Here is a 60,948-nt window from a genome sequence, read left to right as displayed (position 1 = left end):
CCGAGTACTCTTACTTGCGTGTATTCGGTTGTCTTTGCTGCCCTAACCTCTTAGCCACGGCATGCCACAAGCTTGCTCCTTGTTCCACGGCCTGTGTCTTCCTCGGTTATCCCTCGTCTCACAAGGGGTACCGCTGCCTTGACTTGTCCACCCGTTGAGTCATCATCTCTCATCATGTTGTCTTCAAAGAATCCATTTTTCCCTTCTTCTCCCACCCTACTCACTCATCGCAGCTCAACCTCCTCTTATCGAGCCCCTCCGATGCTCCTACTCCTACCTCGGTCGCTCCGTCCTTGGACGTTGAGCAGCCGCGGCCCTCACCTGTTGTTTTGCAGGAACTCACTGATGACGACCTCACCATTCTGGTACATGGACGGACCGTGTACCCCGCTTCATCTGCGGGCAGGATGCCACCCTCTCCTTTGCTTGTCAGCCCTACCGACGGCTCCGCCAGCACGACCCGCTTGGGCGCCGTCCTTGCTCCCGCCGCCGGGAGCCCTCCTCATCGCCGGCGCCCCTTGGCCAGCTAGTGGTGCCGGCCCCCTTGGTCATCATCCCTGCTCCTGCCGTCGGGAGCCCTCCTCGTCTCCTGGCACTCCTCGGCCCGTTGGTGGCGCCTCTACCTCATTACTACACCCGGCGGCCACCTACGGCCCCGACGCCTCCTACCCTATTGACTCCCGTGGCCCTAGCGCCCCTTGCGCCTACAGCCCCTAAGCCCTCCTCATCACCACCTCCTGCTCCTTCGTGCCCTGTCACACGCTCTATGGCTGGGGCCATCCAGCGAGTGCACTATCAGGGGTTGACGGCCTCGCCTTCTTCTTCGCCCTCTCCGATTCCGATGAACTACCACAGTGCTCTGGCTGACGCCAACTGGCATGCTGCCATGGTCGATGAGTTCCAGGCCCTCATCGACAATGACACCTGGCGCCTCGTCTCGCGGCGGCTCGATGCCAATGTTGTGTCGGGCAAGTGGATCTTCCAGCATAAGTTCCATGCCAATGGGTTCCTCACCTGGCGGCTCGACAGGTAGTGCATGAACACCAGCACCCCAGCATCGCCGACGACCATGCGATGAAGTAGCCCGAGAAAAGGAAGAAGGAGCCCATGATGCCCTGGATCGCCGCGTTCCCCACCACGAAGTTCGGTGCCGCCACCGTGAAGCACACCACCACCGAGTTGGCCGTGTACAGGATGAGCTACACCACCAGCAGGAAGTAGCCGAACGCTGCCGTCATGCGGCGGAGCCCCGTGAGCTAGTACACCGGCGCCGCGAACACGACGGCGAGCGCTAGCTAGAAGGGCAGGAACACGACGGCGTTGGCGAGCACGTAGGAGGACACGCGGTAGGCCCCCGACCACGTCTCCTTGGCAAGGATGTCGCGCTCCTGCAGGAAGATGGGCAGCGCCTCCGTGGTGGAGGAGAGGAGGAAGGTGAGCAGGAAGGCGAAGAGGCCGACGCGCTCTGCCACCTTGTCCTCGCCGAGGTCGTAGAAGATGGAGCCCACAGCGCCAGCCCCGCCACCAGCATGCACACCATGCGGCACGCGAAGAGCTGCCGCATCCGCGCCACGTTCTTGAAGAAGCGCTGCGACAGCACCGCCACCTCGCGCGCCCGGGAGGACGGAGCCAGCGGCGAGGAGGAGGACGGAGTAGTCGAACATCTTGACGTTGCGCGCGCCCGGCTGGTGGATTCTGAGCAGCACGGTCCGGCCGCGTGTCTCGGCCATGGCGCGGAGCACGCCCACGATCTAGAGCGTGGAGGCGCTGTCGAGGCCGGAGGTGGGCTCGTCCAGGATGAGCACCGCGGGGTCGTGGACGGCCTCCACGCCGATGGAGACGCGCCTGCGCTTCCCGCCGGAGAGGTCCTTGATCCTGGTGGCGGCAGCGCGGCGCAGGGTCAGGTCGTCCAGGAGCGCGTCCACGCGGGCGTCCATATCCTTGCCGGGCACCGTCGGGCCCAGGCGAAGCCGTGCGCTGAAGAGCAGCGTCTCGCGCACCGTCAGCAGCGGGAAGAGCACGTACGTCCCGTTGGGTGACGTAGCCGGAGACGCGGCGGATCGGTCGGCGCTGGTGGCGGCGGTGCCGTCGAGGAGGAGCAGCTCGGGCGCCGGGGAAGGGGAGAGGCGGCCGGTGAGGATATCGAGCAGGGTCGACGTGCCGGCGCCGCTGGGCCTGACGATGGCGAGCAGCTCCCCGGGGCGCGCGCGGCAGGTGACGTTGCGGAGCACCTGGCGGACGGGCGCATTTTTTGTTGATCATCAAGCCAATTGGTAAAAGGGTCCTTTCATGTTCACGTTATGCGCTGAAAAGTGGAAAAAATAAATTTTCGGTGAAAAAATGTGATGGAATGTGAGTTTTAGTACATTTTTCAGTGGTATTTTACGGGTCGAGGGGTTGAGGTCTTTGGGTTGTATTTTACGGAAGCCGCATCTATTTTCCCTTCTCCGTTTCCCCGATCCCCCGACCGAACCCTAGCGCCGCCGCCGCCCGGCGTCGGGCGGGGTTCGGCCATGGATCCACCGCCGCTGGGGCCTCCTCTGATGGAGGAACTCGTCGAGGAGGTGCTCCTCCGCGTCCCGCCGGACGACCCCGCGACCCTCGTCCGCGCCGCGGTCGGCTGCAAGCGCTGGTGCCGCCTCATCTCCGGCGCCACCTTCCGCCGCAGGTTCCGCGAGCTCCACCCCGCGGCCCCCATGCTCGGCTTCCTCTACGCGCGCAGGTCCGGCACCGACTTCGTGCCGGCCTCCTCCTTCCGCCCGCCCCACGCCTTCCGGGAGGACTGGAACGCGATCGACGCCCGCCACGGCCGCGTGCTGGCGACCGCTTTGGAGTCGTTCTCGCCCACGGGGACGAGGTTCATCGTGTGGGACCCCGTCACCGACGGCGCGCAGAGCCTGCCTATTCTGGAATTCCGGCCCTATTCATGGGGTGCCGCGGTTCTCTGCGCAACGGCAGGCTGCGACCATCTCGACTGCCGCGGGGGCCCCTTCCTCGTCGTCGTCGTTGTCACAGATGTGTCACAGATGCGCACGTCCGCCTATGAATACTCATCCGACCAAGGTACATGGAGCGAACCGATCACAGTGCAGCACCCCAACGACTGGATCATGATTAGACTGCACGCCCATGTGGGGAATGCTCTGTACTTCAACTACGGGCTGATGATCCTCAAGTATGAATTGGGAAAGCGAGAACTGGCGTTCATCGATCTACCATCAGAATTCCATGCACGGCACATTGTCCTCATGCAAGCGGAGGATGGTGGGCTGGGATTCGCCACCATACAGGAGTCCAAGCTGTCTCTGTGGTCGAGGGAGGCTGGTGCGGACGGATATGCTGGATGGGCACAACAGAGAGTCATCGACCTTGATAAGCTGCTACCAGTTTCGGATTGTAACATCTCAGTCTCACCTTATGTGTATGCTGCACGCCCACCTTACGTGGTTGCCGTCGCGGACAGTGTCGGTGTCATTTTCATAGGGAAGGATGATGGGCTATTCACTGTTCATCTAAACTCCGGCCGGGCCGAGAGGATAGTAGTAGAGTCCAATTCCAACTTCAAGGTTGTTCCCTACGTGAGCTCTTGCACTCCAGGTACTACTAGCATTGCAGCCTTGTCTATCCTTTAACACGTACAACTTTACTTAGCTATGATTGCCAATTTTTTGATTTATTACTATTTCAGTTACTAATATGGAAATATAACCGATGTTTATGCGCAATGTGCTATCGACCTATGTCACAAATGGCTTCTTTTATTTGTTATGGACCATTCCTAGAATTGGGTAGACATACTTTGGGAAATTTATTCATGTCTAACTCATGTTTTGGATTGGGAATGGGATCTTGAGTCCTGAAAGGTCCCCAGCATACATTTAAGAAAAGAACGTCACCTACACGGGTTTCTGGTTTCTACAGTTATGCTCTAAATACAAGCATCGCACATATCTTTAACCACGTACATTCCTTAGTTAAGATCTGTTGGTGTCACTTAACAACAAAGGAATTTGGATGGTTATCTGTGTTAAAGAAAGGTAGGTGTTTTTCTTCAGCTACGAGTCCTCTTATCTTATTGATCAAGTGTGGCTGTTAACTAGTGGGTATGTGGATAATAAGTTAGTGTTTTTACTTGTTTTCCTGTTTGTTTAGCCTTTCAGAAACTTACTAGTGGATAGGTGTTTTTCCTGTTTTCAATAAGCTGATGATATTTCCTAAATTTGTCAATTTCTGTAGCACTGGATATGGCCTCTACAGGTGATGAGGGACCAAAAGTGGATGCTTCAAGCGCTTCACAAACTTAAGGTGCTCATGTGAAAGCTTCTTTGTCAAGGGGAAAATTTGGTATTAGTAGTAGTGGTTATATATGGTCTTAAGGGTGGTAATTTTTTTATTCTGCTGTCGAGCTCTATTTCATCATGACTCGCTGATATTCAGGATTAGTGCTATTTCGGTTAGTAGCATGAAACTATATCAGATGTATATGTGTTGAAGAACAATGCGTATATTAATGCAGACTACCACACCATGATTTAAACCTATGTCACAAATACAATTGCGATGGACCATTCTTAGAATTGGGACTTTGGGAGGCATACTTAGGAATTTATTCATTAATTGCACCTATTATGGACAGAGGATGGTTCTTGACAACTGGCCTAAAATTTAGGATGTGTTGTTGGGCCAGGAAGGTCTCCAGAATCCTTTTAATATGAAAAAGTTATTTCTCTAGCCGGAGAGAAACCAAGAATGTGATTACCTACATGGGTTTCTAGTTTGTGCATTGTTGGTACAAGCATAGTGCCTATCTTTAGCAATCAGCATTGTAAATTCATTAGGATATGAATGGTAATCTCATCTATAAAGAGTTTGTGGGTTCCCTTTTTCAAGGGAATATAGAAAATTCAAATTACAAAAATACAATAGTTAGATCCATAGAACATATATGCTGTGAATAGACCAAAAATTGCTAAACTTACAGAAGAAATTGCGACTAAGTTAGGTGTTTTTTTCCTGCAGTCAGGGGTTAATCAAACGAGTCTGTTAATTGGTGGAGCTGGCGATAGTAAATTAGCTATATTTGCCTGTTTTGTTTTCCCTTAGCAGCAGCGTGCAGGTCCTTGTGTTTGTTAAGAATAAATGCCCAATGCGGGTAATCCTATTCCTCAATCAGCTGATGCCATTTCTTTAAATCTGTTAATTTCTGCAGCACTGGGGCACCTCTATAGGTGAGAGACCAATAACGGATTCTTTTTTGAGTGCTTGACAAACATCGGTACTCGGGTGAAGGCTTCTGGGTCAAGTTGGAAAAAGTGTAGTGGTGGTGGTGGTGGTGATAGTGGTAGTGGTAATGGAAGATTGTATCAGTTTAATGGTGAGATAACTCTTTAGCTTCGGTGAGGTTGATCCAATCCGGGTCTCATGTGAGGGCCTTAAGAGTTTTGCCTTTGTTTAGGATGATCTTAAATTCTTAATATTTCTGCTTGATTGTTGGTGTCAATTTCTGTCATGCGTTTTGCCTTATCAGTAAACCTGCACTGCATTTATCGTAGTCTATGTACCCCCAGTACTTTGGCTAGAATGAATATGTTTCATTTGATCTCAAAATATTTTTACAGTCAAGAAAATTATCATATAACAATGAAAAACCACAACTTTATATGCAACATGCAACTTCATATGAAAATTAGTTGGATACGTACTCAGAAAGTTGTTAGTTTGTTACTTGTGACTAATCTGGTAAAAGCATTCAGGATCAGACTCGTTATATCTTTTCGAATCTTGAATCTGCAACACACATGTGAAAGAAAAGAAAAAAAAATCAATGGTCGCCTTAGTCTGGAGTTGAAAACATGCCTGAATCTGGCGTGTGTGGGTTTGTTGTTGCATATATATGAGAAACCAGAGTTGCTGTATGTTTTGTTTGCAGAGCTCGATCTAGCAAACGGAAAAGACCGAAACGTTTGGATTGGTTTCAGATAAGTCTTAAACAAATACGTACTTGTGTCTTTGGTTTTCAGACGTTTTCTGAAACAAATACGAGTACTATTTCACCATCCCCTGATTTTGCCCATGTGATTAACTATGAGATGCCTAATTCAATCGAGGCATGCATACACACATCGCATTGGGAGAGCAGGGCGTGCAGGGAAGAAGGGTGTGTGGCAACTTCATTTCTAACTCTGCAAAATACTGATATTTTCTTTGATCTGAAACAGATGCTTATACAGGGCAACAGTCCTGTGCCACCTGAACTGTCGAACTGGAATCTTTTCCTCTCATTACATACTATTACAAGGGTTTAATCGAGAAGCAAGCGTCAAAGTCGTTGTAGTATAGTGGTGAGTATTCCCGCCTGTCACGCGGGTGACCCGGGTTCGATCCCCGGCAACGGCGTATTTTTTTATTTTTTGTTTCTGTAACTTGTACGTGTTTAATTTCTGCTTATAGCCCGTTCTTCACTCTAGCGGTCCCTTTTTTGGATGAGGTGACCTTATTTTCTTTTTATTTTTTGCTTCTGTAAGTTGTGTGCGTTTAATTTTTGTGTATAGCCTCTCGCAATTTTTTTTTCTAGCCCGTACCTTCACGCAGCATTGGCAGGAATTCTCGGAGTGGAAGGAAATTAAATGTGGTACCTCCTTAAACACCATGCTTCGATTAGTGGCCAGCACAAAGGTGCGTTCTTGTCAAATGGAACCTGGTGACTGGGTACGTGAGTGAACACACCAAGTGTGAAGGCATGATGTATGCATCATCACAAGGCTTGAGAACAGCAAACAAGCTGGAATAAAATCTTACCTGCTAGCTGTATCACCTTAGCAGTCACAATCGTCCACTGTTAGTTTGCCATCCCAGTTGTACTGCGGCCTGACCTTGTCGGTCACCAGCTAGCGGCTTAGCTTCATTGCCATGGATACTGACCTCAAACTCACCCACCCCGACGACCCTGCACACCACTGCCGGCGACCACACCTCGTCACAGTACGCCTCCACTGCAGCAAACGCACCATGGCCGGCCTAATCAATTTGCAGTGCGGGTACTCCGTGCATGGCGGCCTTCCTTGCGCCACCGCCGTCCACCTCCTCCTCCTCCTCCTCCTCCTCCTCCTCCTCCTCCTGCAGATCTAGGTCGTCGTCGTACTCCACCACGTAGCTGAGGTCGTCGACCACCCTCGCCATCGTAGCGGAGACCCCCACATTATCCCGCTCCTCACCACCTCGACCTTGTTCCCAACCTCGTAGACCCTGGCGAGCTGGAGATAGGCCTGAGCCTGATCCATCATCGCGGCCCGTGACGGGGGACCCACCCACCCAATCACCGTCGACATAGACTCGGCGGGGGCGGACGAGGCCGGGCGCGAACTCGATGGCCTTGCGGGTGACGGGGAACGCCACGGTGACGGCGGAGGGGGAGGCGGACACGACGAGGACAGTGCGCCAAGCATCCCTGCGGAACGCCTCGACCGCGTTGTGGAGGAGGAAGCGCCGCGAGGATGCCAAAAGAGGTGGGGGCCGCGGGTGGACACGGCTGCGAGCATGACGCTGCCGGCCGTGGCCTTCCTCCAGGTGGGTGTAGGCCGCCACCTCGTACCGGTCTGGCGCGCTGTGGGAGTCGCGGCGGCGGGCGGGCACAAACCCGACGACGGTGGCCTCGCGCCAGTGGCCGTAGAAGTCACCGTCGACAAGGACCTCAACCTCTGCGCCGGTGCTGAATGGGGCCCTCATAGGGCCTGGCGGCAGAGGTGTGCGGCCAGCGGCAGCAGCGGGTGGGGATTCGGGAGCGCGAGTGTGCGACTGGGAGGAAGTGGAGTGGAGTGTGTTTAAACGTAGACAAAATTTCCTATATGATTTTGGGAAAATGACCCGTTCCTTTTTGGCTCTGAAATTTTCTGCCTTTCTTATTTAACACTCACTTCAACTTTCATCCCTAATATGATACCGCAGTCCATTCCGTTAGCTAACGGCATCAAAGTGCCTGTTGAAAAGATCCTTTTGCCCCTCCTCGTAAGCAAGACGTGCGCATGCAGACTGGGCGCTGGCTGGGCGCATGCAAACTGGCTGGGCGCTCCTGGTGGGCGCATGCACACCGGCTGCCTGGCTGCCGTTTTTATTTTTTTCATCATTTTTGTACAGCATTTTCTCAGATGATGCAGCAAGTCTTTCCTCGTGTTGAGGTAGTCGGAACACAAATTCGTCGAGCACTGTGCGTTTTCTTAATCCTCTCACCACAATCCTATTGCTTAAGAGTATGTGCCCAAGTCACCTGCAAGATGCTTAGCACAAAATCCTAACAAATGCATGCAGTTGTGTTTTGCATAGATGGATGATTTGACCAATTCCTTGTAAACTCAAATGACATTTTAAACAGGCACCGGAGATAAATATTTGTTCACTTCTCTTCCATATTAGCAAAATCAATTTTAAGTACTGCAACTGATAAAGAACAATGGTTAATAAGGAGAATATGTAAACGAAAATGAACAGACCAAACATTCATTTAAATTAACGATGATATTCTACAGATTTAAAAGAACACACACTATAATTCCCAGATGTTCACTTTAATGCCAGTGGGAATTAGCGTATCAAAATTATCAATTCACAAAATCTGCATATGAGGGCACATAAACTAGGAATCTAGGCCTTGTTTCTGGTTCCAACTTGCATATCTCCTTTACTTCGGTGTTGATCAAATTATAGGAGAGCATCTTGTATCCTTCAACAGGGAGGAACACCAGATCCCTTTCAGGATGAAACACAACTACGTAGAAAATTTCTGAGCACAAGGCATTACCAGCATAATCAAACAGTATCTTTGATCTCAAATCGGTGCTTCAGTATCCACTCTCCCTTCTCGAAATCCTTCAGAGTCCAAATCTGCATCATGGTGCAGGTGCAGTCTTCTTGTACAGCATAGGCACCCAACCAACCCAAACAAGCTGGATACAGGCAAGGAAATTAGACGGCATGCCCAGCCTTCTGGATCGACAGCAAGAACCTTCCTCTCATGAGTGAGCAAATTAACAAAGCCACTGATGAACACACTGCCCATTCCTTCCACCAGCCTGACACGGGACTCACGGCAAACGTGGCTCTGCACGTACTTGCCGGTCTCTGACGAGAATACCTCAAGGCCTTTAACACAAAACTTGCAGCTCTCCTCACACAAATCACACAATTCACCGCCTCCATAGGCATCACCATCGGTGTCCGAGAGAGTATCATCTTCAGATTCTTCGAAATCGGCATCAAAGAAGACCTTTTGCACAGGCTCGGCTCTTGCAAAGTTGAGCACATGGAATCGAGGCGACGCGCCGTGGGGCTCGAAGGCAGCCAGGGCAAGCGCCTGGAATCCAGACGCCGGCCTTCGCGCCCCGCCCGACGAGGCTCGCGCCCGCCGCATTCGCGCCCCGCCCGTCGGAGACAAAGGCACGGGTGAGGAGCGGCTCCTGTCCAGAACAAGTGACGGAGGGGATGAATCCAAACACGAGGGCAATTTTGACCGGTGTCGAAATATCTGACAGGGTGTCCCGAAGCATCTAATGGCAGCAGCTAACGGAATGGACGGTGGTGTCATGTTAGGGATGAAAGTTGAAATGAGTGTTAAATAAAGAATGAAGAAAATTTCAGGATCAAGAAAGAAACGAGTCATTTTCCCGGTGTCAAATAAGGAATTTTCTCTTATACATACCCTTTCGGGAGTGGAGTGGAGTGCAAGGCTTGCGGAGCAGTGTACACTCTTGACAGTCGTTCCTCCTCCCAGCTGCTGCTCGACGGTGCTGGACACTGTAGACAACCAGGACCGCAGCTGTCTCTGCAGCGTCGGCGAGTACCGTGCCTTCGCTGAAGCCAACCTCGGCATCGACTCAGTGTGGATGCTTTAAGGCACGTGCGGGGGCCGCAAGCAGGCAATTCCAACCACCAGCTACTGCCCCTCCTCCCCCTCCACCACCATCGTCCCCAGCTCCTCCGCCCCACCAGCCGCTGCTGTATAGCCCTCCACCGCCCGAGACGCAGCGGCCTACTGGGCCGTCTGGTGGGGTGTTGGCTGGGATTGTGGTGGGGAGCATTGTCGGGGGCACCCTTACGATTGGTGACGTGATGTGGTTAGTGCACAAGTGGCAGGTAGCAGGTGAGTCAGTCAATTTTGTTATGCATGCTCTACTCTATTCGCTTGCATTGCTTTACTTTACTTTGTGGTGCGGGCGGAGGAGGTGACACCCACTGTCAGGGGCGAAGCTAGAGCACGGACGACTTGAGTGCACACCAATTTGTATATGTATAAAAATCTATGTCTAACCTATACAACAACAAAATGGTAACAGTAAAAATACTTACTAAAATGATGTATGTGACCAAATATTGTAGGGAAAAGTGTTAGGATGAGCATGATTAGTGCATCGATATAATAAATTAAAGGATCGATTTGCACCAATTAAAATATAGGGACACTTCCAAAATAATTAAGAGATGAAAAATACATATTATTGCACCAATTTCCCGATTACATGATTTTGTTTATTACTGCAATACCCCAAGTCTCAAATATTGATGGATCCTTTCTTAGTTGCCTATTTGTTGCAATTTGCAAAAGCAAAACCTCTAAATGCAGACCCTAACATTGCAATTTAAATGAATGAATCAGAATTGGTGACTAAAGAAATTGAAACACTACCTTATTACTTCAAACAAATTGATTTGCACCCAAAATATTCATGAGGAAATTAGTTGCGTACCATTGAAATTTGGAGCAAAACAAGATTTCGGAAGGATGCTGTAGCGGAGAGAAATAGAAAAGGAAGCTTACGAGTAGCTTGAGGCCGTGGGCACCGATCTGGTAAGGATGCGTGCTACAGCGACCGGCGATGAGCAAATGATGCCTCCTCATCTTTTGCGACTTGCAATTTGGAACCTGGACAATGAAGTTTTTGTATTTTGAGCAACCACAATTTCGCAGGTGTCATTTTCCCAACCAGGACTAATTAATCAGGACTAAAGGTCTCCATCTTTAGTCCCGCGTCTTTCACCCGGGACTAATAATCTCCTTTAGTCGCGGTTGGTAACACCAATCGGGACTAGAGTGTCTCCACGAACTAGAAAATTTAGACCTAGGACTATCTTTAGTCTCGATTCCAAAAACAGCTGAGATTTTTGTTGGGATAGAAGGTCGTTTTTCTACTAGTGCAACTCTTGCTCGTCATGCGCGCGACACACTTGGCCAGCAGACGACCACTAGCCTATCCGTGTGGATTTTTTCTGATACAATGCTTTGAACTGCCCCATTTGTTTATTGCGTTGTCCCACCTGCAAAGAAAGTATGCAAGCGCAACAAGCGTGGGCTGCTGGGCCGGATGGTGGTGCACGCATCGGAGTTTAGGGAGTGCACAAGTGGTGGAAATTAAGTTCTAATTTCTGGAATTTTAATTTTTTCCTAGTGCCTGTGCACTTGGCAAGCCTAACGTGGCCTCGCCCCTGAGAAACTGTGCGAGTTTCTTTCAGGTCAGTGCGAAGTCCAGAGTCCAGGAAGTATCATCCAATAGGAGTGGTGGCCCTTCCGTTGAAATTGCTGTATATCATACATTGTGTTGCAGCTCATAGTATGCCTGCTTGGTTTTGACTGAAAGACTTGTTTTGTGGTCTAGTTATAGGCTTAACTGTCAGTTTCTTAGCCATATACATACTCATGAATGAGAATGATAGTTATAGTGGAGATGAAAAAAAGTTTCACACTGGATTTTGTATTACAATTGAGAATGCCTTTCCACTTGGAACATCAGTGCATTTGTTTGTCATTGGAAGACTGTGTAGATGAGTTCTGTAGCATCGATATATCATGAAGAAATTCATGAATTCACGAATGCTCAACAGCTTCTTGACTGTTCGTGAGTTTAAACGTTTAACTTTGATCAGGTTGAGTTCTTTTTCTGTTGCTAAAGTGCTGGATCTGCATGCAGCAAGTACATTTGGCTACCAGCACATTTTCTACTCCCCTGTGTAACTCAGTATAAATCATATGATGGTCACTATGCAAATCGGCTTTGCGTTAATATGCAGGATCCGATCTAGCAGTTTGAGAATACACGAATTGTATTTGTAGAAAAAAAAAGAATTGATGCATTCTGTTCTCTTTACCTGAGTGAGTGTACCAGTGCAACAGATGCTGACTAGCACAAACTTCTGGGGCCAACCTGAAAATTATTGGCAACGTTGGTCTTCGAAAAGTTGATGGTTTTAATGTGGCTGCCTGCACGTTTCCAGTTTCCTGCAACAATCCAGATAAACATGCCCAACACCATTAGAGGGTGTGTATTTTGTTTAAGGTGTTGTGTCTCTATAATTTGGGTCCTTTTCTGTTAATGATTTAGTGCAAGTGTGGTATCCACTGGTGGTACTGTGTATAATAAATTAGTTCTGTTTGGTTAACAAATTTATTAGTGGGATCTTTTTAGTCATTTAATTTGGTTAGCTACAACACACGAGTCCATCGATAAATTCCTTCCATGCCACTAAAAAGTTGGCATTTCCTCGATATCTAAATAATATAGGTCATTGTGACATTAGTGGCATATAAACTTATAAAGGAACTGTCTTAGTGGCGTATTCATTCATCAAAGATATCAAGAGAGAAAACAGGCTAACTGGCTTCGAGCACGATTACAACAGATCTCACAGCAACACTATGAACTATGATATTGATTTCAGCTCTAGTCTATTTATTCCAGTAGGCATATGCCAAAAGACGGCAAAACCAGATGTGGATGCTGAGTAATCTTCTCTTTCAGTGTGTAAACTCTGATGACTCTTCCAGAGAAGCATTCCATATTCCTTGGCGATGCTATGGTCCTCGGTCCAGGCCCTGAGGAACAGCTGCTGGCCATGGTATACCTGAAGAAACAATTGCCAGCGTTCAGTTGAGCTCATAATTCAGAGCTGGGTTTCCGTGGACTGTCTATGAGGTCGAAGATGCCATTTCCGCAGCCTGACCCTGTAAATCGGACCAAGAAAAAGGTAAACAAACAATGAGCACTTCAGTCTTCCTCGTCCATGGACACTGCTGCAGACAAGTTCAGGCCCCCAGTTTCCTTAGCAAAAAATTATGCAGCTTGGTCTCTGATGCTCAGGACTACAATGATCCAATCAAGTGCTGCCGACCCGTTTTCTTAGAAAAACAGAGACCATGAGTAACACCTTCATGATGTTTCCAAATGAAAATATACTCATGAATGGTTCTAACAGGAGCAGACAGCAGCCAGAACTCCTATCTTTCATTTTTTTTTCTGATGCCTGACTTACAACCCTTTCTTTCTAGAAAAAAATACAAAAGATAGCAAAAGAAATTCAATGTCTGAAACAAATCACAAAGTTGATCTATTTGCTGAATGCCAGATTCAGCTTCATAAGACTGGGTGTTATCCATGTGGGACAAGGCCAGCTGGACCAAATCCGAGACACAATTACCTTCTTTCTTCTATTTTTAAAGTCCCAAACTCCTATATCACGAGTATAATTGTTTACTGGCGTAGTAACTTGATCCAGATCATCAGTGAAGTAGGCATGATTTGACTTCAATTTTGGGTATCCATCAGCACTAAGACAAAGCGAATTGTTGCGCCCAAGAAACAACACATGGTTTGGCAAGCTGTTTATTTCCACTAGCCCTTTTGCTTCCACGTCCACTTTATATACTTTTACTCTCAAGGTGCGTACGTCCCATTTCTCAGTGTCATCTTCATCTTCATACTCCTCTATAACATCATCATCCTCATCCTCCCCCTCTGGATCATCATCATGCCAAGTAAACATGTACGGTTTACCAACAGTCCTCCAAACTTGCAGCAGATCGCCCCATGGAGCCTGAATAATGTACATAATATCACAAATACCCAACCTCGTACTGCCAATAACTACTCTCATTGTGACAGTGGAGCTAGTGAGATCAAAGGCATGAATTTCTCCAGATGATTTTAATGCATACAATAGACCATCCATATATACGCAATCACTGTAGCCTGCGCCGTGTGGCAACCAAGTCCACTTGTCATCTCCTGCTCTTATGAACGAAAGCTGAAAATTTGGCCGGTGAATGAGAACCACAATGTAGCTTCCTGTGGATGGATCAGGAAACACAAACGCTTTATTGAAGTTGACATACTTGCGCAGAATATTGGGAGCAGTATGATGTGACAACTCATATTTGTCGATAGTGCCCGAGCCATCATCAAAGATGGGCTTCACATGCTCAATGGTGATCACCGAGGGCAGAGCAATCTGTTCACCAGTGATGGGATTGACAAGGTGCACGTCGGACCTCTCATCTGCAGTAATCAACCAGCCATTGGAGGAACCCATTAGCAACCTACTACGGATGGGTGGTTCGGGCAGAGTTATCTTGTAGGTCCTATTTTCCGCAAGGCTGAATAAACAAGCAACATTTTCACCAGCAGATTGAGAAGTATAGAGCAGGCACGGCGTCTGGGACTGTTTGTACTTCCCCAGGTTGCGCAGGCATGTGTAGGCTGAACGCCAGGACGAGCAAACAGAACCTGCTCTTAAAAGGTCAGGGATCTCCAACGTGGCAAAGATGCTCATCAACACATCCTCCGGCAGCTCTGGCAATGTGCCGACGGCAGTCTCGAATTCCTCATCATCCAACTGCATCGTCGCCATTGGAAGAGATCGATCAACCGAATCCGTCCTGGAAGGTGAATTGCTTCTGCAGGAACACTTGCAAATAAGCTTCAAATCTTGGATGGAGCAGTACGCAGATCCTGGTTGATTGCACTTATATAGATGGCTAAACAAGGCTACGCTCCTGAATTCCCGATCCGAGTAGGTGACACTGACCAGAAACCAGAATCCAAGACCGATACCTACCGCTACGCCGTGCGGGAAAAAAATCGGACTTCATATAAAATTGATGGTGCTCAATCGTCCTCCGATTCTTAATCGGATTCCATCCCGGATTTACTTCCTCAGATTTCAGTCAGTCGAATTCCGACTCCAATTCAGGCACAAACCAAATAGGATACTAACCGGCCAGAGGCAGTCCAGTGAGCCGAGGGAGGGGATGTCCTCCACGCCGGCGGTTGAATCGGTGGTGAGCTGAGGGCGTCAGCGACGTTCTGCGGCGGCGGCGGCGGGGCAACCGCGCTACGACGGCGCGAGCGTGCGACGGCGGCGAGGGGCCCTCGGCACGCTCCGCAACCACGCGAACGAGGCACGCCCGTCCGATGCTTGAGATGGGACGCAGCGAGCAGTGTGTGGCGGGAGTGCCGGCGGCGGACGGATTTGGGGGGCACGACTCGAGCTCGAGCGTGACGAACGGCAGCGGAAACTGATAAATGGCGTTTCTCGATGTTTTTCGAAAGAAAATGTAATTTTACTTTTTTTTTAATATTCTACTCCGAAAAATTGACCTTCTCCAAACAACGTTTTGGACCCTTAGGTTTGAGGCTGAATGTATGTACTGGTTTGAAAGCAATAATTTGCAAAAATCTAAGCTGCAAACATCACATCATTTATATGAGATATGCTCCAATAATGTATCACCATATCATATCTATAGATTATTTGTTCAAACACATTGTGGTTTGAGAGAAAATGAATTGAATTTGATTCAACTTCTTCCTCGCGTTACCTTCCCATAAGGTGACACAAGGGGCAATGAACTCGCCGCCAAGCGGCGGCTTCCAGCAGCGTGAGCATCTGGTCATGGTGGACCCCTTTCCCCTACTTGTCCTTTTCCCTTTGCCCCTCTCTCTTGGCGGTCTAGATCTAGATTCCGAGTTGGACGGTGGCGGCGATAGATTGGTGGCCATGTGGAGGCGCCGTGCGATCCTCCATAGGTGTAGAGTGCGGGGCTATTGTGGTGGCGTGCTGGGTGTTAGCGACGCTGTCCTTGCCTGAGGTGGCGGTGGAGCAATTATTGTAGTGTGACGGCGGCAATGAGGCCTTCTCCAGCGAGGCCTTGGGAACATACACCTCCACGACGCTGAGCCATAGCATGAGCTCCTTGGTCTTCACGCCAGTGATCTTCCTAAGCTTACCTTCTCAGCAAACACCATCACTTCAGCAGCATAGAGACGGTTTGGTTGATCTTCTTGAAGGTGTGCTCCACCTTCTTCCCCCGTAGCAGCCACATGAACCGTAGGTCTTGTGACGTTATGGTGGTACCAAAACGGTTAGCTACCACACCACTGGCTGAGTCAACAATCTATAACTGGGCAGCCAGAGATGATTGACTCATGCCTTGGGTCCTCTGAAAAGTAGAAAATTTCAGACTTCTCCATGTTGCATCATATAGAGCTGTAACTAGTAAATTTCAGTTCCCATGCTATGAGGCAGCCAATTCATAATGATTTAGCATTACAAAAATTATCTTAGATCAGTCCCAACCCAAGACACCACCGCGTAGTTTCTATGCTTGCCATGTCATATAGATGCTAGATATAAAACTATGTTAGCAATAAATGATTTCTTCAAAATGAAGTAGCAACCAATCTCCTCTCTTCTCTCTCCTTTCCTCTCCGATCCCCCTTCCCTATTTCTTGATTTGTGTGTAGACATGGTTTCTTGCATGAGAAACCATTTCCTTCTCTCCCTTCATTAACTCGCATGCCACATCACTCTTTTGCTTACATGGCATGCTATTTAGACCCTGTTTGGTTCCTTTAGAGACTAAACTAAACTTTAGTCCTCCTTATTCACTGGACTAAAGTTTAGTCCCTCTGTTTAGTTCTAGTGACTAAAGGTTATTAAAGCTATTGAACAAAGATCCTTTTACCCTGCTACCCATCGCCTAGTACCATGTTCCTCCCAACGCACGCGCCAACACCTGGACCACCGCCTCCCTACCAGTCCCCGCCGAAGCCCTACCCTTCCGCGCCGGCACTCATGCCCAGGATCCTTCGCCACCCCCACCGCGAGCATGCTCCCCCGTCGCCACTCCCACCTCACCAAGTCGCGGCTCCGCGAGCTCCACGCTGCGGCGCTCGAGCTCGGAGCTCCGCTGCCTCCTGGATCCCCACCCCCTCCTGAACCTCCGTTGGCGCCGCTCAGTCTCCACCGCCCACACTCGGACCTCCACCGTCACCTGGACCTCCGCCTAGAGCTTGGGCTCCCCAAAATCGCCTAGATCTCGCGCTCCTCTACCTGCCGCCGCCGATCCCAGCGATGAATCGAGGCTGCCCGCATCAAATCAGAGGGAGGCCAGCGGCGGAGGGATGCTGGCAGCGACAGGCGGGGGCCGAACGGCGACGGAGGGCGGCAGGGGTGACGGCGGGGGCCAGGAGGCATTAATGAGGGGCATACCCTATCTAAGGTCTCCTTAAGTCCCTTTTAGCAACCTCTTGGGGACTAAAGGGCTAAAGTTTAGGGACTAAAGTTTAGTCCCTTTCAGTTACCATGTTTAGCAGTTAAAGTTTAGTAGCCCCAAACCAAACAGGCTATTAATGCTATAGAAACTATTTTAGTCATTGGGTTGGAACTGCCCTCGGAGCTGTAAGTTTCTAGGCTGTTGGGTGAGGCTTGGTGCCTTGGTTACCGTTCAAGCGATTTCATTTTAATTTCATATACTCATATTCTTAACAACGATGTTTTTTTTTCCAAAATCAGAGAATAAGTATTATTGGACCTAAAGGAATCGTACTGGTTTCAGGATACTGAAAGCGAAAGTACTACTGGAGTACGCTTAGACAAGCAGGCTTGGCAGAATCTGATGCCAACCATAAATCTAACAAATTTAAGAGAAACAATCTGCTTCAACCAAATGTTAAAACCTTAAAGGCAAACAGAAGGTGACCATCCCCAATTCACTGATTATATGAGTACCATCCGCTTCTCATGCATTAGAAGCACCCGCACTTGTCCACTCATCGATGGAGGAGGCTGGAAGCTGCTCTCAGTGCTGCAGAACACACAGAAATTATGTAACTGATAAGCCAAATCAAACTACAGGGACCAACAAACTACTGATAATGGCCAACAAAGCAGGCAAACAACACGAACTAATTATAAGCAACTCCAGCATTAACAAACAGGCAACCACACTTAATTACTCAAAAGAACACAGCAGACTCATAACTCATAAAAGCACTCCCTTTATTTAACGCAGATCGATCATAGCTTACCAGTGCACTCCCTCCGTTCTTAAGTACATGACGCCATTGACTTTTTACTTCAACTTTGACTACCAATATCCGAGTTAGTTAACTAAAGTAAAATGCATATCATTACATCAATTGTCAAATGTACTTTAGATTTAACTTGTAGGTTTATCTATTTGCAAAAATATTTGTAGAAAAGACGAATAGTCAAACAAATGAAAAAAATCAACGGCGTCATATATTTAAGAACGGAGGGAGTACATGGGTAAAGATAGGCAAAGGTCCGATGTATATCGGGAATCTATGAGATCACGTAGATAATGGAACTTTTGGTTTCCCAACAGTTGGATTGTATATGTTCCTGACCAAGCCCAAATTTGGATCTGTTGTTTGTAATAAAGGACCCATCATAACAGATGTAATAGATAAATGAGTTCTTGGAATGTCTACCTAATTTTACAAATGATCCATAACATAAAAAAAAGGTAACACGGCTTTGTATGATATTGCAATATTCTGCATTCATAAACCCACTGTTGTTCAGCAAATATACTATCATCCATACCTCCATGCTACTAAGTACAATACTGGCAAATCACAACTAAGTAAAACACTGTTGTGAATTAAAGATGGATGAGACACATGAGGCAACTACCTGGAGTGCAGAAGCTCACGTAGGGAAAAACATCGATGATTCTGTCGCCATCATCAGAAACCTTCCTCACCTGGCCAGACTCGAGGCCAACAGCAAAGACCCCAAGATCACGAGCCAATATGAAAACAACACCGACCCCATCCGCCAGAGCGATCATCATGTAACGTGAGAATGAGAGTGCAGGAGCATTGAGCAAGCTCCTGAGCTTAATGACTCTTTGTTGCGTCCATCCACTCGGAACAGACTCATCCCTCGACCACATGTAGAGATCGAAATCCTCCAGTGTGGCGAATCCCAACCCAACACCACCCTTCGCTGCCATGAGCACAATCATGCTCGGCCTCCTGCAGTACTTCGGCGGTAGCTTGATGAAAGACAATTTTTTCTTGCCCAAATCGTACTCCAGGATCCCCCTGATCTGCTCCTGGTAGTAGAGCGCATTGCCGACAAGGGTACTGCCCCCATGGATCATATCGTAGCTGGTTCCCTCAATAAGTGCGGTCAGGCGCCACTTAGCAGCCTCGGATGAATAGACCAAAACGGAAGTGAACCCCGTGGCCGCGTCTGTGCCCACAAAGATCACGATGAAGGGGCCTCCGGGGGCGCAGTCGAGGTGGTCGCAGCCCGCGGCGGCGCAGAGCAACGCCGCGTTCCAGGAGCGGTAAGAGCGCGTGAACCACGGCAAGGGCAGCCTGCGCACCTCGCCGGCGATGGGATCCAAGACGATGAGCCCTATGTCTTTGCCGGCCTGGATCAGGACAGCGTCGCGGAAGAGGATGCGGCCGTGGCGGGCGTCGAGCGGCCACCAGTCGCGGCAGACGGCGGCGCCGGGCGGGCGGAAGGAGGAGGTGGGCGTGAAGCCGGTGGTGCACGTGCCGCGGTAGACGAACCCGAGCATGGGGCCCGCGCGGTGGAACAGGCGGAATCGGCGGCGGAAGCCGGGGTCCGAGACGAGGCGGCACCAGCGCTTGCAGGTGAGGGCGGCGTGGACGAGGCGCGCGGGGTCGTCCGGCGGTACGCGGAGGAGGATCTCCTCCACGAGCTCGTCCATCAGCGCCGGCGGCGAACGTGGTAGCGGCGCCGCCATGCTGCTGCTGGCCATGGATCTGGACGCGGGGAGCAATGGGAAACCATCGGCTCTCCACCTGGTTCTGCCTCTACCAGGCGGGTTCAGAGCAACTTCAAGAGTTTCCGGAAAAGTTTTTCCCAAAAACATATCAACCCAGAGCACATCGCTAATATCTAGCCCCCAATATTTCAAAACAAATCACATTATCGTAATTGGACCCAGCCCAGTACCTCCCTGCTCTCTCCCCATCTCATTCTTTCTTCTTCTTCCCCACGCCCACGGCGGCCACCAGCTCGTCGAACAATCATCGTCGGGAATGCTCCAACTCCAAGAAAGAAACCCCACCTCCCGCCGCCGCCATGGATGGCGTCGCCGTCTCCATCCGATTCCACCACTCCACGCCCTCCCATGACTCCTGCATCCTCCACGTCTACAACCGCACCCTCGCCACCGTACACCCCGCCAACGCGTGCCGCTGGGTCACCACCACGCGCTGGCTCCACTGGTCCCTCCACCACCGGGGCAGCCTCGTCGTCGGCCTCGGCGTTCGATGAACCCTGACCCGCCTCCCTCTCCACGGCGTGCCCTCTGTCCCTGCCATGCTCCAACTCTGCGTCCACCACCACTACCTCCTCTTCCACCTCGCCCACGTTGACGTCGTCCCGGAGATGCTGCGCTGCTTCCTCGTCGACCCCAGGGTCACCTTTGTCGGCTTCAACTCTGACAACGACCACCGCATGCTCTGGGCGCACTACGGCCTCCACCTCGTGCGCGGGTGCGAGGTGCGCGCCGTCACGGGTATGGGACGCCTCCCTCGAGGACATGGCCCAGGGATGTTGCCATGAGCACTTGGCACACGCCGCACCTCTCGTCAGACTAGGTCCAGTACGCCTGCATCGACGCCTACCTCACCTTCCACCTCAGCCTTGTCCTCTACCCTACCGCCGCTGAACCGCCTCGCCGGCCCGTCCTCTCCCGCGTGCCACCTCCCGCCTACCAGCGTCCTTCAGCCCTCATCCGCCTTCACAATCGTCGCCGGGAATGCTCTGCACACTGGATTGGGGAAGGACTGGTCCCCAGCATATATGCGGAGTGACGGAGTTGTTTTTAGCGTCCACGCATTTTTACGGAAGGATGGGGGAGCTGTTGGAGGTAAGTTTCTTTTTGTTTTCCCTAAATAAAGTTTTGGGACAATTTTAAGGGAGCTTTTGGAGTTGTTCCCACGGGAGCAGCAAGAAGACTTTCTTTTTTGAACGACTTGGAAAAACGTTTGCAGTTGCCATGAATGGGAATATGAGCTTGCCAGTTTACTGAAGTTTGTATCAAAAATCAAATTCCAAAATATTCCAACGTACAAATCAAACTCACACCATACATCGTATATATACAAAATTAAACATAAATACGTGGGAATTAGCAACTTGCACAAAATTAAACATATTTCAGGCAAGGTATTCAATTTGGTGATTTCTCAATTACTCCCCAAGCGCAAAGGCTGTAACATCGAAGCTATCAGAGAGGCCAGTGCCGATCTTGAAGGTGACCTTCTCCGGCGAGGCCTCAGGAACATACACCTCCACGACGTTGAGCCACAGCATAAGCTCCTTGGTCTTCACACCGGTGATCTTCCTCAGCTTACCTTTCTCGGCGAATGCTGTCACTTCACCGGCGTAGGACACGGTCTGCTTGATCTTCTTGAAAGTTTGCTCCACCTTCTTCTTCCCCTGAACCAGCCACATGAACCCTGTGGCGCGGTTGTACCCGAACTCCTGGATGTCCTCCATAGGCAACAGGCTCTTGGTCTTGGGGAGACCAAGCTCTTTCCAGCAGGTCGACGGACTTTTTCCTGCTGATGGCGTCTCTGGTGACGACGTGTACGTGCACCGGCGCGGTGGCTCTCGATTTGGGACGCCATTGGGCTTTGATATCAAGTGGTTCGTTCTAACCTGGGAATGTGTTGTATGCAGATGACTTTTGAGTTTTGTTGTGATGAAACATGAGGCAGTGGAGGCAAAGCTTATATAGACTTCTCAAGGCTTGTTCCAGTGTTAATTCTGAAACTGGCTGGTCACTAGCTAGAGGCAAAGGAAATTGACCCCTGACCCTCGTAGGCAATTTCTGACTTGTGGCCAGCAAGCATACTCTGACTAGAGATGCACAACACCATCTTTAGAGTATGACCCAATGCAAGTCTTAGCACCACCTTGACCGAGTCAAGAATATAATCTAAAATTGGGCAGCCAGGCATGACTGACGATGCCTTGAGTCCTCTGAATCTGAAACCGAATAAACTAAGACAAGCAGCAACCTCACTGAGACTAAAAGAGTTGATTATTCCACACTCCAAAATCCAAAGACATCTTTTGTTTGGTTGTTAAGTCCTCAGATGAGCACCCTTGCCAACACTACTACTGACAAATCTCACCTTAACTGAGAAGTCCATAGGTGAGCACGCTTAGTTTATCGAGCACCTGCTCTTTGTCCCGGCGGGAGGAGTGCCGATTGCGGTCTCGGCCTCTGTCCCGGCCCTGATCGGGAGAGTCCCGAGGAGAGAGGTCGAAGGTGGACGCCGCGGCGGCGAAGAAGCAGGCATGTTTTCAACTCCAGACTAGGGCGACCATTGTTCCAGATTCAAGATTCGAAAAGATATAATGAGTCTGATCCTGAATGCTTTTACAGGTTAGCCACAAGTAACAAACTAACAACTTTCTGAGCATCCAACTAATTTCAAGCCACAAGTCCTTCAACAAAATTGAAATTTGGTAGGAGTAACATGTTGCCTATGAAGTTATGATTTTTCATTGTTACATGATAATTTTCTTGACAGTAAAAATATTTCGAGATCAAATGAAACATATTCATTCTAGCCTTTCATTGCAAGCCAAAGTACTGGGGGTACATAGACTATAATAAATATAGGGGTTGCAGGCTTACTGATAAGGCAAAAAGCCTGATAGAAATTGGCACCAGAAAAATTAAGAATTTAAGACCATCCTAAACAAAGTCAAACCTGTTAAGGCCCTCACATGAGACCTGGATCGGATCAACCACACTGAAGCTAAAGAGTTGTCTCACCATTAAACTAATACAATCTTCCATTACCACTACCACCACCACCACCACTACTACATTTTTTCCAACTTGACCTAGAAGCCTTCACCCGAGTACCTCAGTTTGTCAAGCACTCAAAAAGCATCCGTTCTTAGGTCTCTCACCTGTAGAGGCGCCCCAGTGCTGCAGAAATTAACAGATTTAAAGAAATGGCACCAGCTGATTGAGGAATAGGATTACCTGCATTGGGCATTTATTCTTAACAAACACAAGGACCTGCATGTTGCTGCTAAGGGAAAACAAAACAGGCAAACATAGCTAATTTACTATCGCCAGCTCCACCAATTAACAAACTCATCTGATTAACCACTGACTGCTGAAAATAAACACCTAACTTAGTTGCGATTTCTTCTGTAAGTTTAGCAATTTTTGGTCTATTCATAGCATATATCTTCTATGGATCTAACTATTGTTTTTTTGTAATTTGAATTTTCTATATTCCCTTGAAAAAGACTATCCACAAAATCTTTATAGATGAGATTACCATTCATATCCTAATGAATTTACAATGCTGATTGCTAAAGATAGGTACTATGCTTGTATCAGCAATGCAGAAACTAGAAACCCATGTAGGTAATCACATTCTTGGTTTATTTCTCTCCGGCTAGAGAAATAATTTTTTCATATTAAAAGGATTCTGGAGACCTTCCTGCCCAGCAACACATCCTAAATTTTAGGCCACTTGTCAAGACCCTGTCCTCTGTCCATAATAGGTGCAATTAATGAATAAACTCCCAATTCTAAGAATGGTCCATCGCAATTGTATTTGTGACATAGGTTTAAAACATGGTGTGGTAGTCTCCATTAATAAATGCATTGTTCTTCAACACATATACATCTGTTATAGTTTTGTGCTACAAACAGAAATAGCACTAATCCTGAATATCAGCGAGTCACAACGAAATAGAGCTCTATTGCGGAATAAAAAAACTACCACTATATATTAAGACAAGATATAACCGCCTGACAAAGAAGCTTTCACATGAGCACCTTAAGTTTGTGAAGCACTTGAAGCATCCACTTTTGGTCCCTCATCACCTGTAGAGGTCATTTCCAGTGCTACAGAAATTGACAAATTTAGGAAATAACATCAGCTTATTGAAAACAGGAAAAACACCTATCCACTAATCCACTAGTAAGTTTCTGAAAGGCTAACCAAACAGGAAAACAAGTAAACAGCACTAACTTATTATCCATATATCCACTAATTAACAGAACACTTGATCATTAAGATAAGAGGATTCAAAACTGAAGGAAAAAATACCTACCTTTCTTTAACACAGATAACCATCCATAATTCCTTTGTTGTTAAGTGACACTAATGGATTAGCTAAGGAATGCACGTGGCGAAAGATATGTGCGATGCTTGTATTTAGAGCATAAGCGTAGAAACTAGAAACTCGTGTAGGTGACGTTCTTTTCTTAAATGTATGCTGGAGACCTTTCTGGCCCAGCACCGCAGCAAAATCTAGACCATGTCAGGACTCAAGAGGAATACATTTGTGGATCAATGTCGTCACAATTACCATATCACAATACTATGAGAAGTTGGATAAAACTCAAATTCGTTCTTCTCTTAAATCTTTTTTCTTTTGAAAATCCTTTGCACCAGGTTTTCACATTTTTTGTAAAAAAAGGACATGTGTTGAATTATGTCGAATCGGATACACTGCCCAGCATATTTCATAAACATGTTGTTTGCAACTTGTGAGTTAGGTTCCGCAGATTTTTGCTTTCAAACAAGTACAAAAGCTTAAGCATTCAGCCTCGGTGCTATACCTAGTGGTGGTGGTCGTAAGGCAAATTCTAAAGAGGGCCAAATTAATCCTCTCAAGTAAGATGGTATCCAAATAATCCACTAAACTATTCTTTGGTTCAATTTATCCATAAAACTTATTTAATTGCTACAATTTACCCATTAATATGATTTATTTTTTCTCCATGCGTAAGTGGAGAGTTTAATTTGATTAACTTTTTTGGCAGGTGATACATGACAACATAATATGTGTTTAAAATTATATTATGAATTTTTCATTAATATTTGATGGGCAAGGACATGTATATTTGAAACAGCAGAGCTGTCGTCAATTGGAAACAATTCCTCCATCAGGAAATCATTTACCAAGCCCATCATCCATCATCTTTTCTTTTATTTAGAAAAGCTCTCCGTACCTACCAGCGTGGAGCTGTCCTGAAATCAGCAAAAATATATATAGTACATGGATATATATTTTTTAATAGGTGAATTGAATGCTTAATATTAGTTTATAATTTAAGTCCATTTGAATTAAAAAAATAAATGAAAAGGGACTCCTCACTCCTTTTCTTTTTTTCCTTCACCGTTTCTTTTTCTTTATTTTCCTTCTCCTTTTCTTTTTTCTCCATGTTCTCCATCTGCCTTATCTCATTTTCCCATCACCTTCGGACTTCCGCTGCTCTTCTCCCGTCGCCGCCCAGCCCTCGGGTCCCTCGGCGCCGCTCCTCCACCGTTGGCCGGCCGCCGCCGGTCCGGGAAGAGCCGCGCATCCGGCCTAGATGTGGCGCCTTCGCCGCCCCCAATCCCCGGATCGAGGTCAGCCACGGTCGATCCGCTCGTTTCCTCGCGCGAAGCTGGTTTATGGCGCTGCCGTTCCTGCTGCGAGGTGAGGCGACGCGAGGAGAGAGGGACGCGTGCGATAGAGGGAGGCGAGCGCATGTGACGGGCCGCACGCGCTTCTGATGGTGTGGTGGCAATTTTGCCGTAAAATTAGCCAACTTCGAGGGCAGTTTGGTAACAGTTGGACTGGGCGTCCGGGAAGGAGCCGACGGAGCCAAAAAAAAAATCAACTCCTCCTCGCGCGTGTAAAAACGGCTCCGGCTCCGGCCGGCTCCTCCCTAGGAGCCCTTTCATTTTTCTCCCTTTGGCTCGGCTCAAAAAAAAAGCCCTTAGTGTGCACATCGAGTTTCTTTCATGCCATGCCTTCCCACAAAACCTCAAGAGAAAAAAAATACAAAAAGAAAATCAGGTGTCGAGAGAGCAAAGAAGCACCGGTCATGAACTCATGATATAGCAGTTCCGTTTGTTTCTGGCGATCATGATATACGTGCACGCAAGTTTCTGCTCTCGATGCAGTGAAAAGTACGTGCTAGCTAGTGACTTCTCCATAGAACTGCTAGTTTATAGTGTTTACTGCATTTCAAACTGAACTTTTGCGATTGAATATAAATAACACCGTAAAATGGAAAAGCATATATAGAGTAATGGTAACAATTTATAATATCACACTGGTTTCAAAGTGGTCCTCATGAAACATGAAACTTTTATTTTATTTCAGTACGTTGTAGTGAAGAAGACTTCTTGTTTTTCTGGTGATCGTTTTCTAATGGGTAGTTTTTCTGGTGATCGTTTTCTAATGGGTATTCCCCAAGTCACGACAACTGCAATTGCAAACCCAACACCAAAATCCAAGTCCAACAAAGAGGAACAGCACAAAGTCCACATGTTTCTTCTTTGAATCAAAACTGTCACTGCATGCGGCATTGTTATACGTTGTTACACAATTTTGACAATGGAGGCCCACAACACAAGCCATCATTTCCAAGAAATGAACTATTGGTGAATGTCATGAAATCAGGTGATTCTGGTATGTTCCCTGCTGCCAGCTTGTTGTCAGACACGTTCAATGTTGTGAGGGAGTCCAGTGACGCAAGTGTATGTGGGATCTTCCCAGCGACCCAGCAGAAAGCTCATCGGAGGACAGGTCCAAAGCCTCCAACTGTGTCAAATGACCGAGCTGAGATGGGATCGGTCCTGTGAATTGAAAGAGTTGAGCTGACATGTTGTTAATATAGGAAGTGTGAACTCATCCAACATGGAAAAGAGTCACTAATCTCATTAATTATTTCCTATGCCAAGGACCTCGCAGATAGAGAGATCTCGGCAACTGTCCTTGTACTCTGTTGCTGCTTATGTCCAGCAGCACCTCAAGCGTGCAATTTTCATGGATATTTTGCGTCAGCTCTCCATTAAGCTGATTTGATTTTCTTTCATGTAGAACATATATTGTCAACGCATTGGCATCCTCCATTAGGCAGGAAGGGATTGAACCATGCACTAAGGATATTGTAAGAGAGATGAAGATATTCAATATTGTTAGTACAAAAGGATATGATGTTGGGATGCTCCCTGAAATACTGTTTCTAGAGGCCTTGAAAAAGTTAGTTAATGCTAGTTGACTGGAACTATGAAAAAAGGAAGGAATGTGTCGTAGCCAACGTTATTTAATCCATTGTGTGATAAATTCAGAAAGAAGAAACCTGGGGTTTGTCAGATTTTTCCCATACCCACTGGATTTGGTTCTTTTGAAAGATCAAGTCCCTCGATCCCATTTAGGTGCCTCAAACTGCTAGGGAATTTTGTTAAGCCGCATGATGCCAACCTTAAGCGGATCATGTTGGGGAAGGACACCACTGAGGAATTATCTTCTCCATCTACTACAATCAATTTGTTGTCTGACAAGTTTAACTTTTAAGTGCTCCAGGTTTAATTGGCAGCCTTAATGAGCAAAGTTCTACCATCCCTGTAACTACCTGGTCAGTATCTTGACATGGTCAGTGACTTTGTGCGTCAGAGTACACTTGCTGGTAAGAAGTCAGATGTAGCTACCTGTGCAGTAGTGCAGGTTCCAGTCAGTTTCAGAAATCAGAATTGAGTAGCATGAAATTCTGATTACCAGTGAGGTTACCCAATGCTCAAGTCAGATGTACTCCTAGCTACCTGTGTGCCTTCAGACATCTACGTACTCTCCTTGCCTTGAGCGCCATGAAATCCCCTGTCACATAGCCACTGCTCTGCTTTTGCACAGGGTATCCCCTGCAGGTTGTAGTGCAGCGTAGTAGCTGGCCAGGTGGTAGGAAAAAAGAATGTGCAAACAGCCAGAGGACACAAGAAAGGTCTCCACTGCGTCAGGTGGTAACTGTGCGTCTGTGCCTCTGCTAGAAACTTCTGATGGGTCTTTGAATTTTTTATTTTTTATCTTATTTTATTTGCTGAAGAAAGGATCCAGCTTCATCTGTTCATCAAGTGCGACATCAGATGAGTAACCAATTTTGATGCTGAGCAGCTTGAGCTGTCCTGAAATGGAAAGAAACATCCTTTATTTATAGCAGGCTTCCCGTACCTACCACCAGCATGGGATGGGAGCTGTCCCGGCACCAGGCAGGAGGCGCCACGACCTCCGCCCCCATTGGCGCTCCCCTCCACCTCACGCGCCCAGGTGTCCACCCCGCTGCCACGCCACTCTGCTTTAAATGCTCCGGCGGCTTCCCTTCCGTTTCCGTTCCACCTCGCTCTCGATTCCGCTCGCCAAGCCTCGTCGGAGGTGAACCGCCGGCGGAAGGGGAAGCGCCGCGACACCATGTCGTCGGGGTCCGGTCCGAACTCGCCGGCGCAGGCTGCCGGCGGCGGCGGGGCGATCCGCCCCCAGCGGTCCGGCGCCGACCCGCTCCTCATCGTGTGCCGCTGCTTCGGGGTCGTCACGGCGGCCACCGCGCTCCTCTGCGTCGCCGTCAACGTCCTCTCCGCCGTCCACTCCTTCCGCGGCGGCATCGACGTAAGCCGCTCGCTCGAGCTCCCAACTCCCCCGGCCCCTTCCAATCCATAACTACTACCCCGCCGATTTGACTGTGGTTGGGTTCTTCTTCCGCAGATATTAGGGGGCGTATTCCGGTGCTACGCGGTGGTGTTCTCCATCTTCGTCGGCGTCCTCGAGACCGAGTGGGAATTCATCGTCAAGTTCTGCAAGGTTTCCTCTTGTCTCTTTCTCCCCTGTTTCACTTTCACTTCGCTCAGTTATGCTCTGTTCTCCCCCTGTTTCACTTGGCTCAGTGATAACTGTTCTGTAGCAATGACCTTATTCGGTTAGAGACGAATTGATCGCTATCTGATTGACTATGGAAGGCTATGCCATACTCCTATGATAACACACCATTTGATTAACTAATTAGTTGTGAAACTTATCAGTTGTAAGCTTTCTGGTACTCTGCTTGGCTTGTTATTGTGGTTGATATGATAGTTTCTGTTAAGTTAATATTTGCAATGTCCAATTTGAGGCTATTCCATATACAAATCTAGTTTTTTTTAGGTGTCTTGGAATAGGTGTGGGTTTGTCAAGTGTGGATGGCATGTTTTTTGTGTTTATCAATACTCCTACATATAGTTCCACAAATTTATGGTGCTGATCTGTTCTGAATTCTGATGTAGTAGTTATTACTATGTTTGGCTTTAACTGTTTCAGTCAACAGATTTTGTTATTTTTTCCCTTTGTTTTAGGCATGGATATTAAATATTTTATATATGGATCCAACATATAGTGAGATTGCCTTAGCAATTTGATAATTTTGTGGCTAGTTGATTTACTAATGTTTCTATTCTTCATTTGACCAGATATTTGAATACTTGCCTGCAAGGGGAATGCTACAGATATTGTAAGTATTCTGGATGAGCATATATCTCTGTTTTTCTCCTATTACTTTCCCAAAACTCAGAACTCAATCTGTGCACATATAGTAGAATGTACAGACAACCTATGCTTGCTGCCATATAAAGATGTGGTGGTCATCGACATATTAAATCAACTCAATTCTGGCCCCCTTTTGTGCAAGCAATGTACAAAAAACTGGAGAACAGAGAGAATCTAGGCATGAGGGTGTGGCATTGATTTGTAAATGATCAATTGGATGCTTCATGAAATAAAAAAAATAGCTGCTTATCTTGACAAATGAAAACTTGCTTTTTTAATAAACCTGAACAAAAATTGGACGATGGCATATGCTTATCATGAAAAACTTGATTGAATGTTTTAGAATAATGGCATGAAAAGTTTGGCAGTTCAGAGTTCAAACCATGTATCCAGACTAAACCACCTGCTGTACAGCTGGTATTGAACATTTTAATTTGAAGTTTCTTGCCTATGAGCAGTTCCGTGAATACAGGAACATGTGGGAACAATCCTATTAATTATTATCCTTGCACAAGCTGAGATATCTTACATGTCTATTCCTCTGTTGAGTTTCTTTTACCTTTGGTTCTTGGCAGTGTTGCTGTCATGACGAAGGCATACCCAAATGTTGAGAGGAATGATCTGCTTTTGCTCCAGGAGATTGCCAGCTATATGCTTCTTGCATGTGGAGCTGTCTACATAATCTCGGTAAGTTTGTAGAGTTTTGGGGGGTTCATGATCAATTTGTGTCAGTGTAACTGCCTTTCTACTTCTGAAATTCGAAATGAACACTGTTACTCTGTTGGTCATCAAATCTCATAGGACACTGATGCCTTGCAATCTTTTTTTTTTTTTTTTGGGGGGGGGGGGGGGAATTAGCCTAGTAACTACCCAATCTTATCCAAATGGCTTCATAGAATAATGGACCAGATGAATGCTTAAAGTATGGCCTGGAACTTCTCTTATAAATACTAGTAATGGCTCTGGCATCTTGTAATAATATTATGAAGCTGTCCCTGACCTAGCGTATCATAGAAAAGTATGGTCTTGTTACTGCAATGGAACAAATGATCAACATTTTTATGCTGCATCATCATAAATATCCATGACATGCATTTTTTTAAAAAAAACTTGAATATGCAGGGTATATTGTGCCTTGGTGTGTTGAAACGTCGTAAGCAGCAGAAAGAGACATCACGGGAGCAAGCGGTCAAGGATTTGAAGGTGAGTACTCGGTTCCTAATTGTAGTAGAGATAGCATTGAATCCTGAGGCTGGACATTTTCTGTGTTTTGATCCCTAGTTTTCTCTGTTTGCAAGACATTATTGCTGTAGCTCATACCTGAAATTACAGTGTGGCTTAGCTCAATCCCCGGATTTCTTTATGTTTTAACTCGAAACTGTCCCTTGAAAGTCCCTGTTTTCTGCTTGTTCTCCTTCCCATTTAGAGTTCAGTAGAATCTTTATGTTTTAACTCGAAACTGTCCCTTGAAAGTCCCTGTTTTCTGCTTGTTCTCCTTCCCATTTAGAGTTCAGTAGAATCTGTAGCTGAAAACCAATTGCAGCAAATTAGAAATATAGAAAGTAACCTTAAAATATGCTTTTCTAGCTCAAGAAAAGAAAGATGAACCTGTTTCGTGAAAATTTCGTTTGTTAGAATACAACAGAGTACACATCAAGTAAACACATGCTCTCACAAGAGACTTGCATCTGTTTGTATACACACTGATTAAAAAAAAGAAGCTACACTGTTGTTTGCTGTTATTCAGAGGCAAGTGATTGTTTCTTGAATAATATATTTCCAAAACCGCCCCTCTTAGTTTCTATGAAAAGTCTACAGCCTAAATCGTACGAGCATAATTTTTGTTCCATGCTCCATCACTAATGTTGCTATGTCTTATTTTCTGAATCATGGTATTTCAGGAGCTCGAGAAACGGAGAGAAGAACTTGAGTCACTGTTAATTGCTGAGCGGTCTGAAGCAGCCTGATGACTGACCAAAAGGATCAAACATCTCTCATCCCCAGTGTAGATAATTGTTTTTCCTGTTGATAGCACACTGCTTGGTCATAACCATTGGTTGTTCATCAAGCCTCTTTGTTGAATTGTATCTCCTCTAGTTCCACTGTAAGTATGAATCATTGCCTTTTGTTTATACCAAGTCTACAGATTCTAACTTGATATCTCCATGCAACATACTGATATGGCTTTGCTATGAATCCTTGCTATTTGTTTATACCAACTTTACAGATTATAAACTTGATATCTCCATTCTACATATCTATAGGCTTTGCAGTTGCATGTGCCTCACATTTGAGATTTCGCGTTACAGCGATATTGCATCGGATCCTATTTCTTTCTTTTACAGATACAGATGTTTCTCTTGTTAACGCCATGCTTTTAATGGACAGGACTTGCTGCTTTCTTCTGGGCTTTCAGCTGAACTGTAGTTCTGGGTTCTGGGTCGTCTGGAAGCATGTTGTTTTAGTTACATTCCAGCGTTTGTGTGATGTAGTATGCTGATCTCGTGTATGCCTGTCTTTGTACTGTGTTGCTGAATAATTTGCCTGAATTTTGTGTGCAAGCATTGTCTTGTTCGTGGATCATAGTTGAAGCAACTTCCTCTCTTTGACAGATGGATTGTAGTACCTTAATCCTTTTCACATACTCTGTTTTTTGATAGCATAATCACTATGCAGAGACGTTGAAACATTATGCAAACCTACGAAGCTCGAGCACTGTAGGTGAGGGGGAGTTGAATGGCTCGCTCTTGCTCTCCTCCCCGCTCCGCGCTCCCGGCCTCCACGGCCAATCCTCGCCGGCCTCCACTCCGGCGCCGGCGACCGCAACCGCTCCCCCTCCACCCTCCCCCTTTTACCCTGGCGGCGCTTCCGGCGGGCGAGGCAAGCAGGTGAGGTGGATGGACAACTCGGACTCCGACGCCGCTTCCCTCTGCGCCTCCTCGCCTCGCCCTTCCTACCGCGACGTTCTGCTGCGTGCGCCTGCCTCTCCGGTGCCGACCATCGCCGCTGCCCCCGCCCCTCTACCAGCGCAGCCTAGCCGCAACCCTGCTTCTCCGCGCGCGCTCAGATCTGTGCATGACCGCCTCGGACCTCATGCGGGGGACCGTCATGGCCGCCGTCAGGAACGACGCCGCGGCCAGACGCGTCTGGTTCGCGGGCTTCCCATCCGCCGCGCGGAGTATGTGCCAGTGCGCCGTCAGGAGCGCCCCGAACCTGCTGCGGTCTCTGCACCGGCGCCGGTGGAGGAGGGATGGACTATGGCAGAGAGCCGACGAACAAGATCTCGTCGCAGGCGCCGTCAGCGGCTCGCCCAGCGGCGGCCACCTTCGCGGCCACAACCGCCGCTGGCAGCCAGAACTATCCCACCGGCGTTCTCAGGGAGGTGTCCCACTTGCCTCTCCTCGCACCTAGTGGCCCAATGCCGCCTGCCGACCAGGTGCTTCAGCTGCCGCGGGTTTTGGCACTATGCCAAAGATTGCAAGCGTCCGCGCAGCCCGGTGAGTTCCGCATCGTTCGAGGCAGGCGGTGGGCGACGCCTGGTTCGGGCTAGGCACGGCTCGCCTCCAACGCCGAGGGGACACTCCGCGCATGGTCGTACGCCGTCGCCGCGGTCTTCTACCTCGAGCTACGGGGAACAACGCCTACCCGGCCCACGCGTGTCTCCTCCAGCTACGGTGGGTCGCACTCCGCACGGGTCCCGTCCCTCCCCAACCGGCAGCCAGGAACACCATCCGCGTCGCCATCGTTCGCCGGCGCTCGGCACCGGTACGACCCAACATGGCAACGGTTGCCGGACCTCCCGCCCTCGCGGGAGGCGTCCTTCCCCGACCTCACCTCGCCGGGATTGTAACCCGCTGCGGCCGCCCCACGGGGAGGTGCCGCCGGGTTCGAGGGACGCGGCTGGCCAAGGTTCGGAACCGCACCCTCACGCCCACTACGACGATGATGACACACCGCCGGGCCACCCATCCAGTCGCCCCATCGAGGAAACCTGCTTCATCTCCCGCGACGACGACATGGACGCGGAGGAAGGAAGGCTCCGCTTGGCCTTGCTTGCGGCGGCGCCAGGGGGCAACGTGGACGTCCCTCCAGAAGGTATGTGCCTTGCCATCGCGGATCTCCCCGAGGCGGGCGCAGACAACTTCACCGCCCGTCGCTTCTCACCGGAAAGCTTCCTGGTGATCTTCACCACGCAACGAGCCAGGGAGCGTTCCGGTAGGCGATGTTTGGCTGTTCTTCAGGCCGTGGACTCGCTTGGTGAGGGCGGACACTGGCACGCTGCAATTCAGGGTGGCTCTGGAGATCGAGGGTGTTCCCGCTCATGCATGGAGCTGGCGCACGGCAAGAACAATCCTGGCGTCCTCCTGCTGAATCAAGGGGTGTTGGTCCGCGCTTGCACGGCTTCTTCACGCAAGCCGGAGTGGAAGATGGGAGCGCCGGACCGTCTGCTCCGGCCCCGAGCTCTGGCGTGCGATTGCGGTGTGCCAATGATCACCGTGCGGCTACGCTAGCCGCGCCACGGGCCTCGCCAGTTCACGCGCCGGCTCCATCGCCAACCTCGACGGCGCCGAAGCGCTGCTCTGAGGCCGCACCGGCACCGCATTCCTCACCGGTGAAGCCTGCCTTCCCTGCAGATGAGCAATCTCCGGCGACGCCTCTCGCCCCGATGCCCGTCCCAACAACACTGCAGGAGCCATGCCGCGCTGATGCCGAGGCAAAAAGTGGCGACGCTGTTGCACCCGTGAACATGCTGCCGCTGCCACTCTCTCTGACCCAAAAGGGCAACTTTCCCCAACGGGAAGGACACTGTACCGCCGAGGCCGGGTTGGAGGAAGCCGGGCCCCACTTGCAGCCAAGCCAAGGAACCAGCGCCGCTGGCATCGGCTTCGAGGACATGCAGTCACTGTTCACACGTCAAGAATGCAGCGACAGCGGCGGGATTCTTGGGCCGGATCCTATGCTGCACGAATCCCTGCTGACGCCGGTTTCTCGGCGGGGTAAGGCCAGGGCTGCTGGAACAAGTAGCAAGTGCCCGACGGCATCGGTGGCGCGTCAGGAACGGGGGAAGCGAAGCGGCCACAAGCAGAACGGCAGCAGGACTGGAGTTCAGGCTCCTGAGCAGGCGCCACCTGCTTCCCCGGGTTCGTGCTCCGCTGTTGCCATGGCCAAGACGACGGCGTTCCTATCCAGCATACGCTTGGCGTTGCAGGAACCGCTGATCAGTAGGCCACCGGTGCAAGGAACGCCCAACCCGGTGCCTGCGCCACGTCGCAGCGGGCGCCTCGCCAGCCGAACGGTGAACGCACTCGTCAGGCCGTCCAAGAAAGGAGAAATATTGGCGATGCGCAAGCTGGGCATCATCTCGCGTGAAGAGGAACTTCACCAGGAAGCTGCGAAAGATTTCGACAGATTCCTTGTTACGGCCATGCGGCCGCAGCATTTCGCCGCCCTGCGTGACATCTTTCCGGCCGCCCGGGAACTTTCTGATGACGATCTCAGGATGGTGGCGCAACAAGCTGCCTGCACTAGTAGCAGCACCTGACGTCGATGCACCTCCAGCATCACCTACGGTTGCACTTACACTCATGAATCAGTGTAATCTTAACATACTGGTTTGGAACACGAGAGGCTTGAACGCGAGGAGCCGTAGAGACTATCTCCGTACGGTAGTGGCATGCAGATGCGAATGCATCGATCGTGTGTATCCAGGAGACCAAATTGGCTGTAATTACCCCCTTCCTCGTCAGTGAAATGCTCGGAACGCGATTCTCGAGCTTCGCTTATTTGCCGTCTTCGGGTGCCAGTGGGGGAATTCTTGTGGCCTGCAGGAGACCGGAGGTGCTCGGCACCGTCTTGCACATCGGGCGGTTTTCAGTTACTGTGACCATCGCCATGGAAGCTAACATTGAGCAATGGTTCTTAACCTCTGTCTATGGTCCACAGCCTGATATCGATAAGGTGGAATTCCTAGATGACCTACGGTCCATCAAAAACCGCCTGGATGGCCCCTGGATGATTGCCGGTGATTTCAACTTGATTCTCCACGCTTCTGACAAGAACAATGTCAACATCAACCGTAGGAACATGGGCAGGTTCAGGCGCTTTGTAGATGAGATGCACTTGAAGGACGCCTTTCTCCACGGGCGTCGCTATACCTGGAGCAACGAGAGGGATAACCCCACAATGGAAAAATTGGACAGGGTGCTCGTCACGGTGGATTGGGAGCTGAACTTTCCCTTCTGCTACCTCCAAGCCCTCTCCTCGGACATCTCTGATCATTGTCCCTTCCTCCTAGCAACCAATGCTTCTTTTCACGTTAAACGACGATTCCACTTTGAAAATTGGTGGCTCAAGATCCCTGGATACCTTGAGGCCGTGCAAGAGGGCTGGACTTGCCAAGAAACAATCACTGATCCCCTATCCCGGATCGATGCCAAGCTAAAAAAACACGGCCAAAAAACTCCAAAGTTGGAGCCAACGCGGTGTGGGCCAAATCAAAACTCAACTTCTCATTGCGAAGACAGTAGTGTTGTGGTTGGATAAGGCTCAGGAGGCACGGCAGCTATCTCACGACGAAATGCAGCTGCGAAAGGAGCTCAAGCTTAAGGTGCTGGGCCTTTCCTCCTTGGAGCGTCTACGCTCGCGCATCACATTCTTGAAAGATGCATGGCGACGCGAACACCAAGCTTTTCCACTTGCAGTCAAGTAACAGAACAAAGAAGAAGCATATTGCCCAACTACACACTGACGATGGCGTTGCAATAACGCAGCAAGAGAAAGAAGAGGTGCTGTTTCAGTACTTCACAAGCATCATGGGCACGGCACATCAATGTTCAGAAGCCATCAACCTCCTGGCACTGCACTGGGGATTCAGCCGGCTCAACTCTCCCATTTGGAAGCGCCATTCTCTGAGGAGGAGGTGTGGTGCACAATCAAGTCCCTGCCTAATGACAAATCACCGGGTCCTGATGGATTCACGGCTGAGTTTTACAGATCAGCATGGCAAGTGATTAAGGAGGACATAATGGCTGCTTTCAACGCCTTTTACAGAAGTGGCTGTACACAGTTGCACCGGCTAAATGGGGCGCTCATTACACTCATTCCTAAAGGGCCTGAACCTAAGAACCCAGGAGATTACCGCCCCATAAGCCTGATCCATAGTTTCGCAAAATTGGTTGCAAAGCTTCTGTCAAGATTGATAAGCGCCGACTTGTTGACAAGATCACTAAAAGCATGCCGACTTGGCGAGCACCCCTCATGAACAAAGCTGGGAGGCTGACAACTGTGAAATCTGTCATGAGTGCCATTTCCATCCACACCATTATCTCCTTGAAAATCCGGGACTGGGTCACACACGAAATTGATAAGCGCCGCCGGGGATTTCTTTGGGCAGGGAAAGAAAAGTGCCAGGGTGGACAGTGCATGGTAGCCTGGACCGGTGTATGCAGGCCGATGAAGTTTGGAGGTTTGGGAATTCAGGACCTGAAGATAGCCTCCTATGCCCTACGGCTGCGATGGTTATGGCTGCAGCGAACAGATGCTAATAGGCCATGGAAACATTTGCAAATTCAGTTTGGAGATGACCTACTACTCTGTCAGATGTTTCAGGCATCAATCACTGTGCAATTAGGAGATGGTAACCTGGCACTGTTCTGGAAGGATAAGTGGAAAGGTGATGAATCCCCATGTGACATTGCGCCGGATCTATGTAGATTGATCAGACCGAAGACTGCAAAAACAAGAACAGTTGCTGGAGCTCTTTTGGACAGACGGTGGATTGCCGATATTGTCGGACGGCCAACAATCAATGCATTGCTGCAGTACATCCAACTGTGGCACATAACCGATAGTGTCCTGCTTCAGCCGGGGATCGAAGACATCGTTTCATGGAAATGGGAACCGTCAGGCACTTACACGGCAAGATCGGCCTACCAATTTCTATTCCAAGGAGCCATAACTTTCCCTGCAGCCAACGCGATCTGGAGGACTTGGGCACCATTGAAAGTTAAGTTCTTCATGTGGTTAGCCGTCAGAGATAGGTTGTGGACTGCTGAACGAAGGCACAGACGGGGGCTGCAAGATAGTACTGATTGTGCTCTGTGTGATCAATGAATTGAAACTGCTGACCACCTCTTTGGGTCATGCTGCTATACCCAGGAGATCTGGTTCGCCGTCAGTAGGGTCCTGAACATCCAAGTCCCAAGTCCTGGACTGACAGTAACAGATTGGTGGATGCAGTTGAGAGGGGGAATGTCCAAGCACAGGAAGAAAGGATTTGATTCATCGTTCATGTTGATTTCCTGGACTATCTGGAAAGAAAGAAATGATAGTCTTTAGCAGATCACCAGCCCAATCCGCTGCCCATCTGACCACGACCATTCTACATCGGGCTCAGCTATGGATGGAAGCCGGTGCTAAACATATGGCAACTTTGGGATGGCCGGCTGCAGCTGTTGGGGCTAGGGGCCTTTAGTCTATTAGCCTGGACAGTTTTCACATCAAGTTGTTGTTTTTTCATTTTGTAATACAGTTCCTACATCCTAACCGTGTGCGTGTGCCCTGACGGCCTGCGGTGTAAGAACGTTGTACTAATTTCTTCTTCTTAATGCAAAGATACGCAGCTCTCCTGCGTATTCTCGAAAAAATTATGCAAACATACCAAAGGAGTTCAGTATGCAGGATCGACGAGGCCCAGCAAGCAAAACCTATCCCTATGATTACTGGCAGTAGTAACATTGATCCCTCGTTTTAGAGGAACATGATCCCATCCAAACCAAATTTGTTGATGGCCCATGATTCTCACTGTCCTTTTTCTACTCCAGTGTGTAGCCTGCTACAGAGGTACCTGCATAAAAAAATATAGCACCATCTGCTAATGACAATTCGTTTTCTACCAGCCTGACTAAGCGCTAACAAATTCATAGCAATTGTGGTTGCTAGACGTGTGCTTCTAGAGCTTGGATGCTTATGAAAATGCCAAAAGTCCTCTGGTGTATGTGGAAATTCCAAAAGCAGTTTTTGAAATGCCTCGACTAAAACAAACTGGCAATTAAGTATAAAGCATGACCAAGTGGTGAGTGCTTTGGAGGCACATCGATAGCCTTACTGTTGACAGATCATGGCAGGGCTGTAGAAAAACCAAACTGTGGGCACTTTGGATGGTATTGGAACACTAAGATTCTTCTTTTCGGTACTCTCTCCGTTCCAAATTATAAATCGTTTTGGCTTTTCTAGGTGCATAGATATATCTAGATGCACAATAATATCTATGCACCTAGAAAAGGCAAAACGATCTATAATTTGAAACGGAGGGAGTAGTAATATTGCCCAAAATTAGCTATCCTTTAAAGGAAAAAAAGATCATCAAGCAACAAATAACCAGAAAATATGGGGCATTGCATAATTTAGTTCAAAACCATCAGCCACAATAGCATCCAACAGTAAGATTGTCAACAAGTTATAGCTATTGCATAGGTAGCTTAGAATAAAAATGCTATTCCTTCATAGTCAAAATCTAAAAGTAGCTTTTGAAAAGCCTTAGCTAGAACAAGCATGCCAGTAATTGCAAAGGATAACCAAACGGTGTACGTTTTGGATGGTATTGGATCATACCAAGATTCCTTGGTGGTATTGTTCTGTATCAACACATCGTGACAAAAATAGTAGAAACCAAATCATAGGCACTTACAAAAGGTATTGGGGACGCCTAGATTCTTTTTTCGGTTGTACTTTTTCAAAACTGGTATTTGAAGAATAAACTATAAATCCTGGAAATGAGAATTTTGTACTTCAGATCTTCGAAACTCTCTTTGATAAATGTTAAAATTCAAAATTTTGTGCATTATATTTTGTAACTATTTTTGGATATATTTGAGATCTCACCGTTCACAGTTCGCTTGCGTAGCCGCGCAACACATGGGGGGCGAGCCTTTCCCCTTCACCTTCCCTTCCGAAGCCAAGCCTTCGCGGCGGCGAGCTCTCCGCCAAGCTCTTCGAGGACGACGCCGGCGTGGACCGCCTCAGCGCGCTCCCCAACGACGTCCTGCTCCGCATCCTCCTCTGCCTCGGGGACGCCGCCGCCGCCGGTCGGACCAGCGTCCTCGCCGGCCGCTGGCGCCGCCTCCGGGCGCTGCTCCCGGAGCTCCGCTTCCCGTTCTCCCCCGATCCCGGTGTCATCGAATCAGCTCTGAAAGCCCATGAAGCGGCCCTCAGCTGCCTCGACGTGGTGACGGAGGACGCCGCCCCCGAGTCCGTGGCGGCGTGGCTCCCCCTCGCCGCGCGCCGCCTCTCCGGCAGCCTCACCTTCACCAATCGGGTACCGGAGAAGAAGAACGCCAACGAGGGCGGCGAGAAAAGAGGTGCCTTTGACCTCCCGTTCCTCGAGAACGCCACCACCGTCTCCCTCGACCTCGGCTGCCTCGGCGTCGCCGTCCCACCAGCCGGCGTCTTCGCGCGCCTCACCGAGCTCTCCCTGAGCAACGTCCATCTCCGCGGCCCGTGCGCGCTCGGCGACGCCGTCTCCTCCCGGCGGTGCCCGTGCTTGGAGAAGTTCACCGTCAGCGACATCCTAGGGGTGAGCAATCTCACAATCCGTTCCGATTCTCTCCGGCATATGGAGCTGGCCTACATGCGGCCATGCGCGGCTTGCAGAAGCTCACCGTCGTCACGCCGGCGCTCGAGCACTTCACCGTGCTAGCCTGCTTCTATCGAAGCCGGAATCGACCGGTGGCCGACATCTCGGCCCGTCAGCTGAAGGAGCTCAGGTGGGGGGATTTGTTTGATCGAAGCACTGTCAAACTTGGAAGGATGAAGCATCTCGAGTTTCTGTGCCCGGACTTGTTTCTTGTGTATGGATCTTCACCCAACAACCCTTGCCTTGCGCTCTTGTGGTGCTTTAAGATCATCAAAGAACTTTGCCTCACAGTGATTTATCTACCGGTGAGTTCATCACTTCCTCTCTTATTTGCAACCATGTCATCTTGCATGGTAACGTTCTAGTATGTTTGACGGCTAATTTGGGCAGGGAGATTTGAGAGGGCACCCACATTCACTAGGCCATTAAACACTCGAATTTCCTAATAGTTGACAAAACCCGTATTAGTTGACAGCCATGGAGACTGTTTGTTAGACTTTATTTAGAAAAAAAAGCTTCGCTCTAATAAACTGCAAGAAGCACCCTAATCAAGTAAGGGATGTGTTATTTAGACTGTTTGTTCAATGCAACATGTGAGTGTATACAGATTACACAACTTTGTGGATAGTGGGAAATTTAGTCATGAAAAATTCCCACCTTTTTGGTTTTCCATGTCCTGCAACATCTCTGAGCACATTCAGTCTCTACTCTTTCCTAATATATCATGGCGAGACATGAGATCCACAGTTTTGTTTGTAGAGAACTAGTAGTATGTTTCTTTTAGGTATGCAAAAAACCAGATTTTGGTATATATGAAATCTAAGGTGAACTTATTACAGATGTTACTGACCCTGTCCAAAATGACATAATTCCCATTTTGTATGGTGACTTCCTGCTGACACACAGGACATTAATGACGAACAATACTTGTTGGAAGGCATGAAAATGCTCCCGGCTGTTACGTCTTTGACCCTGTGTGTAACTACAAATGGACATGCCTTTGGGGCCAGCTTATTTCATATTCTCAAGTTGTGTTCTGGTACAAAAAAGCTCGATCTGGAATTTTCTCGTGACAATTTGGAGGTGAAGTTACTCTCTGCTTATATAATATGCATCTGCATTTCTTGGTTCACCAAACCCTGTTCTGCCAGCGACCTTAGGTATTGGTTGCATGTTTATATTTTTGTTGCAAACTTCATCTGTTGTAACTGGCTTACTTATGTCCTAATGATGACAGTTTACTCTATAGTATTGAGTTTTGACTGAATGATATAGCATTTCGGGAGTGAACACCCATAACCTTTTTAAGTTACTGTTGTCATCTTTGAAATAAATTGCAGTAAATTGACTGAATTGTTGTAGGAGGCTTGATGTTGATAATACAACTAGGAGTTATGAGATGATAGTAAGCTTTGTGTACTTGATTTTTGAAAGTTCCTATACTTCTACTGGATAACCTAATTTGTAATGCCAATTGAAAGCCTTCTTCAGTTTATTATATTTATTTATCGCAGGATACTATAGGATTTTGTGGAATTTTATAAAAATCTTGTTTCCTATACCACCTTCTCTTAGCTCAGAACAATTATATTACTTCAATCCAATGGCTGCCGTTTAAAAATTTCTATGTGGAATCCTTTTTTGCTAATGTTGATGTGTCTTGATAATTGTCAAGCTACTCTTAGTCAGTTGGCCTTACTAAGGTAAAATGTTCCTTGTTTCAGGATCAAACTGCTTGCCCACCTGGTTGCATTTGTGATGAGCAACAAAACTGGAAAGCCGAGGAACTCTAGTTGAATCACCTCCAAGAAGTAGAAATCACTGAGTTTAGAGGATCTGAACATGAAGTTACCTTTGTGAAGCAACTATTCAAATGGGTGACAGTGCTAACAAATATGACAGTAACTTTCAATTCTTTGGAGACTGACCATATGAAGTTGCTTTTGCGAAGCGAATATTTGATTGGGCGGCAGATCTGAAAAAGATGACAATAATTTTCGACCATTCCGTCACTGAAAGAAAGGCTGACAGAAACATGTGTGGTGCATCGCGACGAAGACGAGACGCCGTCCCACTTGTTTGCTGCACATATGGTCATGGTACCGGGTATTGACTTTTGAGCAGTAGTTGTCTTCATTTTGTACAAGGTGCTATAGCACTGCTGCTTGTATCTTCTTTTCTCTGTGTGTGGTGTACCATGCCATGTATCAATGTTGTATCGTTAAAATGTTGCCATTCTTGGCTATAAAATAATGTACTGCATCCTTGTTTACATATGACATTTCATTTCACAAGTTTGTTGGCTCGTTCAAGAGTGATGTGCTTCTCCTGCGTTTCAAAGGGAAATTAAACCAAATTGCTGTTTTTATTACCATTATTCAGTCAACCCGGAGATGGTCCAAGATTGCAAATCATGTTCCCATAAGACCACTTCCATATAATAATTAAGAACCACCCTTCACATTTGCAACCATAGAGACCTGTGTAGCCCCTAAGCACATGGGAAGAGACTTTAGAACTAGAGCATGTTTATAGAGAAACTATAAGCATATATTGAATCCAAACTTTCAATGGCCACTTCTGCATACATGCACAGTAACACAAAGTTAAACTTGTCAGTTCATGTAAATAAGAAAGGATACAAAGCAATATGATATACTAGCATTTACTTTTTTTAGCAAACATATAATATATGTTGATGTGTCTAGAAAATGCAATGGTGAGTACTTTGTTCTAAATCTGACAAAGTGGGGACATTTTTCTTTGGTAATTTTGTCAGCCTGTTGGAAACGCACAGTATGTGTGGGAAGGTGATTAAATTGTTGCATTGCAGACTCATATTTGATTTCCTACTTAATTTGGGGCGTGTTTTTTATTTATATGATAATAAGGTGTAGCCCTTGTAGCTAGGTAGAGTCTAGTTGATGGCACTTACATGATAAACTGTGAATACTAAAAGGGTAGGGTTCCTTTCATAGATGAAGATAAAAAAAAAAGTGATTGTACCGTTCTTACAAGCTTGAAATTCCCAAAAAGAAAAGAAAAAAAAAGGAGAGACACAGATAACAAAGTGGGCTGAAAACAAAACCAAAAGAAGCCCACGAACAAACTAAGGGGGAGAATCAGCCCACAAACAAACCGAAAAGCACACAGCAAGCTGCACAAATCGTCCCCTTTCTATGGATCTCACCGGCGGCGAGGTCCCCGCCAAGCCCTCCGCCGCCGCCGGCGAGGACCGCCTCAGCGCACTCCCCAACGACATTCTGGTCCTTATCCTGCTCCGCCTCGGCACCGCCGCCGCCGCCGGCCGGACCAGCGTCCTCTCCCACCGCTGGCGCCGCCTCTGGGCACTCCTCCCGGTGCTCCGCTTCCCCGTCGCCTCGCTGCCCCGCCTCATCTCCTCCGCGCTCGCCGCTCGTGACGCGGCTCTCCGCCACCTCCGCGTGGAGAGACGGTGGGCGCCGCGCCGCAACGCCCCCCCCCCCCCCCCCCCCCCCCCGAGTCCGTGGCGGCGTGGCTCCCCGTCGCCGCGCGCTGCCTCTCCGGCGATCTTCTCTACCGCAACGTGGCTTTGCTGCCTGGGGGCGGGGAGGAGGATGGTGCCGGGGAAAGGGGCGCCTTTGAGCTGCCCTGCTACGAGAATGCCACCCTCATCTCCTTCTACCTGGGGTTTCTCGGCCTCGCCGTGCCGCCCGCCGGCGTCTTCGCGCGGCTCACCGAGCACACTGCCTATATGTGGGTGAGTCATACTCCCTCTCTTGTCTGGAATTATCAATATGAGCATGTACTTACTTGGGTACATGTTTAAGAACTGGACACAAACATCCATTAAGATGCCATATGTGACACAACAAGCAAGATGGATCCAAGAATAAAATGAACTAATGTATGACTAGTAGGTAAATAAAATGAAGTAATTTTCTTAAACTACTTCAGGCACACAACGCGTGAAGACTTATTTTTCGAAAAACATAGCTTCGGTTTAACATTGAAACAAGTGTCAAGTAAGGGGCGTGTCATCCGAACCACACCCAATGCGACGTGTTGGGATACGCATAATTGCGGAGCTCGAGACTCGTATTTGAGGATAGGTGCATGAAACGTTCTCACGTATCATGCTTTGTTCAGGTCAATGCAACATTACTAATCTCCTGCCATCAACATTCCTTCGTTCAAATGGCTTAAGCCCAGGGCAAACCTGCTCCCATTTTCCTCTTCATGTATGCAATTCTGTGGCAAGCAAGCATTTCCACTTATATTAATTAAGCCTTTCTAGAATTAGTATGGCTTATCAATCTCCTGGCCCAGTCCATAGGTTCACTGAGTAGGAAGACATGTGCATAAAGAAATTCTGGAATGTTACAGAAATGAATGCGACAGAAACCTTACCTATTTCATGTTCTTGGCTTTCCTTTCATTTCACTTTACTCGTAGGTCACTCTTTTCCAATATCTCTTGATTGGGCAGATGTCAGAGTTTACATGGCACATCAGACATCAGGAGTGGGTTGTTATCTTATACAAGGCCATCTTATATCTATAGTTTCCTGCAAGTTAAAGTTGACAACACTGGCCAGCTTGTAAAGAATACCTCAAAATGAGATGATGTTTCATCTCTTTCTAGATGATTCCTTTTATATGTGGCTTCCTATGGAAACACATGACATAGGTAACTATCAATACTTGATGCATGGCAGGACAGCGCTACCAGACATTCATTTCTTGCACTTGATGGTAATTGCAAACAGACATTCCTTCAGTTCTTGCGTTGCCATAATTGCCGTGCCACAGATTGCAGCAGCAGTAGCCGCCACCACCACCGTGCGTGGCGCTTTGCAAACCCCCTTCCAATAAACAAGAGCAAGCTTTGGCTATTTGCGGCTCCCCGCCCCAGAAATCCCGCAGGAAACTCTCCACCATCCAAGAAAAAGAGCGCCTTTTTGGCCGGCTGGCTGCCATCTTCTCACGAGTTTGGCGAGGTTTTGGAGCAAGCGCAGGCCTTTCTGCTGAATATCCCAAAGGCCTTCTTGGTCCTTGGTTGGAATTGCGGAGCTCTGTGCTGAGGCTGGGGTTGGTGTTTTCTCGTCGGAGATGGAGGGGAATCTGTCACCGCAAGCACTGATCCCGAGCGGAGTCCCCTTCGATCTGGGACAGCCGCTCCACTTTGCTGCCCAACCCCAGGTGGTTCAGGTTCACCAGGGTGTGATCGCTGCCACCACCATGAACAAGATTCAGGAGTTTGGGAATGTGGTGGAGGCCTCGCTGAGAGAAGAGGAGGGCGCTGATGATGGCAAGGCGGCTGTCTCGGCCTCCCAATGGCCCCGGGTCAAGTGGACCAGCGACATGGTCAAGCTGCTCGTGTCGGCTGTGTCCTACATCGACCCAGACCACGGCACCAGCAGCGGGAGGAGGAAGCACACCATGCTCAAGATGAAGGGCAAGTGGAGGCTGGTCTCTTCAGCCATGACCGAGAGGAAGTTCACCGTGTCGCCGCAGCAGTGCGAGGATAAGTTCAATGACCTCAACAAGAGGTACAGAAGGCTCACAGAGATCCTTGGCCAGGGTATGGCTTCTGAGATCGTCAAGAAACCGGCGCTCCTTGAACAGGTGAGCCTATCTGGGAAGCTCAGGGAGGAGGCTAAGAAGCACCTGAGGTCGAAGCACCTCCACTATGAAGAGATGTGCTCCTACCACAACCATAACCGGTCATGCCTGCCTGATGATCCGGCCCTTCAGAGGTCGCTGCATATGGCACTTAGGAGTCTGGATGAACAGGGAAAGAAGTGCTCGTTTGGATATGGTGATGAGGATGATCCGATGTTGGTTTCTGATGGTGACGATGAGGATGACGGGTTTAATGTTGATCATCGTCACTCCAGAGTTCATGGCACCAAGAAGCAGAAGCATGATCATGAGGGGGGACATTGTGGGTCTGATCTGTCAAAAGTTGTTGCCGTTGATGCAAATAGAATGTTTCCTGAGAGAATTGGTGGTTCGGCTGCTGAGAAAAATCCAATTGGCATGAATGCAATTCAAGTCGAGAGAGAACGTCTGAAGATAAAAGGAGAAATGCTGAAACTTGAGCAGAGCCATTTGAAGTGGCTGAAGTCCAGCGAGGAGGAGGACAGGGAACTGCAGAAGATGAAGCTGGAGAATGAAAGGATGCAGCTGGAGAATGAGCAGCTGGAGCAGGAGCTGAAGCTTAAGGAAATTGAGATGGGCATCAAACCAAAGAGGATTTAGTGATTACAGGAAGGAAATGTCAGAACTAGAGTTGCTGGTAATCCTTTTGTCCATTGCAGTATCTTACATATTAGGATATATTACATTAATTTTCATCTTAGCTAACTGTATATCAGTTAAGTCAATGACTCTTCATTTTGACATCTGAATATGGTACTTAGTGTTATCATGTTATCCTTCTCACTGCAATTGGATATGTTATCCGTTGATTGAGCTGTGTGTTTTTGTTTCATTCGCTGTGTCATTATTATGACGTCTCACCAATTATTCAAGGATCTGGTTTGTACTGATTCTGTGGGATATGACATTGAGGGGATGTCTCAATGTGCCTTTTGAATGCCTTTGTTATATCAATGCCAACCAAGAGTTGGTTTAGCTCATTGTTCAGTTTCAGAAATGCTTTGGCGTTGAACTGATATTTAGGATAGCTCTGCTGGACTCATGTATTGTATGCTGTATCTACCATCTTTCATGATTAATATGTAGAATCAATACTGGAATCCTAGCAGATATTCATCTCTACAAACTACCATTTAAAAACATGGTCTGCATTTGTTTGGGCAATAGGTGGGCTACAAGCCTACAACTCCTGTTAAACATTCTAAAGATTTTATACTCTATGCTTACTTCTGTTTATATTCTGATGCTTTTTCGATGCATGTAGTGTCCACTTTGCAGGTCATTAGCTGACAGTAGCTCCTGGACAGTGCCCAGGAATTCTTTAGCAAATGCTTTTTTTTTCCTCATGTCTTGATGCATTATATAGAAGTATTATTCCAATCTGATAGTTATTGACTTTCCTATCTTTTGTTATTATCCAGCAATGCCAGGTAATGTTACTAAGCTAATTCGCTTCTCGTTTCAGGAACAATCTGCATGCCCATCAGGTTGTGGTTGTGAATTTAGAGGATCTGAACATCTGATGGTATCATCACCGGAAGCATGGCCAAGGAGTCGCACCAGATGCTACGGAGCTTCTCTCAGCCAGAAATATGTGTGGAATTTTACATGTATCAGGATAAGAATAAGACTAAGGTGTTCTATGCACCTGAAGACCAAAGTTGTGGTTTAAGTGCTGTACTTTCTTTTTCAGTTTTCTTCTTTATGGTAAAGACTGCAGTGCTTGAGAGCATTCGGTCTGATGCTAGCAGATCCTTAAAAAAATGTTAAGATCCTTTCGTACTATGGTTTATGTTGTTTTATCATGTTTTGTGTTTTGGATATGGTGTATATAGTTTAAGTGTTATTTTCAGAAGCTGAAACACAAAAAAGGTAAACCGTTCGATCTATAAATCCGCTTGGACGGTCCTAAATATTCCAAAATCAGCTGGTGGCTGCCCCCGTTGTTGACGTCAACGACTATTGTGCTACGAGCGCGGCACCCGACGTCACCGCCTGGCTGGTGGCTGCCCTCGTCGTTGACGTCGACGACTGTGCTACGAGCGCGACACCCGATGTCACCGCCGCCGGGAGTGAGATCATGGCGATTGACAACGGCGCCATGGCCGCCATGGCCGGGATCTTGACTGAGAGTGGTGCAGCCAACACCGGCACCGCCGTCAATCTCCGGAGCGCCGCCGCTGCACTAAATCCGTAAGTCTACTTAGAGAATAGAGAGGATAAACAGAAGGTGCAGCTTAGTTTTAATTTTGACTTGTTTGATTTCAGTCTATTGTTATGCAATCATTCATTGATATATGCATGTAGCTGTGTTAGCTAGGGTCATCAGTGACCCGGATAGATGAATTATTATCAGTTTCAACAAGATTTTGCTACACATTTTCAATGCAATCTGTGTATTTTTTTTAGTTTACAGAACTGAGCATGGTCCGGAATGAACACTAATTTGATTCGGAATCAATTTTGCTGCCTTTTTGCTAGTATTATAAGAACTTATGACTATATTATGTTATGGTAATTGCATTTTCACCTTCATCTTTGCCATGCAATTGTACTCCATGCATATTGTCAGCAATGTGTTCTTTTTGTCACTTTGTTTCTAGGATAGGATAACTAGCTTGTTCCAAGCTAACAGTTTAAAATAACTTATTGGCCATAAACTCAATAGACTTGGGCTGATATACTTTATGTTTGTAGTGTGAAGTTTCAAATGACTGCTGTCCAAGAGTTTCTTGCTGATCAGAATCGGGATGGGCTGGAGACTTATCTTTCTGAGTTCTTGACTGAGGTGCAGGGCGACAAGTTCCATCCCCACCCAGGTCTTTTCTGCTCACTTTACCAAGCACAGATATCATCTCTCATTGGGGAAAAGCAGTTTGATGAGGCACGAGCTGTTTTCCGCGACAAGGTTAGACCTCTTGTTGCTCAAAGGGATGGCCTGTACGCGCCATCTGACTTAGAATTCCGCGTGGATGCCTTGCAGGACTGTGTGAGCAAGGGGTATCACAGCGTGTTTCCGGTAGTGATATGTTCTGTATTCTCTTAGTATAATGTTTGTTCCTATCTCATGTTTGGAGTAGTATCAAATGTGGTTAGGAATCTTTTTTGGATGTATGTTCTCAAGCTCTGTCTTTTTTCCTTATGCAGCTTGCCACTGCCAGCAGATGAAGTTGAAGATATAAATGTAGTTCTTTATGATTACATGATGCTTTACTTCCCTACTAGGCAAGTATTTTCAATCATCCGATAGATTATGTTCACTATTACAGAATATAGTTGCATATGTTCTGCAGAATGAATCATGGATGTTACTATATCTCAATCTATCTAGATTAGTTACTTTTTAATAAATTTACTAGCAAATATGCATGTGCATCACGATGAAAGGAAAATATCCTCGCATGCTCCTAGACTAATAATTAAACACAACCCAAATTCAAGCGATGGCTTCGTTTATAACTCAGCATCAATTATTCCTAAAATGGGTGAGTATCAACGCTTTGAGAGATTTGACCCGGATTTTCAAGTTTTGTGTCAGCCCATTATTTAATATTGTTAATGAAATATTTTTTCCAGCCCATTATTTTCCCCAACAGTCTATCTAGGTTAGTTCCTTTTCTCCAATTATTATAAGTTTATAAAGTATTGACCAAGTTCCTGCAATTGTCTACATTTAGAATGATATTATCTGTCAGTCTAACAGATTTATATAAATAATTTATTAATGGATTTCAATCCTTCAATTGTTCATATTAGAATGATATATTATCTGGCAGTGAAGCCATGCATGTATGCATGAATTATGTGGCTAAATTTAATAAAGTCATTACTTTATGCTTGCAGAGCGAGGTGAACAGAACAAATTCATATTCAGATTTTTCTAGTGACTCTCAATGATGAAAAAGGAAAACGCTGTTTGGCATGTAGCCGCGCTCCAGTCACGTACTATACGGTTCAATAGTCAATCACATCGACACGATCAAAATAACTTCTGTTCTAGAGTAACAGTATGGATGCGTGAATATCTTGCTCGAGCATGTCAAGGGTGAAAAAGAAACTGATATCCAGGATCTGAGTACTACTACTGCTTCTTCATCGGGGAACCAGTCAAGAAAAAGGAAGGCTCCAATGTCACCTTCACCAACTGTGCCAGATCGATCAACAATCTGTTGCTATTCCTTGGAGACTTGCTTTACCAATCTATAACGATCTTGCTGCAACTAATTAACCCATTAGCCTATTCGACTCTTTATGAAGACGAGACCGAGGCCGCAGCTAAATCAGAAGCAAAAGAGGTATATAGTTGATCGTCAAGAAAAGCTCATCTCTGAGCTGAGGCGTTTGTTCGATCATGAGTTCTATGCTAGATTCTCTCTGGCATTTTCGAAGATCAAGACTCTCCTTAATTCGTCGGATGATCTTTTGCCTTTGCTCAAGAACCTGCCAGATGATGTTTCTGAACTGAGGCGTTGCTTTATGGTTGCGGCTGCTGGTGAGATGTCTAGTTGTTAAACTGGTCTGATCCCCTACAAGTTGTTTCTGGTGTTTTAGGGGAAGCCCCAAAAATTTTATTTTATTTGGTTTATTCTAACTCTACTTTCACATCACAAAAAAATCAATTTTTTATATTTCTACCACATGATCCAACAACATTTCAAATTCAGATTTAAGCAAAACGTAGTGTCCTAAAACTTTAAATGTATCAAATAATCCAAATATGTACTATAGATAGCGAGTTTTTTTTTTATGAAATATTTATCACATGGAACAATATAATTACCTTCACACTCATACATAGATAAACCCACGTGACATGAAGGTGGATGAAAAATAAGAAACACACTTCATAAAACATTTCTAACATCTAGAAAATAAATTATGCACCATCTTTCTCATCCCCTCTCTCCTCTCATGTGCCCCACCCTCAACCCCGATCGAAACCCTAGCGCGCCTGGCGTGGGCCTACCCCAGCAACGGTGGCGCTCACCTTCCCGGCCCAGATCCGGCAGCCGGCGGACCTCCCCCACCCTCTCCGCGCATGGATCCGGTGGCAGTGCGCGAAGGCGAGCACGCGGTCGAGGGCGGCGGTGCGTGCGAGGCACGCGGGCGGCGTGCACAAGCGGCTCGGGTGCGGAGAAGCGCGCGGCGGATCGGGCGCGGGCCAGCTGCGGCGATTTGTGCGGCGCGGCGGTGGCGCACACAGGCGGCGGCAGTGGTGCGGCACACAGCTAGGCAGAAGGGTACGGCAACAGGCTCGGCGCGAGCGGGTGGCTAGGAGCAACGGCTTCGAGCGCGGCAGCCGGCGGCGGCGAGCGGCCTGAGCAGTAGCGGCACACGCGGGCAGGAGCTGCGGGGAGCGGTGGCCAGGAGCTGGGGCGCGCACGGGTGGCTCGAGCAGGAGCTGCGGCAAGCGGCGGCCAGGAGCTGGGGTGCGCAGGGGCGGCTCAGGCAGCAGCGGGTGCTGCACGCGGTAGGCAGCAGTGGGTGCGGCGGCGCGCGGCAACAACGGGTGGCGCGGTGCACGAGCGGCGAGTGCCCGGCTGTTGCAACAGGCGGCAGCGTTGCAGGGGCCGCACAGAGCAGAGCAGCTCGGTATGGCGGACGAGGCCAGCACGGGCAGAGCAGCGGTGACTTCTCCCTCGACCTCTTCTCCGACCGGTTCTTCTTCACCTTCCCCATGGTTAGCTCCAGGAAAGCACCGGCCGCGGGTGGCGCGGTCAGCACCAACACATAGGGCGCAAGCGGTGCAGGCCCCGCGGATGCCGCGGCTCAAGTGGTCGGCGCGCCACTACCAGCAGGCGTGGTGCCGGTACTCCCGGCCAGCTCGAGGGGCTCCTCCCGTACCTCCTCCCACCGGTTGGCCACAAGCAGTGCGTGGCGCCGCAGGACGGTGGCTGAGGAGGAGCGGCGTGAGGAGGAGGCGGAGGCGGTGGCGGCACGGCGCATCGCACGTCGAGAGATGGAGTGGCGCATTAAGGTTGAAGAGGAGGCATCAGCAGAGCGGCGCCGGGCACGACGTGTGGCTGCGGCGTGCGAGAAGGAGGAGGAGCAGCGTGAGGAGGAGGCGGAGGCGGTGGCGGCACGGCGCATCCATGTCGAGAGAAGGAGCGGCGCATTAAGGCTGAAGAGGAGGCATCAGCAGAGCGGCGACGGGCACGACGTGTGGCTGCGGCGTGCGAGAAGGAGGAGGAGCAGCGGGGGAAGGCCACGAGGCGAGAGGACTGGCGTTGCGCGGCGGCTGCAGCTCGGGCAGCACATGCCGCGGCTATGGAGGTCGCGGCGGCGCGTGCAACTGAGGCAACCCACCTAGCCATGAAGGATGCACAGGCGGCAGCGGTGGCTGCCACCCACCCGGCGTCTGGAGGTGGATCGGCTGCGTGAGAAGGTGGAGGCGACACGCGAGATGGCACGTCATGATGAGATGGAGATGAGGCGCACGGTGCAAGGCACCGATGCTGAGGTGCAGGGTGACCGTCCCGAGGCGGAGGAGGCAGACAGGTGGCAGAACACGATGGTGGACTGGTGGGTCTAGGACCTGTGTCGAGGCGCGGAAGACGGGCGTCCTCGGAGCAGGAGGAGCTCCGTCCACAAGTCCGGCCTCGACTCCGACATCGACTCCGGGCACCAATCCCCGAGGGTCGTGAAGACCATCATCCGAGAGTCTGACGGCAGCACGCAGTGGCCGATGTTGACGAAGACCAACTACATGGAGTGGTTCTCGGTGATGAAGGTGAAGCTCTGTGTGCGAGAGATGTGGGACGTGGTCCGGTACGGCGACGTCGACAGACATGAGGACCGGTGAGCACTCGAGGCGTTGCTCGCTGCGGTCCCGATGGAGATGGTGGCGAACCTCTCGAGGAAGAGGACTGCCAAGGCCGCTTGGGACACTATCGCTGCAGCCCGAGTTGGCAGTGACCGCGCCCGCAAGTCCACTTTGTAGAAGCTTCGGCAAGAGTAGGATCGTCTAGCTCTCTAGCCGGGCGAGGACATCCACGACTTCGCCCTCTGCCTTTAGCCTGATGTAGCGGCTGGAGCGGTACGACTATGACGAGATCAACAAGGAGAAAGCCATGGCGAAGTTCCTACGCATCATCCCGAAGAAGTACACATAGCTCGCTATCTCCATCGAGATGCTAGCGTCTCGACGTTGTCAATCGAGGAGCTGATGGGGTGACTCAAGGCATTCGACGACGGTGATGAGCCTTCTTCTGGCGGGAAGATTTTCTTCGGTGGTAAGCTCCACCTCACCGAGGAGAGGTTGCTCTCCCTCCAAAAGGAGCGGAAGGAGGGGGAGTCTTCTTCCTCGACAGGCGGCCGCAAGCGCGGGAAGCAACGTAAGGTGCCCAAGGCGTGAGGAGGCGCCAAGGGTGGGGCACGAGAAGGCACCCAAGGTGGTGCTGTAGGTGAGGGCGAGGCCGCTCGAGATGACACCTACGGCCAGGGTGTGCCGCCAGCCGAGATGCAGCTAGGCCCACATTGCGCAGGCTGTGGAGGAGGAGCCGACTCTGTTCCTAGCTCACGGGACCATCGAGTTTCTTCCCATGGCACCGGCCTCGACGACTCTCCTCCACCTCGATGAGCCACGTGCACACGTCTCCCTCGGTGAGGGTACCAAGGACGACAAGATTGACGGCTGGTTCTTGGATAGTGGTGCCTAACACCACATGACCGCATGCCGGGAGTACTTCTCCGACTCGAACATCGACGTGCACAACTCTATCAAGTTCGACGACTCTTCAGCTGCGGAGATCAAGGGCGTCGGCTCTGTCGTCTTCATCGCCAAGACTGGCGAGCACCGGCTCCTCACCAGTGTCTACTACATTCCCACGCTGAGGAACTCAATCATCAGCCTCGAGCAGCTGGATGAGAACAGGTCAAGTGTGGAGATCGACAGCAGACTGCTCAACATCTGGGATTGATGCCGCCACCTCCTTGCCAAGGTGGATAGAGGGAAGAACAACCTCTACGTCCTCTACGCAGAGGTGGCACAACTCAGCACCAAGGAGATGGTGGATGGTGGCTCGACTTCGACGTACAATGACTACGTCCACTTCGAGGGAGCTGGGGAGTGGGTAGCTCTTCTTCGCCTAGCATACCAACCCTAGTCCTCGGGTTTCCACCGACTACGGCGAGCTCTTCACTAGATCGCTCGGTGAGTTTTGCCACTTTGCTCTTTCACGACAAGGACCGCGTCGACGTGCACCATGATGGTGATCCACTACGGTACCGCACCATGGCGGACATTCTCGGCGACCAGTCGGTGCCGGGACAGGACGAGACCGGTGCCGTACTTCACTTGACACGTGACGACGGTGAGTCTCGCTCCTTCACTGAGATTGAGAGACACGCGGCCTGACGTGCCGCGATGCAGATGGATGCCAGATAGCGAGTCCTATCTTCCATGAAGCGGCTGCTTGGAGGGAGCATCAAGGCAACCACATCAACACTCAAGAAGAGTCAAGTTCCAATGGTTAAGTCTTTATGGTGATGGAATAATATATTAGTAGTGCCTGTGAGCACTAGTATCCATGGGTGGTTTGTGCCTATGTGCACCTTATCACAAATTATGCTTTCATTCCTATGTAAAAGCTGCTAGGCTTAGGGGTAGATTGTTAGTTAAGTCTAGTAGCTCTATTAGTCTTTATTCCTATTTTACCCCTTTGCTTATCCACCAAACTATCTCTTGGTTGGCAGCCTATATATGTACCAAAACTGGAAAAAAAATTTGGTGCAGGAGTCCTGTAGATTGCTCTCCATGCAAGACCTCCCTGGATGTGCACCGCGTGGGATCGGACGGGCGACATGGAGAGGCATCGCTCAGCTCGGGGGCTCTATTTTTCCTCCTCGCGGCTCCGTGTGACGCTCCCTCGGCTTAGCGTGCACCGCTCTCCTCCTCGCCTCACAGGAGCCGATTGTGCCTAGAAAATAGATCGAGCCGCCACTTCCACCTCCTTCGTGGCTGCTGAAATCGCGCATGGCTGTGGTTTCCTCCTGCTTTGTTCTCTCCCTCTTCTTCCCATGGCTGCTCCCGTTCGTCGATGGCGACGAGTCGCTCCAGAACTGTTGCTTGAAGTGGGGCGCTGTCATGTCCTTGTGGTCGTAGTGCTGTAGCCACACGCGGAACCGCTTCAGCGACACGCTCCTGGAGCCGGGCTCCACCGCCCGGAGCTCGTGCCGCTCTCGGTAGACGATGAGCACTATCGACAACGCCACCGCAGTGATGAGGATCAGCCCCCTGAAGTTCCACAGGGTGAGGCTGGTGGTGGACTCGTCCACGCCGTCGCCGGGAACATGAAGCTGAAGCCGGTGCCCTTGTAGATGGGTCCCGCCATGGTGTAGCTGTCGCAGTACTGTGACAGGAAGATCTTGAGGCAGGGGACCTCATCAAACACTGCGGCGACCCCGCCATTGTCGGAGCCTCTGGATAGCGCGTCGGCGTACTCGGCCGGCGTTATGTAGCTCCTCAGCTTGCTCTGGTCGAAGTTCATCTCCATGCGCGATTTCGGGGGCCACGAAGGAGGTGGAAGTGGCGTCTCGATCTATTTTCTAGGTACAATCGGCTCCTGTGAGGCGAGGAGAGCGGCGCAGATTGAGCCGAGCGAGCGCGAAGAGGAAAAACAGCGCCCCCGAGCTGAGCGATGCCTCCAGGAGCTCAAGTTCCACCTCGGTGCCGCGTCTCAGGAGAGTTCGCCGCCGCCTGCATCGGTGCGCCGCTTCTCGTCCACCCTTCGCGCCGCCAACTTCGGCGGCTGCGCTTTCCCGAAAGGCTTCGCGCCGCCACTTCTCAAGCAGCTAAGCCTTTGGGATGTCAGAATCTTGGAAACTTCTTTCAAAGCCTTGTTTTTGTGAAGTGACTATTCAGTTGGGCAACAGGGCTAACAAGGATAGCTGCAACTTCAATTTTATTCAGTTACTAAGAGCTGGCAAATGATTTGTGCCAGATGTATGATTTGCAAATATTCTCCAGACCAGAAATATGCATGGACGTTAATGTGTATCCTAACATGGTTAAGGTGTTGTATGCATATGAAGCCTAAGGTGCTACTTCAAATCACTTAAAGAGCTAGATGTAGTTTTAAAAAAAATATGTATGGCATGTACTGGAATGCTTGAGAACATCAACATTTTATCCGATCCTTCTAAGCATGTTAAGCATTCTATGTTTTCAGTTGCTTTATGTTTGGTTTCTTACAAATGACAATTTGAGCATTCTTTTTATGAGATAGAAGTGCATGGTATTCCAAAGAGTGGAAAATTCATCTTTGTTTGAATGGTTCTCCAATATCCTATATCTTTGTTTGATATTCCTTTTTTCCTCGAACTTAATTACAAATTTACAAGATATGTTTGAGCTCAAACAGAACATTCAAGCAAAATGCAAATCAAACCATTGTTGCACTGATAATCCAGTGAATGTTGTTATTTTGGGCAAAAGAAAAGAGTGAGAAATAGTGCCAAAACATCATTTCATATATAGCAGCATCTAAGGCTACACAGCTTGCATCAAAGTCCTGTTGTTTGTAAAAAATGTCTGTGAAGATGAGGGCTGCAACCTGCAGTTGGACATATTTGTTTGCTTTGAGCTCCTGATTGGACTGCTTTATTGGGCTTGTCTATAAGCAGGTTAGACCTGGATTTTTACTCCTTAACTTCAACTTGCAATGCAGGTGAAGAATGGACATGGTTCCCTTCTTGTTTAAGAAGCAAATGAGAGAGCATTTGAAACTGAAACACCACAAACCAGTACATTATATTGTTCCCGCCTGATTTTAGTTTGGTTCAACATTTGCAATGTACTAGATCAACAAATAAATATTGAATTGAATTATCTAAAGGAAATGTTGGTGCATCAAGAAAAATGTTGGTATATGTAAAATAAATTGTTTGAGAGTGTAGAAAAATGTTGGGCAAATATAAGTTGGATTGTGTAGAAAAATGTTGTGCAAATATAAGTTGGATTGTGTAGAAAAATGTTGGGCAAATATAAGTTGGATTGTGTAGGAAAATGTTGGGCAAATATAAGTTGGATTGTGTAAAAAAAATGTTGGAGAGTGTAGAAAAAAGTTGGAGAGCATAGAAAATGTTGAGAAAATACAAGTTGGAGATTGTAGGAAAAAATGTTGTAAGTAAAATAAACTGTTGGAGAGTGTAGAAAAAAAAATATTAAAGAGTGTAGGAAAATGTTGGGCAAATATAAGTTGGAGTGTGTAGAAAAAAATGTTGGAGAGTGTAGAAAAAAGTTGGAGAGCATAGAAAAATATTGAGCAAATACAAGTTGGAGGGTGTAGGAAAAAATGTTGGAGAACGTAGAAAAAATTGTTAGAGAGTGTTGAATATATGATATGAGTAAAACAATTAATAATCACGGGCTCAGTCTCTACTGGTACGGCACCGAACGAGTGAGCACTAGCGACTTTTTTTCTACGTGCAAGGTGTGCTGCTGCTCTCTAGCTAGTGTGCCTCAAGTGCTTCTCAGTCAAGTGGGGGAAACTGACTCTGAAAAATAGAATGAGCCTTTTTGGCACCGGAGTTGTTTAGCATCAATGATGCTGTCAAGTTATATTGGGCTGGTAAGACTAGCAGGACACCTGGGGATGGAATTCCTATATCCTTCTTCCGATGTTTAAGCTTTGTGCAAACTATACGCACCGTAGATGAGTATGCAGAGGCAGAGCTATCTGGTAGGCGGACTGGGCGCGCATTCTGGCACTCTGAAAATACATTGTAAATGCAGTAGAATTTGGGTAGGGAGTGAAATCACTACAGCACTCTGGGTGATAGTATAAGATAGTGAAAGGAGCAAAACAAACCCATGAGCAACAACTAATATACTGAAACAAATTAACTCAGATGTAAATAAGTCACAATGTACATTCTTAGTGACCCTATTGTTGCTCCAGATTTAGAAATTGGACTAGCTGGTAGGAAAATCATCATCCTTTGAAGTTTATCATAAGACAATTGGCTTATGCATCAAACGAGATGTGTAGGAAAAGACCTACCAAAACTAAAATTATGAATCTGGCAAATTGTTAAACTGATTTGACACTATATATGCAGCATTGATTAACCAGATGGAGGGGAAAACGAGGAAGGTGGAAGACGAAGAGATGAGGCGAAAGTGGATCCCAAAAGTAACTGATAGATAGCATGGTGGAAAAGCTAATTAACTGATTTCACGCCATGCAGCATTGATTTCACGCTGGTATGCAGAAAACGAGGAACGTGGAAGACGAAGAGCCGAGGCGAAAGTGCTTGCGCCCGCGCCTTCCCCCCCCCCCCCCCCCCCCCCCCCCCCCCCCCCCCCCCCCCCCCCCCCCACTTCAGCGCTCGACAGCTACCACTCCGATTCCCCAATCCCATGGCGATGGCCGCCCGAGCCAAGAGGGAGAGGAGGGGAAGGCTTGACGAGGATGGAGAGGAAGAGCTCGTCGACCGCATCAGTCGCCTCCCGGACGGCGTCCTTGGCGACATCGTCTCCTTCCTTCCCACCAAGGACGGCGCCCGCACGCAGGTACTCTCCTCCCGCTGGCGCCCCATCTGGCGCTCGGCTCCTCTCAACCTCGACGTCAGCACCGCCTACGTCTCGCGCATCCTCTCCGCGCATCAGGGCCCCGGCCGCCGCTTCTGCACCAAGCCTGATTTCCTCAACATCAACCGCGACGACCGCTCGGCGAACCTGGACCGGTGGCTCCGGTCCCCCGCCCTCAACAACCTCCAGGAGCTCAAGTTCTACCTCGGCAATTATCTGGAGAGTCCGCCGCTGCCGGCATCAGTACACCGCTTCTCGTCCACCCTTCGCGCCGCCAGCTTCAACGGCTGCGCTTTCCCGGAAGGAAACGTTCACTTGCCACTTCTCAAGCAGCTAAGCCTTTGGGATGTCAGAATCTCGGAAACTTCTTTCAAAGCCTTGTTCGCGGCCTGCCCTGCCCTGCAAAGCTTGCTGCTAGCTAACATCATGGGCTGTTCTCGCGTCCAAATTGTGTCCCAGAGCCTTAGAAGCATTGGTTCGCTTCGTACTTATACTTATGGTGATGAACACATCAATTTGCAACAACTCATCATCAAGGATGCACCATATCTAGAAAGGTTACTTCATTTCGAAACCTCAGGTTTTGCCATGGAAGTCACCGTATCGGTTGTCTCGGCACCAAAATTGCATGTTTTGGCACTAGAAAACAGTGTTTCCAACCTCAGACACGACGTTGGCAGCACAACTTTTCAGTTTGGTAGCACAGTTTTTCAGGTATCACCTCCCTTCTCACTTTAATATTCGTGACGGATCCAAGACCCTTTTTTCGAACAAACGGATCAAAGTCCCCTTGTCTGGTCATGACATTAAACTTTGTATTATGTGCTTTACTCAGAGATCATGCATTCCTAGCTCGACGATGGTGGTTCACAGCATGAAGGTCTTAGCTTTAACCCAGCCGGATCTTTGTTTGGATATGGTTATTAACTTGTTGAAATGCTTCCCCTGCTTAGAGAAGCTGTACATCGAGGTGATTAAACTTTTCCTTCATAATACTAATAGGGTGTCCTCTGCGTTATTTTTCCTCCATTCTAATGCTAGGTTGTTACTATTGCTGTCATGTTCATTTTGCCTTTTCAGACACAGAAAGTAGGGAAGAAAAATACTTGGTGTCATAAATACAAGAATCTTATTGGTACCCTTGAAATTCATCTGAAGAAAATTGTGTTGATAAACTATCGGGGCAACACATCACATGTTAACTTTGCCAAGTTCTTTGTGAGAAATGCGGGCATGCTAGAGTCGATGAGGCTTGAGTTAAAATTTCGAAATGTTGGCAATGATGCGTGGATTAGTAGACAGCGTATGATGCTCCAGATCGAAGAGAGGGCTTCGAGGGGCGCACAGTTTGATTTTGTATCTCATGTTGGGTTACTTAGTCTTCTGCCTGAGGAGCAGCAAGTGCATGATCTGTCAATACTGGACCCCTTTCAAAGGACTCGTTGGTAGGCCTGATAACACCAATCAGAGATATTTGGTCTTCATGTGTGGGAATATCCAGCAAGGTTTAGTCAGTTTTCAGTACTATGGCTTTTGTTATCTCTTTTATTTCTCGGAATACTGTAATTTGTCATCTGATTTGGTGATATATTTCGTTTTAAACGGAGAGGAGCTCTTGAGATGCCCATTGTTCTTTTCCACCTGGAATGATTGCCTTTTGCACATGTATATCCCCATCAAATCATATATATTACCGTATAGTTCATTCAGTTTTCTTGTTAGTGCTTACTGCAGTGCTTAAGAATATCAAAATGCTAGCAGATCCTTCAAAAACTAAAATCCACCATCGTCCCATGTCTTTGATTACTTCATGTGTTTATTTTTCATGCCTGAAACTTCAAGCATTCTTTTTCACAAGCTGAACTCGATTAACATCTCAATGGTTTAGATAAGATGAAAATATGTGTAGCAAGTCATTCATGTATTACTTCTGTGAAACGACTATTATTCAGTTGGGCAATAGTGCTGCAAAAGATGAAAGTAAATTTTGGGCTATTCAGTCACTGATATTATACAAATATTAAGTTCTACATCCAGCTTTATGTATTTGTGAATCCTGAATGAACAATGCATTGGGGAAAAAGATCATTGTGCGGCTTCTGAAATGGTTGCAATCGATTAGTAGGAATGCAAAATATAATGAGTTTTTTTTTCACGCGAAATCTGCTTAGCATCAATGAGATTAGTACTGGACTTAATTCATTGACCTTCAAGGTTCCTGTGTACCGTTTGGGGCAATATTGAGCTTAATTTGATCACTGCTACTTAGCATCAATGACTTAGGGAGTGTTTGACAGCACTTCACTCCAGGAAAAATTGCGTCTAGCTCCAGCAACTCCAGCTCGAGGAAAAAGGTGGAGCAGGGATCAGATCCACGTTTTTCATGGAATACCTCGGGGGTGCTCTAAAAACTCCCTTTTCAAACTTCCTCATGAAGTTGGTGGGTATTTACCCACTACTGCTATCTGTTACACAAGTACCGGTTCGCAGTCAGAAAACAAAACATCCTGTGACTCCTGCTCCCGTCGCTCGCCCCTTCTCTTTCCCCTAGCTGTGGCCGCGCCCGGCCTTGGCTCGCCGCTGGTTGCCGCCCGCTGGCGACGCCGCGCTCACCCGTCGGAGCCCCACCCGCGCTAGCCCCTTGCCTAAACGCCGGCGAGCCGCGCGTTGCCCCAGCCCCAGGTGCCCCCGCCCAGTCTTCC

The 60,948-nt window shown here is 48.4% G+C and overlaps 4 protein-coding genes, 1 non-coding gene and 2 pseudogenes across 5 annotated transcripts; 4 read left to right on the top strand and 3 right to left on the bottom strand.

Moving 5' to 3' along the window:
- Nucleotides 1–846: 846 nt before the first annotated feature.
- Nucleotides 847–7,725, bottom strand: LOC117842750 (ABC transporter G family member 5-like; annotated as a pseudogene).
- On the top strand, nucleotides 6,325–6,396 carry TRNAD-GUC (transfer RNA aspartic acid (anticodon GUC)). The gene has a single exon. It is a non-coding gene; the product is annotated as a tRNA-Asp (tRNA).
- A 5,643-nt stretch (nucleotides 7,726–13,368) lies between the features above and the next one.
- On the bottom strand, nucleotides 13,369–14,724 carry LOC117842746 (F-box protein SKIP23). Its single transcript, XM_034723256.2, has one exon. It carries the CDS (start codon nucleotides 14,665–14,667, stop codon nucleotides 13,369–13,371), a length of 1,299 nt encoding a protein of 432 aa, XP_034579147.2. The 5' UTR covers nucleotides 14,668–14,724.
- A 6,525-nt stretch (nucleotides 14,725–21,249) lies between these two features.
- LOC117842119 (uncharacterized) lies at nucleotides 21,250–21,743 on the bottom strand (annotated as a pseudogene).
- A 6,379-nt stretch (nucleotides 21,744–28,122) lies between these two features.
- LOC117843007 (uncharacterized) lies at nucleotides 28,123–32,050 on the top strand. The gene is made up of 7 exons (XM_034723555.2): nucleotides 28,123–28,530; nucleotides 28,627–28,722; nucleotides 29,364–29,404; nucleotides 30,015–30,126; nucleotides 30,562–30,642; nucleotides 31,341–31,543; nucleotides 31,828–32,050. Exons 1-6 carry the CDS (start codon nucleotides 28,336–28,338, stop codon nucleotides 31,404–31,406), a joined length of 591 nt encoding a protein of 196 aa, XP_034579446.1. The 5' UTR covers nucleotides 28,123–28,335; the 3' UTR covers nucleotides 31,407–31,543; nucleotides 31,828–32,050.
- Nucleotides 32,051–35,331: 3,281 nt separating this feature from the next.
- LOC117842734 (F-box/FBD/LRR-repeat protein At2g04230-like) lies at nucleotides 35,332–42,366 on the top strand. Its single transcript, XM_034723238.1, has 4 exons — nucleotides 35,332–35,754; nucleotides 39,344–40,377; nucleotides 40,979–41,155; nucleotides 41,797–42,366. Exons 1-2 carry the CDS (start codon nucleotides 35,332–35,334, stop codon nucleotides 40,133–40,135), a joined length of 1,215 nt encoding a protein of 404 aa, XP_034579129.1. The 3' UTR covers nucleotides 40,136–40,377; nucleotides 40,979–41,155; nucleotides 41,797–42,366.
- Nucleotides 42,367–43,597: 1,231 nt separating this feature from the next.
- Nucleotides 43,598–47,516, top strand: LOC117842846 (uncharacterized). Its single transcript, XM_034723368.2, has 3 exons — nucleotides 43,598–43,811; nucleotides 44,540–46,351; nucleotides 47,180–47,516. Exon 2 carries the CDS (start codon nucleotides 45,163–45,165, stop codon nucleotides 46,312–46,314), a length of 1,152 nt encoding a protein of 383 aa, XP_034579259.1. The 5' UTR covers nucleotides 43,598–43,811; nucleotides 44,540–45,162; the 3' UTR covers nucleotides 46,315–46,351; nucleotides 47,180–47,516.
- The last annotated feature ends 13,432 nt before the right edge of the window (nucleotides 47,517–60,948 follow it).

Source organism: Setaria viridis, chromosome 2, assembly GCF_005286985.2.
Source record: "Setaria viridis chromosome 2, Setaria_viridis_v4.0, whole genome shotgun sequence".
Lineage (NCBI taxonomy): Eukaryota > Viridiplantae > Streptophyta > Magnoliopsida > Poales > Poaceae > Setaria > Setaria viridis.
Note: the sequence above shows the minus strand (reverse complement) of the source record. Positions and strands in the feature narration are given on the sequence as shown.

What these genes read in the sequence shown, in the direction of transcription:
- LOC117842846 (XM_034723368.2), top strand. Translation starts at nt 45,163, where the DNA reads ATGGAGGGGAATCTGTCACCGCAAGCACTGATCCCGAGCGGAGTCCCC.
- LOC117843007 (XM_034723555.2), top strand. Translation starts at nt 28,336, where the DNA reads ATGTCGTCGGGGTCCGGTCCGAACTCGCCGGCGCAGGCTGCCGGCGGC. An exon ending in AGGGGAATGCTACAGATATT is followed by an intron (nt 29,405 to 30,014) that starts GTAAGTATTCTG and finishes GGTTCTTGGCAG; the next exon opens with TGTTGCTGTCATGACGAAGG. An exon ending in AAGCGGTCAAGGATTTGAAG is followed by an intron (nt 30,643 to 31,340) that starts GTGAGTACTCGG and finishes ATGGTATTTCAG; the next exon opens with GAGCTCGAGAAACGGAGAGA.
- LOC117842734 (XM_034723238.1), top strand. Translation starts at nt 35,332, where the DNA reads ATGGAAGCTAACATTGAGCAATGGTTCTTAACCTCTGTCTATGGTCCA. An exon ending in CAACCAATGCTTCTTTTCAC is followed by an intron (nt 35,755 to 39,343) that starts GTTAAACGACGA and finishes TCGCTTGCGTAG; the next exon opens with CCGCGCAACACATGGGGGGC.
- LOC117842746 (XM_034723256.2), bottom strand. Translation starts at nt 14,667, where the DNA reads ATGGCGACGATGCAGTTGGATGATGAGGAATTCGAGACTGCCGTCGGC.